We start from the raw sequence: 72,089 nt of genomic DNA, 5'->3' as shown, positions 1-72,089 counted from the left end.
CTGTGGTTTTTATGTTTTAGTCAATGTATAAACCAATGTCTTAAAGTGTTTTACTATGTTTTCTTCTAGTAGTTTTATAGTTTTAGGTGTTAAAGTTTTTAATTGATCTTGAGTTGATTTTTGTATTCAGAGAGATAGGAGCCCAATTTCTTTCTTCTGCATATGGATATTCAATTTTCTCAGCACCATTTATCGAACAAGATGTTCATTCCCTGAGGTATGTTCTGGAAAAGTTTGTCAAAAATCAGTTGGCTGTTAAGTATGTGGATTTATTACATAAGTGGGCTCTCTATTCTGTTCCTTTGGTCTATATGTCTGTTTTCACACAAATACTATTCTGTTTTAGTTACGACAGCTTTATAATGCATTTTGAAGGTAGGTAATGTGATGCCTCCAGCTCTGTTTTTTTTGTTCTGAATTGCTTTGGTCCTTTAGGCTGTTTTTTAGTTTTATACACATTTTAGGATTTTAAAAAAAATTCTGTGAAAATCTCATTGGTATTTTGGTGGGGACTACATTGAATCTATAAATTGATTTGGCAATATAATAATTTTAATTCTTTTGATCCACGAACATAGGATGTCTTTTCAATTGTTTGTAGTGTCGCTTTATCAATTTTGTTTATCTTTAAAAAAAAATCACCTTTTTATTTTGTTGATCCTTTGAATTGTTTTATTGGTCTCGATTTCATTTAGTTCTGTTGTAATCTTTATTATTTCTGTCCTTCTAATTTTGGGTTTTATTTGTTCTTACTTTTTCTAGTTCCTACAAGTGCTTAGTTAGGTTGGTTATTTAAAGTCTTTCTTCTAACTTTTTGATGTAAGAGTTTATTGTAATACTCTTGCCTTTTAGCATTGCTTTTTACCATATACCATACATTTTGGTGTGTCATTTCTATATTTAGTCCTTTCCAGATATTTTTTATTTTGTCCTTAATTTCTTCTTTGACCCAATGATCATTTAAAGCTCTGTTGTTTAATTTCCATGTATTTGCACATTTTTCAAAGTTTCTTTTGTTATTGATTTTGCATTTTATTCCCTGTGGTCTGAGAAGTTAATGATATCTATTTTTTTTTCAAATTTGTTGGATTTGTTGTTTTGTGTCCTAATGTATGGTCTATCCTGGTGAACGCTTCATGTGCTGATGAGAAGAATATGCATTTTATAGCTGTTGGATAAAATGATCTGTAAATGTCTTTTAGGTCCATTTAATCTAATGTGCAGTTTAAATTCAATGTTTCTTTATTCGTTTTCTTTCTAGATGATCTGTCTAATGCTGAGAGTTGGGTGTTGAAGTCTCCAGTGATTATTGTATTGGAGTCTATCTCTCCCATTAGATATAATAACATTTGTGTTTTATATATTGATACTCCAGTGTTGGATGCATGCATATTTAGTTATTATATTCTCTTACTGAATTGATCCCTTTATCATTATATAATAATCTTCTTTGTGTCTTTTTACTATTTTTGATTTAAAGTATGTTTTATCTAAGTATTGCTACACCTGCTCACATTTGATTTCTGTTTGAATCCCTTTCTTTTCAGCCTATACGTGTCTTTACAGGTTAGACTAATTTTTGTAGGCAGTATAGACTTGGGTCATTTGTTGTTATTTGTTTATCTTCAGCAAATCTATGTCTTTAGGTAGAAAACTTAATCCACTTAAATAAAGATTATTATTCATTGTGAGAGCCATTTATTATTCATTGTGAGAGCTCATTTCCCTTATTGTATTGTTTTCTGGTTGTTTTTTTAATATTCTTTATGTTTTCCCCTATTTTATTATATATTATTGTGGTTTGGTGGTTTTCTCTCATGGTAATATTTGAATCTTTTCTCTTTTTTGTTTGTGTGTTTGGTCTACCAATGAGTTTTATGTTTTCATGTGTTTTCATGATGGTGGATGTCATTCTTACACTTCTGGGTATAGAGGTCTTTTAAACATTTCCTGTAGGAACAGTCTAGTAATGATAAATTCTGTCAGCTTTTGCTAGTCTAGGATTTTATTTCTCCTTCATTTATGAAGGCTAACTTTGGCAGGTATAGTATCCTTGGCTGACAGGTCTTAATTTTTGGCACTTTAGATATATTATCCAAATATCTCCTTGCCTGTAAGGTTTTTTTCCTGAGAAATGTGCTGTTATTCTGGTGAAGAGTCCTTTGTAAGTGACTAGATGCTTTTTTTTCTTGCTGTTTTTATTTTGTTTTGTTTTTGACTTCTGACAGTTTGACTATAATATGCTATTTAGAAGACCTTTTTGAATTGTATCTATTTGGGTATGTCTGAGATTCCTGTATTTGGATATCTAAATATTTTGCTAGACTTGGGGAGTTTTTATGTATTATTTGATTAAATAAGTGTTCTAATATTTTTTGTTTCTGTTTACCTTTTGAGACACCAAAACTTTGGATATTTGTTTCTTTTATGGTATTCAATATATCATGAAAGCTTTGCTCATTCTTTTTTTCAATTATCATTTTTTATGTGATGGGATTATTTCAAAACAGCTATTTTCCAATTCTAAGATTCATTTTTATTCTTGATTTAGTCTGTTTTTAAAGCTTTCAAATTTATTTTTTATTTACTTCAATGAATTATTCAGTTTCAAAATTTTGATTAGGTTCTTTTTATGATATCTATCTCTGGTGAATTTCTCATTTATATACTGAATTGTTTTTCTGATTTCTTTGTACTGTTTTTCAGTATTCTCATATCTCATTGAGCTTCAGTGTCAAATTTTGCATTCTTTTTGGGGGTTTAGGGAAATTTCTTTTCTATTCAAAACTGTTGCTGGAGAATTATTGTATTCCTGGAGGTGTTATATTTTCTTGCTTTTTTATGCTTCTATTCTTCTTACTCTGATATCTGCACATAGTTGTAACAGTGGCCTCATCCACTAATTCCAATAAGGTTTTTGAATTTCCTTTTATGGGAGATGACTTTTTTGTGACAGTGTGTCTATGGTATTGGTTGGGTGGGGCACTTTGGCTTGATTCTTGGTACATGCAGTATTGTAGTCTCTAGATGATTTCTTCTGCTATAAATAGTGTCAGTGACATTTATAATTTCCTCAGTGGGTTAGTGTATGGTTGTTAGTAGAGGTTGTGGTGAAATTTTACTGAAGACTGGGATGTCATGTGTGCCAGTCTTCTAGTCCCAATGGTAGCAGTAGTGGGTCAAGTGTGCCAGGGCAGCATACGCTTGCACTGATGTTAGGAAGTTCAGGCAGGTCAATTCTTGGGCCTACAGATGACTTACTCAAGTGCTGGGAATGGCAGAAGTGATCTGGGAAAGCAGGTGAATTCTCCAGTCTTTGCAAAGTAGTTGTGTCATAGGTGATAGCATTAGTATTGGTGGAACAAACCTCTGTGTCCCAAGTGGTTCTTGTTGGTGTTGGAGGTAGTTGTGACAGGCTGAGTGAAGAGGTGCTTTTTCACAGTCTTTATTCTTCCAGAAGTTTCTTGGAATTCTAAGACGATTATAATTTATAATCTTTTATATGTGAACTCTCCAAAAATTTCAACATCAGCCATTCTTGCCATTTAGACATTCTTTGCTCTTAAAACCCAGTGAGGCTGCAATTAAATGTATTTCTACATTAACATTCAGAAATTCTACTACTATTCATTTTCTCTTGTGTTAATTTACAATGAAAGGGTGAATGATATTTCACCTAACCCCAATAACTCATTGGTTTTGTAAATGGCACCTAACCCCAAGAACTCATTGCTTTTGTAAATGGCAGCTGGTCTATATTTTAATCTGTTTTTATTTCCAGTATGCCTAGGAAAATGACCAAACCCCCAGTTGTTTTATCACTCACTAGGAAGCCTCCATCCATTCTTATCTAATTTTCTAAAAACAACCTTATAACAACACCTTGGGTTTAAAACAAAATCAACAACAACTGAAACCTAAGAGCAAATATTTGGTACCATAAATCTTTAAGAGAAAAATGTATCTTCAAGGTGTCAATCAGAATCTTCCTGATTATTTGGAAAAATCAATATCCATACAATAAAAAGTAAAATCACACATTCAGGTACCATAAATTATTATACAACCATGGAATCAATTCTAAATGTATTCCACTGGTTTCAGTAAATTATGACATTACTTAATATACTATCTCTGAGTGGCAGTGCATAATAGCATAAAACTGACCAGACACTCTGAACAGTTTTTCATAATTCAGATTTATTAGATTTTATGACTCACTTAAATCTCATATAAAAACTGATTCTATTACTGCCTGAATTCCCTTTGGGAAACTCTTTTTTATTTTATTTTATTTTTTATTTATTTATTTTTTTAATATTTTTTTATTTTTTATTATTATTATACTTTAAGTTCTAGGGTACATGTGCATAACGTGCAGGTTTGTTACATATGTATACTTGTGCCATGTTGCTGTGCTGCACCCATCAACTCGTCAGCACCCAACTACTCGTCATTTACATCAGGTATAACTCTCAATGCAATCCCTCCCCCCTCCCCCCTCCCCATAATAGGCCCCGGTGTGTGATGTTCCCCTTCCCAAGTCCAAGTGATCTCATTGTTCAGTTCCCATCTATGAGTGAGAACATACAGTGTTTGGTTTTCTGTTCTTGTGATAGTTTGCTAAGAATGATGGTTTCCAGCTGCATCCATGTCCCTACAAAGGACACAAATTCATCCTTTTTTATGTCCGCATAGTATTCCATGGTGTATATGTGCCATATTTTCTTAATCCAGTCTGTCACTGATGGACATTTGGGTTGATTCCAAGTCTTTGCTATTGTGATTAGTGCCGCAATGAACATACGTGTGCATGTGTCTTTATAGCAGCATGATTTATAATCCTTTGGGTATATACCCAGTAATGGGATGGCTGGGTCATATGGTACTTCTAGTTCTAGATCCTTGAGGAATTGCCATACTGTTTTCCATAATGGTTGAACGAGTTTACAATCCCACCAACAGTGTAAAAGTGTTCCTATTTCTCCACATCCTCTCCAGCACCTGTTGTTTCCTGACTTTTTAATGATCGCCATTCTAACTGGTGTGAGATGGTATCTCATTGTAGTTTTGATTTGCATTTCTCTGATGGCCAGTGATGATGAGCATTTTTTCATGTGTCTGTTGGCTGTATGAATGTCTTCTTTTGAGAACTGTCTGTTCATATCCTTTGCCCACTTTTTGATGGGGTTGTTTGTTTTTTTCTTGTAAATTTGTTTGAGTTCTTTGTAGGTTCTGGATATTAGCCCTTTGTCAGATGAGTAGTTGCAAAAATTTTCTCCCATTCTGTAGGTTGCCTGTTCACTCTGATGGTAGTTTCTTTTGCTGTGCAGAAGCTTTTTAGTTTAATGAGATCCCATTTGTCAATTTTGGCTTTTGCTGCCGTTGCTTTTGGTGTTTTAGACATGAAGTCTTTGCCCATGCCTATGTCCTGAATGGTACTACCTAGGTTTTCCTCTAGGGTTTTTATGGTATTAGGTCTAACATTTAAGTCTCTAATCCATCTTGAATTAATTTTCGTATAAGGAGTAAGGAAAGGATCCAGTTTCAGCTTTCTACTTATGGCTAGCCAATTTTCCCAGCACCATTTATTAAATAGGGAATCCTTTCCCCATTTCTTGTTTCTCTCAGGTTTGTCAAAGATCAGATGGCTGTAGATGTGTGGTATTATTTCTGAGGACTCTGTTCTGTTCCATTGGTCTATATCTCTGTTTTGGTACCAGTACCATGCTGTTTTGGTTACTGTAGCCTTGTAGTATAGTTTGAAGTCAGGTAGTGTGATGCCTCCAGCTTTGTTCTTTTGACTTAGGATTGTCTTGGCAATGCGGAGTCTTTTTTGGTTCCATATGAACTTTAAAGCAGTTCTTTCCAATTCTGTGAAGAAACTCATTGGTAGCTTGATGGGGATGGCATTGAATCTATAAATAACCTTGGGCAGTATGGCCATTTTCACGATATTGATTCTTCCTATCCATGAGCATGGTATGTTCTTCCACTTGTTTGTGTCCTCTTTGATTTCACTGAGCAGTGGTTTGTAGTTCTCCTTGAAGAGGTCCTTTACATCCCTTGTAAGTTGGATTCCTAGGTATTTTATTCTCTTTGAAGCAATTGTGAATGGAAGTTCATTCCTGATTTGGCTCTCTGTTTGTCTATTACTGGTGTATAAGAATGCTTGTGATTTTTGCACATTAATTTTGTATCCTGAGACTTTGCTGAAGTTGCTTATCAGCTTAAGGAGATTTTGGGCTGAGACGATGGGGTTTTCTAAATATACAATCATGTCATCTGCAAAGAGGGACAATTTGACTTCTTCTTTTCCTAACTGAATACCCTTGATTTCTTTCTCTTGCCTGATTGCCCTAGCCAGAACTTCCAACACTATGTTGAATAGGAGTGGTGAGAGAGGGCATCCCTGTCTTGTGCCAGTTTTCAAAGGGAATTTTTCCAGTTTTTGCCCATTCAGTATGATATTGGCTGTGGGTTTGTCATAAATAGCTCTGATGATTTTGAGGTACGTTCCATCAGTACTGAATTTATTGAGCGTTTTTAGCATGAAGGGCTGCTGAATTTTGTCAAAAGCCTTTTCTGCATCTATTGAGATAATCATGTGGTTCTTGTCTTTGGTTCTGTTTATATGCTGGATTATGTTGATTGATTTGCGAACGTTGAACCAGCCTTGCATCCCAGGGATGAGGGAAACTCTTTATTAAGATATGTTAATAGTACTGGGTCACATAAATATTTTAGCTGCAGTTACTTTCCTAAATATGTGTTATTTTTAAAATTATAATAATATTTATTTTCTAAAACCATGATTGATCAAAACTTGTTTTAGAAGAGAAAAAACAGCACTAAATTAAATTTCTACTGTAGTTGACCCACAAAGTGGGTAACAGGCCTTGAGGTAATAGTTGATTTATATTTTTATCCTCAATAAAATCTTAGTTACTAATAATTTTCTGTTCTATACAATAATAGTTTAAGTTAGACCGCTTTCTTTTTTATTTTTTTGAGATGGAGTCTCACTCTGTCACCCAGGCTGGAGTGCAATGGCCCGATCTTGACTCACCGCAACCTCTGCCTCCTGAGTTCAAGTAATTCTCTTGTCTCAGCCTACTGAGTAGCTAGGATTACAGGTGTGTGCCACCAAACGTGGCTCATTTTTGTATTTTTAGTAGAGATGGGGTTTCACCATTTTGGCCAAGCTGGTCTTGAACTCCTGACCTCAGGTGATTCACCCTCCTTGGCCTCCCAAAGTGCTGGGATTACAGGCGTGAGTCAGAGTGCCTGACCAAGGCTGCCTTCTAAATTTTGGACATTTAAATTGCCTTCAAACATGTTAATAATCTATGTGTATTTGATATTAGAAGTTGTTTTCTAGAAACTTTAAACACACCGAAGTTTTATCTACAAAAATACTTTAAATATGTTTTGTATATTATATAGTTTAAAAACCATTTGTGAAATAGATGTCACTCATCATTTTAGTAAACTATTTCTATAGATAAGACTCCATAGTAGTTAACAACAAAACAATTTCTACCCTGTTTCCTTAAAATAAAGTGTGAAAATGTAATAATTCATTTTAATTAAAATTTAAATATATTTCATTGGGAACTCTTTAGCAAAGAGTCTTGGGAGTATTGTAATCTAGTTTCCAAAATTTTAAAGTCAAAGTAAAATAAAACATTGATGCAAATTTAAAATTAAGCTTAAGTTCAAATTTAAATGAAGCTTGAAAAAAATGTGATTAAGACACATCTGTAAATATGAAACCTAAACTTTCCCTCTTATTTTATTTTGTAAAATATATAGGAATAATTATACAAATAAATATTAAATAAATGTTAATTTCTATTTTTAAAAACTATTTAATTTTGTGCTTGTAAAAACTCAATACATTTTTTATAATTAGATAAATAATTCTGTAAGACAGTAGTATAAATTATAATCAAATTTACTCTTTATGAAAAAATATATTGTGGCATTAAACTGGTGGTATTTTTATCAAACTGTTTTTCTCAACAAGAGATTAAAAATATATGCCATGGACACATGCAATTCAGACATTGTTAATTGCCTTAAATAACTTTGGCCCTTTGTTCCACTATTTCTGGAACCAGTCCACCACTATATCAATTATTCAGCATTACGAGGGCCAACACTTTCCATATCTGATTATTAACTTTTTAGCATATAACATTTTTCCAAGATATGTACTTTCTAGTTTCTATTTGACATCTGTACAAACTCGATTGTTTAATATTTGAATTTTAATTTGTGAATGACTAATTCCTCAGTTTATAGCAATCCAACTTTCCTGGTAGGCATGATTTATTTTGGATTTGACTTTCTTTGTCCTTTTATCCAACCTCTAAATAAGTTTGCATGGGGCAGTCCCTACATATGGGGCATTTTGGAAATGATGGGCATGATACTGATGTAATGGGTGTATTCAGATACTAAGCATTCTGCCATGCTGAGGATGATTGTCCTCTGGGAAGAATTTTCTGACATTTCACACTACTTCCAAGTGTCTCACCATACATTAATGAACATGACAACATGACAAAAGTTTTCTGACCATAGTGTCTAATACTGCTAACACCAAAGCAAGTTTTTTCAGTTTCAAAATTGTCTTTATTTTTTTCAAAGTTAAAATACCATGTTTACCTAATAAAGAATATACTCTACGTTTTTTGAAAATGTTAAAGCATTGTTCAGTATTTTAAAAACTATTTCACCAAAGGCACTGACATTTGTGGTATGTAATATCCCCATACAACACATTTGTAGCTGTTGCATTTATGCTGCTTTTATGCAGAGGTACAAGTGCCTGAATAATTCAGTGTTTTCCTGTAAGGTTAAACCTGACCATATGCACATTATTTTGCATTGGATTTATAATAAGTTACATATTGTTATTATATTAATGAAATAAAACTACCTTTCATTTTTTGTATAATTATCATGATGCATTAATGTTTTGTTACTTATACAAGTATGCTATTTTATGTTTGAAATTCATTTCACAATAGCAAAAATGACATTAGAAATTTTTTTTAAAGGAGGCTTGGCTTTTAGTCTGATAGGGTTGTGAACTATTATTATAAATATTACTCTTGTCCAGGTGTGGTGACTCACACCTGTAATCCTAGCACTTTGGGAGGTTAAGGCAGGTGGATCACCTGAGGCCAGGAGTTCAAGACTAGCTTGGTCAACATGGTGAAACGCTGTCTCTACTAAAAATACAAAAAATTAGATGGACGCAGTGGCAGGCACCTGTAATCCCAGCTACTGGGGAGGCTGAAGCAGGAAAATCACTTGAACCTGGGAGGCAGAGGCTGCAGTGAGCTGAGACTGTGCCATTGCGCTCCGGCCTGGGTGACAAGAACAAAACTCTGTCTCAAGAATGAAACTCCATCTCAATAAACAAACAAATAAATAAATTAATTAATTAAATAAATAAATATTACTCATTATATAATTATAAAGAATGTGCTACATGAGCTGTCTCTAGTCATGTCATGTACAAAGTTTTGTGCTTGCCTTGATATTATATCAAATGAGTATTTCTAAGCATTTCAAAACAGTGGAAACTAAACCTCCTGTTTGAAAACTGGGAAAACAATAACAACAATAGCATTACTTTACCATTATTGAGCATTTGCCATCTGCCAGGCAATGTTTTGGGTAATTAATATGTAGGTAACTCATTTAATCCCTACAGAAACCTATATGGTGATACTTTTATTATCCTCACATTACAAATCAGTAAGACAAAGTGACAATAAATATTTTGGAGTCAACTGTACACATAGTTAACATAATCAACTACCGTTTAGAAAAAAGGTTTGTAAAAGGCTAGCTAGGTTACATGATAATAAAGTGGCTTTGTTTCTGTCTTGAACAATCATGGCTACTCAGTGGCCTAGTTTATTCTTACCAGGCCAGACACCAGGGCTACTTTTCTCTTCCTTACATCTCTTGAGATTCAATAAAAATTAATCCATTTCCTACATTCTGAAATATAATGTGTCATATTCTAATATATGTGAGGAGTGTATGTGTGTGTTTGTATGTGTGTATAGTTAGAAAAGGAGAGTTATTATGGCCTTTCAAAGGGAAATCATTCATAGCCAATTGATATTTGAGGAAGACCACAGAAAGTAATAACAATGGTAGAACCTAATAGAGAAGTATGATTAAATATTCATACGTGCAAAAAGATATGATGATTTTCCTCACCTTTTCCAGTTGCTCCTGACTTTTCTCTCAAAAACAATTCTCCCATTAAATCTTTTGTATGTCTAATCCAGTGTTGGTGTCTGCTTCTAGGAAGACCTGAAGTAATGCAGCATGGAAACATGTTCAAGGAAAACGTAGTTATGCTTTTCTGAGGTGTATACCTACTGTGCATTAGCAGTGGAAGACAACTGGATTGGGTAATACTATTTAATGTTTGAAATGCCAGGATAATGAATTCACAGTTAATGTTATATTGAAGTTGGATTTAACTGTAGATTAACAGCATTATAAAGAATGGTAAAAGTGCAAGTAGAAAAACTACCAAAAAGCTTTCTAATATAATTGAGGTAGAAGTGATTGAAAACATTATCTAGGGTGGTGGCTGTTTCGAAAGGCAGCCTGTCATAGGCACTATACATTCCAGCACACTATTACAGGCAAGACTGGATACATAATTTACAAGGTCAAGTGCAGAAAAGCATGAAGCACTTCAGAGGACAACATATCGTGTTACTGCATAATTTGCATGCCAGTGAAGCTCATCCTATTTTATTGAGAATGACAACAAAACAAAGTCTTTACTACTATTCACTCCATAGGTTTAAACTCCAAAATAGGATAATCTAGGTACCACTGAAAATAAGAGTGACAGGAGAAGGGAGAGAAAATTATGGAGAGAAAATGTGAGAGAGAAAAGGTGAAAAAATCATCGTTTAGATGTTTTAAGCACTTCTTTATAAAGGTGTCTTGAAAGTGATTCCTTCTTTCACTTTCATTGTCACTGCCTTTGTGTAATCTCTTTTCACTATTTTTGCTATTCAAAATAAGGCCTGAATAATCCTTAAAAATTAAAAATATATATACATAGATAAAAAATTAAACCAAATAAAAGCAAATACCTTTAAAGGTATGTAACAGAGTTTTGTTGGGTAGGTAGATGAAAGGAGGGGTAACTTAACCACTGGTTGCTATTTCCATCAAGGAACTATGAATAATGCACATGTGAAAAAAAGATTTTGAATTTTCTTTGGAGAGGCAACACTTGAAGTTTGGGGAGAGAAAGGGTTTAATAGCTGCTATCTTTTTAAACTGACATATACAAATGTATATAGACATATAGAAGTGAATGCAGTAAAATAATTATAGAAGGTGTAATCAGAGGTGAAAGATGAACCACAAAGACTAAAGTGTAACCAAAAGTAAAAGCAAAACAAAAATAAATACGGAAAGAACATACAGAGTAAAATAATTGGGAAAATTAAAGAATAATGATAATAATATTATAAGATTTATTGATTAGAGAGTCACTGATAAATTGATACTTATTTTAATGGAAAAAAGAAAATAATAATTAAAAATAATTTAAAAATGTATGAATAAAAGAAGATTTAGAGGGTGAGTGAAAACTATTTTTTTCAGAAATTTTTCATTGTTCAGAGAAAATATCTAGCATTATATTCTGGAGGGTAACATAATCTTGAGAGAAATATTTTGGAAAGCTGAAAAATTGTGGATATAGAGAAAGTAGTTTGAAGATTGAGAATACACATTTCAAAATGAATGTCATTGTGAGACATAAAGTATGGATTTAAGGAAACCATTATATCTTATAGGGAAAAAAGCCTTCCTCTGACGTTGGGAATTCAAAAATCTGAGAATTGGTATAAAACAGTGATAATGCTTGAAACATCCAGCAATAAAAATTGCAATATAAGGATGAATTCTTGACAAATATCATAAATTTGAGTTCATATGAGGGTAAAAAGAGTCTTATATTAAGAGCTTAAATGTGGATTAGTGAGCAAAGATTCAAGATTTAATTATTAAGTCATCATCTCAATTTTAATCCATGCCATTGATAAAAATATCAGCTTTTCTGTGAGAAATAATAATTATAAATTATTTATTTCTTGTTTTCAAAGTTAATTCTTGGACAAAAATTAGAAACCACACACTTATAAAATGACTAATTTATTTCCTCAGAAGTAAGTTAAATAGCTTACTTTTTAAATGAAGATAATAACGATAATAACTTAAACATTATACCATGAATTTTGTAAAACTATATTTTATAAACTTTTCAATCAGGTTTAAAATAATAAAAATAATATTGATTTTTCAGGGCTTACTAAGTACCAGGTGTTCTCCTCCTATGGATTTAATGTATCATTTTACTAAATTCAAACAATTTTTTAAGTAGCTATATTAGTTATTGTTTCATAGGTGGGTAGATTAAATTTCAGAACAATTTTGTTCATGACAATGAAACTAAGAAATGGTGTAGCTGATATTTAATCCACAGAAGTTTAAAAATAATAATAAGTGCTCAACCCCGGGGAAGATGGCTGAATAGGAACAGCTCCAGTCTGTAGCTCCCAGCGAGACCAATGCAGAAGTCAGATGATTTCTGCATTTCCAATTGAGGTACACAGTTCATCTAACTGGGACTGGTTAGACTGTGTGTGCAGCCCACTGAGGGTAAGCAGAAGCAGAGTGGGGTGTTGCCTCACCCAGAAAGCACAAGGGGTCAGGGAACTCCCTCCCCCACCCAAGGGAAGTCATGAGGGACTCTACCGTGAGGGATTGTGCTAACTGGCCCAGACACTATGCTTTTCCCACGGTCTTTGCAACCCACAGAATAGGAGATTCCCCCTGGTGCCTATACCACTAGGGCCCTGGGTTTCAAGCACAAAACTGGGCAGCCATTTGGGAAGACACGGAGCTAGCTGCAGGAGTTTTTTAATGCCCCAGTGGTGCCTGGAATGTCAGCAAGACAGTACTATTCACTCTGCTGGAAAGGGGGCTGAAGCCAGGGAGCCAAGTAGTCTTGCTGAGCAGATCCCACTAACACACATCCCTGCAAGCTAAGATCCACTGGCTTGACATTCTCACTGCCAGCCAGCGCAGCAGTCTGAAGTCTATCTGGGATGCTCAAGCCTGATGGGGGGAGAGGCATCCACCCATTACTGAGGCTTGAGTAGGCAGTTTTCCCCTTACAGTGTAAACAAAGCCACTGGGAAGTTCGGACTGGGTGGAACCCACCACAGCACCACAAAGCCACTGTAGCCAGACTGCTTCTCTAGATTTCTCGTCTCTAGGCAGACCATCTCTAAAAGAAAGGCAGAAGCCTGAGTCAGGGGCTTATAGATAAAACTCCCATTTCCCTGGGATGGAGCACCTGGAGGAAGGGGTGGTTATGGGTGCAGGTTCAGCAGATTTAAATGTTCCTGCCTGCGAGCTCTGAAGAGAGCAGCAGATCTCCCAGCATAGCACTTGAGCTCTGCTAAGGGACAGACTGCCTCCTCAAGTGGGTCCCTGACCCCTGTGCTTCCTGATGGGGAGACACCTCCCAGCAGGGGTCAACAGACACCTCATACAGGAGAGCTCCGGCTGGCATCTGGTGGGTGCCCCTCTGGGACAAAGCTTCTGGAAGAAGGAGCAGGCAGCAATCCTTGTTGTTCTGCAGCCTCCGCTGGTGATACCCGGGCAAACAGGGTCTGTAGTGGACTCCCAGCAAACTCCAGCAGACCGGCAAAAAAGGGGCCTGACTGTTAGAAGGAAAACTAACAAACAGAAAGTTAAAGCATCAACATCAACAAAAAGGACAACAATGCAAAAACTCCATCCAAATGTCACCAACAGCAAAGACCAAAGTTAGGTAAATCCATGAAGATGAGGAAAAACTAGTGCAAAAAGGCTGAAAATTCCAAAAACCAGAATGCTGCTTCTCCTCCAAAGGATCACAACTCCTTGCCAGCAAGGGAACAAAATTGGACAGAGAATGAGTTTCACAAATTTATAGAAGTAGGCTTCAGGAAGGTGGGTAATAACAAACTCCTTCGAGCTAAAGGAGCATGTTCTAACCCAATACAAGGAAGATAAGAACCTTTTTTTTTTTCTTTTTTCTTTTTTTTTTTTTTTCTTTTTTTGAGATGGAATCTTGCTCTGTCACCCAGGCTGGAGTGCAGTGGAGTGATCTCGACTCACTGCTACGTCCACCTCCCGGGTTCAAGCGATTCTCCTGTCTCAGCCTCCGGAGTAGCTGGGATTACAGGCACGAGTCACCACACCCAGCTAATTTTTGTATTTTTAGTAGAGATGGGGTTCCACCATGTTGGCTAGGCTGGTCTTGAACTCCTGACCTCGTGGTCCACCTACCTCTGCTTCCCAAAGTGTTGGTTACAATAACCAGTTTAGAGAAGAACAAGGCTACAATAACCAAAACAGTGTGGTACTGGTACCAAAACAGATAGGTAGACCAATGGAACAGAAGAGAGGCCTCAGAAATAGCACCATTAATCTACAACCATCTGATCTTTGAAAAACCTGACACAAACAAGCAATGTTGAAAGGTTTCCCTATTTAATAAATGGTGTTGGGAAAACTGGCAAGGCACATGCAGAACACGGAAACTGGACCCCTTCCTTACACTGTATACAAAACTTAACTCAAGATGGATTAAAGATTTAAACATAAGACCTAAAACTATAAAACCCCTAGAAGAAAACCTAGGCAATACCATTCGGGACATAGGCATGGGCAAAGACTTCATGACTAAAACACCAAAAGCAATGGGAACAAAAGCCAAAATTGACAAATGGGATCTAATTAAACTAAAGCCTTCTGCACGGCAAAAGAAACTATCAGCAGAGTGAACAGGCAACCTACAGAAGGGGAGAAAATTTTTCCAATCTATCCATCTGACAAAGGGCTAATATCCAGAATCTACAAGGAACTTAAACAAATTTAGAAGAGAAAAACAAGCAACCCCATCAAAAAGTGGGCAAAAGATATGAACAGACACTTTTCAAAATAAGACATTTTGAAATAAGACATTATGTGGCCAACAAACATGAAAAAAAGCTCATCATCACTGGTCACTAGAGAAATGCAAATCAAAACCACAGTGTGATAGCATCTCATGCCAGTTAAAATGGCAATCATTAAAAAGTCAGGAAACAACAGATGCTGGAGAAGATGTGGAGAAATAGCAACACTTTTACACTGTTGGTGGGAGTGTAATTTAGATCAACCATTTTGGAAGACAGTATGGCAATTCCTCCAGGATCTAGAAATAGAAATAGCATTTGACCTAACAATCCCATTACTGGGTATATACCCCAAAGATTATAAATCATTCTACTATAAACATGGAATACTATACAGGCATAAAAAAGAATGAGTTCATGTCCCTTGCAGGTACATGGATGAAGCTGGAAATCATCATTCTCAGCAAACTAACACCACATGTTCTCACTCATAATTGGGAGTTGAACGATAAGAATATATGGGCACAGGGAGGGGAACATCACACACTAGAGCCTGTCAGGTTGTGAGAGGTAGGGGGAGGATAGTATTAGGAGAAATACCTAATGTAGCTGATGAGTTGATGGGTGCAGCAAACCACCATGGCACATGTATGCCTATGTAGCAAACCTGCATGTTCTGTACATGTATCCCAGAACTTAAAGTATTACAAAAAATAAAATAATAATAAGCAAGTGAAACATTGCATTAAGTTTATAGAATACAAATAAATAGTTATAAATATTCTCTGTAGGGTACCAAATATGCTAAAATTGCAGATTTACAAGACAGTGAAAAGGACAATGGCTAATATGATAGTTTTATTAAAATAACTGTTTAAATAATTCTAGTTGGGATGACCAGCAGGGGAAGTTAAATTATGGATTACAAATTAAAGAATTGGAAATGTTTATTTTAGGGTTAGATGAGATGAACAGTTTCATAAATTTTCCATAAAGGTAATATTGGAACTGTTGAGAGTAGACATATTTACTAATGGCTATTCGGTTTACTGATGTAATCATAACATAAATTCCGTAGAATAATATGTATGCACTATGTATATTCTGTATCTATCCTATATCTATATAGTTATATCTGTAGGATAAAAAGAAAGAGTAGAGAAAAAGTAAAGAAAATACAGAAGGTTAAAAGATGTCATGAGGTGCTGCATAGCAAGAAGAGAACTAGGATTTGAACCCATTTCTTTCTGATTTGAAGCTTAATTTCTTAATATGGATGAACAAAGAAATCTGTTGGTAAAATAGAATAGTATTTCATAATTTTTAAATGCCTTTAAATACATTCAATTTCTATTCTACAAAAATATACCCTGGATGCATGTAATGAGAAGAGTTATTAAGTGACCATATGATATAGCAGGTTGGTCTAATTTAAAGAAAAGTAATCCCAACCTAAGAAAAGCACTGACATCCTTTAAAATACTTAGAAATAGGAGTGTACAACTCCTCATAGCACCATAGCACTGTGTTTTCCCCTCCAACAATATGTATAGACTCAAGATAATACATCTGTGTCACTTTTATTAACAATAATACCCAGAACATAGTAAAAAGTAATTGTAATTCTTCAGCATGTACATTTCATGTTTCTTTTTACATAAATGGAATTACTTTCAATAGAGAAATTTAAAGCAGCTGTTTCTATATTTTAAATTTTTCAAAAGCATGTCTCAATCTTTTAAATAAATATATCGGTGTTAAAACCACTTATGATGTTATTTTGAGACTTATTTATGGAGTGTGATTTCAAAAAGTTGAGATTATTATTTTTTTCTCATTCCACTATTGCCATATGCTAAAAGAATTTCAGCTGGAATGCATATTTTTTATCATGTAGATAGTTGTATGAAAACGTTTAAAAGGAATTCTCTGGATAAGCCAGTATATAACAAACTCACTTTTATTATTCTTCTGTAGGCATCTCACTTTGTTATTTGCTTAGTATCTAACAGCAAATATTTGGTGGTCTGCAATAGAGAAAATTTAAATTTAACTGAATGTCTGGTGGCATTTAGGGAGAAGTGTCCCTTAAGCCTCTAAATTTAATTATATCACTTTTCCAGGTAAGTGGTGTGTATCTTATATTATACCTCTACCAATCTGAGGCTAAGTGTTTTCCTGTGAACTGGCTCTGCCTCAGTACTATACAACAAAGTGGACTAAATAATATCAGTATTTAGGTACATGAATTATGACATTTTGAGAAATATTGCTCATTTGCAAAGCCCAGCAATTTTACTTTTTCTCTCTCCCAGTTCTATGTTTCTAGGTGCTACTTGCAATGTGTCATAAGCATTAAGCAAAAGGCCCATTCTCACTATCCTTCCTGCTTCAGCACAGTAGGCTGACATGATCCATTCTGCCTTAATATCCAATGAATTTTGCATGAGATTCTTAAGAGCAAAACTATTAAGTAAAAAAGTGGGCAAGAAGTCAGCCATACTTACAGAAGTTTTGTAAAGTTCTGGGTCACTTAAGATGGTTTCAGCAACTAAAGGTTAGTACACCTGACTTCCCTTTATTGGTAGATGTAGTTAATTGTTTTAAAGAAATATCTAAAAATATTTCATATGGGTTTCTTTAAGCTTTTAAATAAATATAAAGTAAACTCTACAACAATCTTCTACAAAGTTTTACAAGTTATGCAATAGTAAATATTACTTGCCACAAAATTTAATAGATTGATTAACCAAGAGTATAAAGTTAATATAGCAGCTTTACTTAGTTTTCTGGTCAGCCTCCCCGCTGCATCGCAAACAAACAGATAAGAGTGCAGGTATAGTTTTCTTTTTCTTTCTTTTTTTTTTTTTTTTTTGCTTTTAGTCTTTTATTTATTTATTTTTTATTATTATTATACTTTAAGTTCTAGGGTACATGTGCATAACGTGCGGGTTTGTTACATATGTATACTTGTGCCATGTTGGTGTGCTGCACCCATCAACTCGTCAGCACCCATCAACTCGTCCCTTACATCAGGTATAACTCCCAATGCAATCCCTCCCTCCTCCCCGCTCCCCATAATAGGCCCCGGTATGTGATATTCCCCTTCCTGAGTCCAAGTGATTTCATTGTTCAGTTCCCACCTATGAGTGAGAACATGTGATGTTTGGTTTTCTGTTCTTGCGATAGTTTGCTGAGAATGATGGTTTCCAGCTGCATCCATGTCCCTACAAAGGACACAAACTCTGTTAAAGACTTTATTGTTTTGTCGAAATCTCTCATATACCAACTAGTTTGGCCTGCCATTTGTTGAATTAAATGTTAAAATAATTTTTTCTCCAATAGCACAAACTAAGTTAAATATTATTTAAAAGCAAAAAAAGGAGAAAATGAGAGTGACATTTAAAAAAATCATATATACATTTGACCTTGTAGTAAGATTAATCTCATTGAATTGTCATTTATAATACATGAGTTCAATAATTTATATTATTCTAATCACTTGGTAATAATTATTTCAGTGCTTTCACTGGCATTTTAATATAGAAAGAAGTTATGCAGTGTTTTTTTGTTGTTGTTGTCTGAAACACTAATATTTATTTTGAAGAAAAACAAAATTAATTAGAAGGGAATATTTAGAATCTTCCATATAATATCTAACATAGGGACTGGGGATTCCACAGGATTTAAATTATAATATAGGGTGTGATGTCAACAAGATGGGGTAATAGGAAGCCCTAGACCCTCATTCCATTCATTAACACACTGATTCAACAATAATACACAGAAAAATTCTATTTGTAATTAATCCAGAAACTATTGGGAAGGCTCCTTCATCCTGAGTGAAGATACCAAGCTACAGTTAAGCCAATAGATAAATAAAAGACACCTAGGCATAATTCTTACTGCCAGCACAGCATCATATAATCAGGAGAAAAAAGCTCCCAGTTTCTTCCTGGGGAGGGAAAGAGCTGACCAGCCAAAAGATCAATGTCCCAACTTTTCCAAGGATGCCGAGAAGGCTGACTTCTGTAAAGTAGTACTGATGGGAACTGACATACTGACATACTCTAGTCACCTACAGGCCTGTAATAACAAAGACAATGGTTTGGGCTAACAATTACCGTACTTCTCTCCTTAGACTTAGCACAGAGTAAGTGGAAAACAAAAATCACCTCCAAGCTTCTCTCTGAAGAGAGAAAGAGTTGGACTGTGCATCTAATGTTCCAAGTATTTTGGGTGCTGTCCAAAGAAATGGCTTCTGTGTTGACTGCTTCAGAATGCTGGAGCCTGGAATACTCTAGACACCAGGGGATCAGTGAAAATAAAGATGGTAATTTCTTCCAGTAAGCAACAAGTTTCCATAGTCCCTCTCATGGGTTTAGCACAGAGTGAACAGGAGAGAACAAAATCTATCAGGTTTTCTCTGAGGAGGGAAAGTATTGGACAGAGTCTAACAATTCAACTTTTCTGGAGGCTTCTCAAAAGATTGGCTTTGGTTTCACTGTCTCAGTGCACTAACAGGAACAGTCAGATTCCAGAAATGGAGGGCCATTAGAAAAAAAGAAGGCAGGTTGCACTCACATAAAAGCTTAAGACACTACCAAAATCTCTGGCTAAGCTAATTTGTGAATGATTTTTCCTCTACAATGGGTTGCTTTCTCTATGAACACTGAGAAAATAGTGTTATTTTCTCAGCTATTTTTTTTTCCAACATAAGATGTCAAGAAAAATAAAGAAACAGGGAAACATATTCCAAACAAAGGAACAAAATAAATCTCCAGAAAACAGTCTTAATGAAGTGGAGATATATAATTTATAAGACATGACATTTAAAATAACTGTCATAAGGATGCACAAAGGTGTCAGAAGTACAATACATGAAGGAAGTGAAAATTTTAGCAGAAATAAAAAAAATCAATTGTACCAAACAAAAATTTTGGAGATAAGGAAAATAATAACTGAAATCATATTTTCAGTGGAGGAATTCAACAGCAGACTAGATCTAGCAGAAAAAAGATCAGCAAACTTACAGATAAGTCATTGGAAATGATCAAATCTGGCTGGGTGCAGTGGCTCATATCTGTCCTCCCAGCACTTTGGGAGGCCGAGGCAGGTGGAGTGTTGAGGGATGTATAAATATAATTTTTGTATGCAAGTGAGGTTGAATAGTTATTGGTTTAAAACGGATAATCGTAACTATAAGATAATTTTGTTAGCCCCATGGTAACCACAAAGAAAGTAACTATAGAAAATACAAAAGAAAAGAGAAAACAATACAAGCTTATCAATACAATCAAAATCAGCAAAAACGAAAGAAGACAGCAAGACAGTAAAAGCGGGACAAAAGAACTACACAAAAGACAGAAAATAATTATAAAGTAGTAATAGTAAGTTCTCTTAAATTGATATTTACTTTGAATGTAAATGGGTTAAACTCCCCCATCAATACACACAGAGTGACTGAATGGATAAAAACAAACAACGAAAGACCAAAGATTAAACTATATGCTGTTCACATTAGACACATTATAGACTTAAGAACATACATAGTCTGAAAGCATAGAGTTGAAAAAGATATTTTATGAAAGACAGGAGGAGTGGCTATGCTTATTTTCAGAAGAAAATAGAGAAAGTCAAAATTATCACAAAAATAAATAAGGTTATTATATTTTATGATGAAAAGGTTAACTCAGGAAGATATATGAAGATATAAATATATTGGAAACCAACATTAGAGCATCTAAATATACAAAGCAAACATTAATAGAACTGAATGAAGAATTAGATGTCAAAATAAGTAAAAGACTTCAATAACCTATTTTTAATAATTATAGGAAATCTAAGCCAGAAATAAGGAAAGACCAAACTTGAAAAAGGCGATAGATCAAATAGAACTAACTGCCATATACAGAATTTTCCAACTCACAGCAACAGAATGTATATCTTTCTCAAATGCACTTGGAACGTTATCCAGAATAGAGCCTATGTTAGGCCACAAAACAAGTATTAACAAATTTAAGATGATTGAAATTGTAACAAGTATATTTTCTGACCACATGGAATGGGTCAATGAAAAAATAAAAAGGGAAATTAGAAAATACCTTGAGACAGGTGAAAATATAAGCACAGTATATCAAAACCAATGGGATGCAGCAAAAGCAGCGCTAACCAGGAAAGTTTCAGCAATAAATCCCTACTTTAAAAAGATAAGGATCTCAAATAATCTAACTTTAATCATCGAAGAACTAGAAAAGGAAGAGAAGTCTAAGTCAAAAGTTATCAAAGAAGGAAATAAAGATTAAAGCTGAAATGAATTAAATGTGAAATTTAAAAATAGAAAAACAAATGAAATTAAGTTAATGTTTTGAAAAGATAAATGAAGTTGATACACCTTTAACTGGGTTAAGAAAAAGAGAAGACTCAAATAAATACATTAAGCAATGAAAGAGGAGATGTTGCAACTGATGCCTCAGAAATAAAAATGATCGCAAGAAACTACAATGAACAATTTAACAAATTGGATAACCTATAAAAATCTATTAATCCAGCTAAAAATTGGGCAAAATACCTGAACAGATATTTCTCCAGAGAAAACATACAAGTGTCTAACAGGTATATTAAAAAATGCCTGACATCACTAACCATTGGGTAAATACAAATCACAACCACAATGAGACATTATCTTTTGTTAGGATAGGCATTACCAACAAAACAAAAGGTAAAAGGTATTGGCGAGGATGTAGAGAAAATGGCCCCTATTCACATGTTGGTTTGAATGTAACATGTATCATACATTATGCAAAATAGTATGAAGGTTCTAAAAAAATAAAAAAATGAACTATTATAACACTTCTTGATATTACCTAAAAGTATTGAAATCAAAATCTCAAAGAGGTATTTGCACTTTATTGTTCATTGCAGCATTATTCACACCAGCTAAAATGTAAAAACAATGTAAATGTTCACCAGTTGAATGAATAAAGTATACTGGTATAAACATACAATGGAATATTATTCAGTCTTTTTTAGAAAAAGAAAATCTTGTAATATGCAACAACATGCATTATGCTAAGTGATATAAGCCAATCAGAGAAGGACAAATATTATGTATTACCACTTATATGAGGTATCAAAAATAGTCAAACATAGAACCTAGGGCAGGGTGTGGGAGGGGGAAATGGGGAATTGTCATTTGATGGTTACAAAGCTTCAATTATTCAAGATAAATAAGTTCTAGAGATCTGCTATACAACATCACACATACAGTTAATACTTTAACATACACTTAAAATTTTGTCTGAGGGTATGTCAGACAATAAGCAAAAAATATTATAGTGCTTAGTATTTTAACTTTTGTATTGCAAGATACAATGTGATGAATTCACATATTGGTTGGAATTAAGCAGCATTTTACAGGCATTATTTAAAAATCATCCTGTTGTAGAGAAATGCTAAAAAATTATTGTGTGCAGCATGTCAAAATATTATCAAAGTGAGCACTGAGTTAATAAAACAACTTCTAAAAATGCCTAACATTATCTCCTTATTGGAAGAGATAAGTTTAAGCAGACATTTGACATTGTAGATAGAAGAGAATAAAATTGTATACCAGACAAAAGGAAAGCAAATATGAAGACTTTAAAGTATGAACAAACATGAGATTCCTCAAACTGTGGAAAATTGTACAGCTGAAATGATGAATTTCAGGTTGAGAGATGCAAAGAATAATGTTAGACTATCAGAACGTATGCCATTTCAGTACCCTATGTCATTATCAGTAAGACAGACAGGAAGAACTTTTATATATTTGTGCTACCATATATTTATTGTATGTAACCATTTATTGCTTCCAGTTTTTCAGTGTTCGTCTCCACACACACAGACAAACCAATGGCATACTTAGGGACAGCCTTTACCAATTAGCTTCTTCACTGAGTTGCACTTTAGTTATGCCCTTAACTTTCATCAAAGTCTCTCTTATGATAAGTGGGTATATCCACTCAATTTCAGTACTTGACATAATTATTGAGGAAACTACATGTTATTGAGCATTATTTGGATGTATTACTGAAGCTCAAATTTAGTTCTGAGAAATTGATTCCCCTTTCTGTAATTAAAGATTCAAAAATTAATATTAAGTTTTGGCAAAGTGTGAGTCAATTTCTGCGGCTAAGAAAGATGCTTTTGTTTCAATATTTCTTCAATGTTTAGCATATGTCACCTCATTCTGTCATTGGTATTGGTTTACATTTTTTAAAATCCCAACAAACCATACAGCATATGTGTTTTATCACAAGTTACCGCAAATTCTGCATATGTGTACTTTGTGTTGGCTTACTTATCTAGATCTAGCAAGGACAACTTTAAAATGGTAAAGAATTGTGCCTGTTAGTTGTAAAAAAGAAATTTCAAAAGTAGGCAGGTGTTTCCAGTGTAATTTATTTTGGTAAGTAAATATGTTCTGTAATAGACACATCTTATTATATAAATTCACTACTAAGTGTTGCTTTTAAGTGTAGTGGTGTTACACTACGTTTCATTCTCCCTCACTCAGTGAGTGCATGGAATATTATAATACAATTTTCAAATATGAGAACTAATCTTTAGCTTTTCTTGAACCATATATGAAGTTCATTTTTTGATGTTTTAATACTTCTGAGTTCAATATCACTGTAGCAGACACTGTTGATGCTCTCGTCATATCCCTTTAGTGTTTACTATTTCAGACATACTTAGCCAAATAGCAAGGTCAGCATCCACTTAATCTGGCTGACAGAGCTCACTCAGCATGCATGCATGGCAGGCCAGAAGTACCAGGGAATTAACACCCCTTTGAAATCGCTTTCAACCAATGACTGGTGAAAGTGGTTATACATGTTTCAGCTCCCTAACCCATCAGAGAACAAACTTGAGGTGCAGATTGTACAAGTTTTTTCAGAATTCTTCAGAAGCATTGAGTCCTACTTGCTCATAATAAGTTGCTTGATAACATATTTTCTATTATATTCCTTTATTTTTGTTTTCACTTCTGCACTCCTCTGTGGGTATTTCATGTGAAAATCCCCAAAGTAAATTATTTGGAGTCATATCTTTGTCTCAGAATCTGCTTCCTCGGGAATTGAAAATAATATAACCACATCTGTTAGATTTTTAATTTGAACACTGGATATTTGTCAGTTTCGTTTCATGTAAAATGACATTTCTTTTGTTCTTGCTCATTTGCTATTAGTCTTCATCCTCAATAACAAATTTCCTTATTAACTTCTCCTTTATTTTACTATAGAGGTTACAATTTATGGCTCCTTTGCCAAATATCTGACTACCTATTTAGTCCTGTATTGTAGCCTAAGTAATAAGAGCATAGCACTGTAATCATAGACAAGTTACAGGGGATAATGCTAAGGATATATATTTTGAAGTGAGCCAAGCAAGTTTGAATTCCCAATGTTTCCACATGTTTATTGTAACATTTTGGCAGAATCATCTACCTACTCCAAACCTGAGTCACCTCATCTGTAAAGTATTAAGAAGTAATATCTAGTTCTGAGGATTTGTAGAAGCATTGCATTATTTAATAAATGTAAATTTCTTAGTATGGTATCAGATGTGTTTCAGGTGCACAAAGAATAGCTAATAATTATTTTAAAAATTCCCCAAAGTCCCTTTCTTTGTGATTTATTCCACAAAATACCTTTCTCATATTTGACATTTTACTTTAGTTTGATGAGCTCTGCAGTCTTTCAAATATACGATTAATTTTCTTTCAATCCCTTACTGTTTTATGTCTTATTGTTTGGTCTTTTTTATTCTTTCTTTTCCCTTCTCTGTTGCTCTGGCAATAGAATCACCTCAGGGCTCTATAACATCCTTTATGTTTTTTTTTACCTTCCAAATCAGTATAGATTTTAACTTTTGTAAAAAAAAAAAAAAAAAATTACAAATGAAAAAAAATGCCATGTTTTCTTTTATTACATAAGCCAAGGAACTCCCTCTATATTATATAAGTTTAACATGTATTCCCAACTACTTTTTTGTGTGTGTAAAATTATATATTCATAGAAGAAACTTGCTGCCTATAAAACTTGCAAGTTCCTTTCCACCATAACTTAAAACAACTTTCCCTTTTACTTCACATAAGCCATTTACTGACAAGACCATTCTTTAGACTTTGTTATCAATCCAGAAAAGAACTACATCTGAAATTTCAGATTTAACCTCTCCATTCTCTGGCTGCTGTTTCCTACTACGACAAATGTCTCAGTCATTTGCAATTGTTTGTCAAACTAATTGAGATCTATAGTGTACATAAATGCATTTATTTTTAATTTAAAAGGAATATATTAATCACCAAGTGCCAGCATTGTGCTGAGGGTCTGAGATACACAATCAATATAAAATGTAATTATATTCTTTGATTTCATAAGGGCTGAACATTTAGTAGAACCACAAATAATTCAGAAAGCAGCATCATTTTGTGATTTAATTGTTGGAAGAGAGAGACTACAGGAATCAATTCTATTTCAGTATTATTCTTTCATTCACAAATTTCTCCCTATGAGACTTAGGTTCCTTAGTTAGGTTTCTACCACATTCATAACATTAACAATTTCATGCCATCTTTATTTTATTGCCCTAAACTCTTCACCTGACAACCCACTCCTCTCTTTACAGATGAAATTTGTCTACTTTTCTGAGTAAACATACAAATTCAGCTGCTGGGCCGGGGGTGGTGGCTCACGCCTGTAATCCCAGCACTTCGGGAGGCCTAGGCAGGCGGATCACGAGGTCAGGCGACCGAGACCATCCTGGATAACACGGTGAAACCCCGTCTCTACTAAAAATACCAAAAAACAAACAAACAAACAAACAAACAAACAACAACAACAACAACAAAAGTAACCGGGCGAGGTGGCGGGCGTCTGTAGTCCCAGCTACTCCGGAGGCTGAGGCAGGAGATTGGCATCAACCTGGGAGGCGGAGCTTGCAGTGAGCCGAGATCCGGCCACTGCACTCCAGCCTGGGCGACACAGCGAGACGCCATCTCAAAAAAAAAAAAAAAAAAAAAAAAAAAAAAAAAAAATCAACTGCTTCCAAAAATATTATTTTCTTCCTCATTTCAATCACACTGAAATTACTGTAACTCGCTTGTATAAATTTAACTCCCTGGTTTCCTACTACAGCTTTTTGCAATTCTATCAAAGACTTATTTCCATGGACTATGCTTTTTGATTCTCCTCTTTCTGAAAATTTCCATTCGAACTTCAACCTTTTCTTTTTTTCATATCTCTCTAATTGTACAAGCATCAGCCACAAAAACAAAAATAAGAAAATACTTTTAAAACTTCGTATTCCCCTGAATTTACTGTTATCTTAACTCTTCTCTTTATAGCAAAAGTTTTGGAACTAGTAGTCCACGTTCATTACTACTGTGTCTTAATGACGCTGAATCATTCCCTGACGGAATCTCATTTCTCACTCTTTTTTTATGTGACTGCAAGCTCGTTCCCACTCACAACGTTTCATAAACCAGATTTCATCAATATCGTCGATATGTTACAGAGGCTATCTTCCGTACTTGGCATTGTTTACAGTCTCAATCTTGAAATACTTGGGTTTCTTTGCTTTCTGAGACTAGACTCCACAGGATTTTATCTACATTTCTGGCTGCTCATTCTGAAAATTATCTTTATTCACATTCCTCTTCCCAAAACAGACATGCAGACTTGAGATTTTGTTGAATCATATTTTAGACCTTCTCTTTGCCATTTCTCCATATTCTTCATTCTATTAATGTAATAAAGGACAATGCCTGTCAATCTATTTTTTCTTTTTCTATTTTTCTTCTTTTATAAAGATGACAAAGATCTTTCCCAGAATTTTTCTATTTCACAAGTCAATTAAGGTAAATAATTCACCAAAAATTCTTAGCTGGTTCTAGGTTAAAGGTAATTCTCTAAGATTTATTGTAAGTATTGTGATTAACCTGTATTATTTCTAATTTGATAAAATACAGTAGATAAAAATAATTTTGTGATGTAGGAAACCAAAAAAATTATAAACTAGGAGAATATATCTCCCTAATATTTATATAATTTATTATTCTACAATATCTCTATGAAAACTTTCCATGGACAACTAACTGACAAATTTACATTTGTTAGTAATTTTACTCCCTAACCAGATTATCCTTTCTAAAGATAGATTTATAATACAACGGTTTTGTTGTTTGATTGTGATTTATTAAAAAAAAGCAACATTGTGTTCCGTTATCTTTTTTGTGCTTCTTTAAATATTAATGGTTAGAAAATAAAATATTTTGATTTATTCCTCTTTCTTAACATTTTGTAGAGTATGATAACTTATTTGGAAATGATCAGGAATTATATGACAAAATATGTATGGGCCAATTACTTCTGTTAGGCTTTCTAGTAATCAAGATAAATGGTTTCAGCTTGCATTCCTAAAATTTCCTATTACTGTTCAATATAGCCAGTCTAGAATGTCTGTTGTATGAAGAAAAGATTTCTCAAGAGTAAGAGCAAAATGTTACAGTTCAGTTAGACTGAAATACAGATGCCCAGCTTAGATGGTTCAACAAACAATTCTTTTGCCCTTACCTGGTACAAAATCATCACAATTTTGACATAATATACTGTATTCAATAAATTACTTGATATTCAACATCATATTATAAAATAGACTTTGTGTTAGATTATATTGCCCACCTATAGGCTAATGTAAATGTTCTGTGCACATTTAAGGCAGACTAGGCTAAGCTATGATGTTCCATAGGTTAGGTACATTAAATGCATTTTTGATTTATTATATTTTCCATTTACAGTGGATTTACTGAGTCATAATCCCATCATAAGTTGGGAAGCATCTCTATTTAGATTTTAATATTTTGTATATTACTTAGTGTCCTAATTTAGTTATTTTTTTGTTCTCAAAGTTTTACTGAAATTGGTGTATGTGTTTTTAACATGCCCAACCTTCCATTTAGATGAGTTACATTTATTTTCGAAAGGAGAGACTTAACTGTGATAGTTGTATACTCTGTTGTTAAGTTTCTTAGATTGTTTTCTTTCATGTTTGTATTGGGTTATGTATCCATACAATTACTAAACAGCAAATGTTAGATTCATCTACTCTCCTGTTTTCTGTCAGCCCTAAATGCTCATTATAATACAATAACCAGTTTATCTGCTAAACCTTTTACTAGACCATTTTTCTATACTGCGTTTTGTTTTCCAGGTGACGTAAATATTATCATTATTTCAACAGCTGAATTATATCTGTGAAAGAAAATTAGTAATTTCTTTATTTGTCTCTTGTTAGAACTAGAGAATGGAAAAATGAAGAAAATAGCACAGACTGGAAAATTGATCAGAGAGAAAAAAATATGTATTAGAAACAGACAAGTGCTATTGGATTAAGATAGCACTCTTTTAGTACATACAGTTTAAATACAACTTTGGGAAATAACACCAAAATATTAAATCACTTCTCTTTCTCAGAAAAAGATGTCCTGACATTACCTTGATCCATATTATACTTCTAAATTGTTACTTGCTTTAAAAGTGCGTAACAACTCTTAAAACAGAATAAGATCTTCAAATCACCACACTATAATTTTTTAATGCACAATTCATTCAAGTTTCGGAAATGCTCACTTAGATTTATGGACTCATCAATATCTCTTTTACAAATAATTTCAATCTGACAGTAAGTCTCTTTTAAGTCCTGATTATAGTTTTACAACAGTATATTTTTGGCAGCTGTGAAGTTTCAGTTATTTTAAGACTAACTTTATTGCAGCAACCTCTGCCAATTTTCAAGTCTCTGGAGCAGTTAAAACTCTATACTAATGCATTTATAACATGCAGAGCAAAGAATAACAAATACATATATGTATGTGAATACATCGATAGCAAAAAATACTGGATTTGCTCCATTTAGTAATATTGCTACCTATATATTTTGAGATATTTTATCAGATGCTTTATAAAATCTATTGAACTATACTCTCTAACCCTTTTATTGGACATAGCCCTGCAGGATTATTGAAGATTACAAGATTACAAGAACACATGTTGAAATTGTAATTAATTTGATCACATAGAAAAGATTTTGATGAGTTACTAAGAAAATGCTTTTTAGTATTTCTTGTTTATGCTTAGAACATGGAACATGGAAGTTATCCGTTGATGGGACAAAGATCAGAATTTGAGATAAAAGTTTCATTAACCAAGCTTGAACTAAATGTTTTATATTGCAAAAGTAATTCATAGTTATTTCTTGACAAATCATTAAGTATTTATGCCCAGTGATTTTGTCTCCAAATGTAGTGACTAATCTGTAAATTCATCTCTAGATCAGAATGCATACAGTCTAGCCAATGAGAAACAAAAAATCTTGCAATTTAATATTTCCTTAGTCCTCTTTAGCTGTCCTGTCACTTGGCTCCAGAAATTGGCTCTTGAATCCTTATGAGGGTGAAGAAGATCTGCAGGGTAACAGGACTAGTAGTGTTGGTGAAAAAAAGTGTTCATGTTAGAAGAGTTTCAGTTTGGTACTGTGGAGACTACAAAAGGCCAAAAGATAGTGTCCTAAAGGAATACTCAGAGTTTAATAATTTATATAGTTGAAAAATAAGTTGTTTAATGCAGACAGTTTTATTTATTTATTTATTTATTGAGACAGAGTCTTGCTCTGTCGCCAGGCTGGAATGCTGTGGCGCAATCTCAGTTCACTGCAACCTCCGACTCCCTGGTACAAGTGATTCTCCTGCCTCAGCCTCCTAAGTAGCTGGGATTACAGGCATGCACCACCACATCCAGCTAATTTTTGTATTTTTAGTAGAGACAGGGTTTCACAATGTTGGCCAGGATGGTCTCGAACTCCCAAACTCATAATCCACCTGCCTTGGCCTCACAAAGTGCTGGGATAACAGGCATGAGTCACTGCGCCCGGCCAATGCAGACAGTTTAAGATATATTTGTTTCTTATATTTCATACTAAACCTAAGTTAGACATTTCATTTGAATGTTTACAGAACATTATGTATTCAAGACATTTGACATTGTATAGATTATTGGTCATTTAATATATGGGGGATCACATGAAACATTATCTGTTTCACATTATAGAATCCTGTTTGTATGACCCACAGAGTCTCATTGCCAATACGTCATAACACAGGAATGCAGTTCTGTTTCTCAAGTGAAAGTTTTATTTCAGTATAGTAACAAAGAAAAAGGAAAGCTCCTTAGGAATGTTCATTTCAAATGACAGGTAATATTACATTGGCAAGTGTTGATCAGTTATGATTGACAGCTCTGGAGGGACATGTGTAACAGTGTGAACTGATGAATAAATAAGAAATGTGGGCGTCTTTACTGCCAGGTTATTTCCTGTGTATCTCCCTGAAATGAACAAATGTTGAATAAATTATCATATGAGTAAAAATAAAGTTGCAAAACAGTCTAATTTTAATTAAAAATAATCATATGGCTTCCCCCTTTGTTTTAATTGCTGTTGTTTCACATTCAACATTAACATCATTAAACAGAATTTAAAAAATGGTACCATTCCTGTCGATACTTCAGAGATGACAGAAATTGATAAATTTTAAGTGCCAGCATTCTAAAAATGAGAGATGGTGCAGGTCTTTTTGAGTAAAAGCTGTTTGGCCTGTCAAGACTAAGACACAGTGCCACAAGCAGTGACAGACCCTAGAGGCTAGAGATAGGGTCATTACTCAAAGGACAGACTATGCCTGTAATTAGTTCGCCATCCTTGCCTCCCATCATGCCCCTATTCATGGAAAACAGTGCCATGATGAGCATCACAGTCCTATGTGACAGACATGAGAACAATAGTTGGGTGAATGTCGGCATGAGCATGAGTGGACCACAATATGTCCTATTATGAATGTTTAATCTTCCATGGTTTTGCTCATATATTTTATGATATCTCCTTAAATTGACCATTTCATTTTTGCATTTTCCAAGCAATTATCACAAACAACTAGCTCAATGATCTATACATTATTTATGTGTGTGAAACATGATCATTTTTGTAGTTCTGAGGAAGTAACTTCTTTTCTAAGACTAGTTCTTATTATATGAAATAATTTAAGCATTTAGAAACTTTCCATCTAGCTTTCCAAATTTTAAAATGAATCAAACGCTCTATTTTATAAGATGATTGTAAAAAATAAGTTATTCAAAAGCAAGCAAGAAAAATGAACTGTGCCATCATGAATTTACAATTTCTTTGAAAGTTAAAAATAACTACTAGAGAAAACATTAACATAGAGAAATTAATTTGAATTAATGAATAGAAATAATTATTTTGCATTAAATACTCTGGGAAATTAGGGTGTTCCTTTCTAGTATATCACATTTTGTTCCATAGATGTATAATAAAGTAACTACTATACCGCCCTCTGACATAGAGTATATCAATACCATCCACCAAGATAGCTAAATACAACATCCCGAAGACCTTGTATTTTTTAAGAAATGCTTTTGCATATTTTGGGATAATCTCATTCAGCCTTATAAAATATTAACCAATAAAAAACTTTGCATTACTTCTCTAATACAAGCAAAGCTGGAGTGTTAATACAATTATTTAAGCCAACAAGCGTGAAGCAGGACTTGCCTAAATTATTCACACCTTCCAAGCTATCTGTTGTAGCTCAAGAAGTTAAAAAGGTATTTATTCAAAGATGACAACCAAGTGTAAAGAACAGTTACCCTCAAACACTGCTTGTGGGATTTGTAAATGTGTCTATGTTGGCTAATGAAAACTTTGAGAACATGAATAAAATGCATTAAGTGATACATAACTTTTGCCTCAGAAATTCATCTACATTTTTTTCCTCAGGAAATAAAGATATATACATATATTTCTTAAGATACATATATATCTTAAGTCTCTGGATTAGTTAAAACTTTTATTTTTGTAGGAAATAATAATCATGTTATTTCTTATAAAAATACAATATTTACAAAATAATGCTCAACAATAACATTGATTTAGAAAAGTTTGGTGAACCCAAGATGTTATATGCCATCTCAATATCAAAATATATTATAAAGGTAAATGTATTTACATAAAGGCTAAAGGGCAGACATGATATACTATCATTTAATTTAAAAATTATGTAATAGTATACATATTATGGCTTTATTTTGTCCGTGCATGTATAGCACAAGACACTCAAACATAGACATGTAAAAAGTCTTGAAATTGATAGATTTTTTTTCTTGGTAGTAAGATGTGGTTAATATTTTAAATTCATTTTGTTTCTACTTGTGTTCTATTTTTTAAATGAACAATTATAATTTACATAATAATAAATGAAATTAAAAGAGAATAGATATCTGCAATTGACAACAGTGTAGGAACTTCTTAATGGGCGCACTAAACCAATGAGATACCTGATGAGAAACATCCATCGTACTAGAGTTGAGTCTCCTATAAAAAAAATGCAAATATCATGGTCGATATTTAAGCTTCATCATATGCTATTTTGGTAGGAACTAAATTGTAATTAAGACTCAGCTACACCTTAAACCCAAATGGGATTGTGACATGAAATTGGTCTGGAACAAATGACAGAACATAAGTACACATGTGGGAGGAACACAGAAAAAAAACAGACTGCAGTTAAAAATTCTGTTTTACTTTCACTTTAAAAGTGCCTCTCCATCCCCATGGTAACATTCCTTGAATTGATCAAATACATGAACTGAAATTCAAATTTTAGATGTATATATATCTCTTAGAGTTTGTACATAGCCCCAGCAAAAATAACAGAAGTTAACCTGATATAGTTGTATTTTTATAATATCTTGTGAAGGTTCCTCTAGATTCCTCAAATGTCCCTTAGCCCTTGGCTCTTTCCAGCCAGTAGCTACTTCCACCTCCACCAGATCTTTTCAAGTTAAACCTCCGAAATCCCGTCCAGTATTAATCTACAGAGAGACTACAGTTCTCCACACACCTTTCCTCACTGTCCACGCCCTGTTCTCTCCCCAGGTCTCCCTCTGTTTCTCTTTCTCTCTCTCTCTCTCTCTCTCTCTCTCTCTCTCTCTCTCTCTCTCTCTCTCTCACACACACACACACACACACACACACACACACACATTTTTCTTTACGTTGCAAATCAACTCTGCTATAATTGAGGGTTGCTATAATTATACTTTCTATCCTACCGTTTGGATCTTGTCTTTTCTTAATCATTCTTTTAAAATGGCCAGACTGTTCAATTATACCTTTTTTTTTAACTAAATATATTTATGAAAAAACGTTCTAAATACGAGAAATAATCAAATACCTTCTTTTGCCAAGATAGGTATATTTTGTAAGTACTAGTAATCTAAAGATGGGAATAATGAGTTGAGAAAATTGATATATTAAGTATATACTTGGGTCATATAAAACAACAATTGTATGGCCATATGTGAGAGTGGATAGATATGTACATTATATATTATATAACTACAAAGCACAATTATGTATAACTATAAAGCATAATTTTTCTCCCTTATTGATGGAAATATTCCACTCTGAGAAGAGTAATTTAGACAGATGAAAAAGATTAAATCTGAAAAAAAGACAATTTTTATTTATAACCCATAAAAATGTTTTCATGGTAAAAATAATAAAAATGGCAAAATGCTGATAGACATTAAGCAATGAAGATTCTAGCTGAAATATCTGAAAGTGATGATGGCATATCGGAGTTATGAATTATATATTAAGAAAGTGATGGTCTCTGTTTATAGTCTTAATAATTTGCCTTCTCTTTGGGGCCAAGAAAAGTGCCAATTTTCACTAAGGAGCAACTCAGCTATTTACTGAAAGACAATAGAGATTAAAATTAAACATATTTTTGTTACTGTTTCTGTATCATTGCAACAAGTCTGAGAGATCTTTGGAAATTTAACTGCTCTAAAAATTCTTATGTGGTAGAAATGAGCAGAAATAACAGGTTCAAAACTTATATGTGTTTAAATCACCAAATGAAATAAGATTCTGAAAAACTTATTTCCATTTGTTTAGGCTTTCCTTCAGTAGGTGCAGAATAAAATGGGTAGCACATCCTGGAAGTCTGCAAGAATAGCATGCTCAGAATTCTATTTCTAGATCTGAGAGCACAAATGATGAATACAGTTTTAATAAAAAATATTTGTAGAGTGCATCTTCTGAAGATCAGTTTTAGGAGCTCCTTGAAGCAAAAGGCATACAGAATATACTGAAATATATTGATCTCCCCAATTACAAATATACTATTAATATTTATTTGTATTTTATTTGTGATAATTTATTAACTCCTATTTAGTGAGGATACAAAAATCACTCTCCTTTTGGACACCACAATGCAGACTTGAGAAAGATTATTTCTCTATTGCTGCGAATGTCAAATATACAATGTCATACATTTTCATAATCATCTTTCAAGTGGAATTAATTAAAATATTCTCCAACATATATATCTTCCAAATTTAAAGGAATGAAAATTTTACTTTTATAGTGACAGGAACAGTATTATTGACACATTTAAGGTAAAGTAAACCTCAATATATACATTGAAAGCAAAATATTTTTATTGCAGTAAAATATACATCACAAAATGTCCTATTTTAAGCATTTTAAAGTGCACAGTTCTATGGCATTAAGTACGTTCACATTGTTACACGACCATCACCACCGTCCATCTCCAGAACTTTTCGTCTTCTCCAACTTCAATTCTATGCCTGTTAAACACTAATTCTCCATTTCCTTTTTTATCCAGCATTAGCAATTACCATTCTGCTTTTTTGGCTATTAATTTTACTAAATACCATATACAATTGAAATCATACAGTATTTGTCCTTTCGTGATTGACTTGTCTCACCTAGCATTTCGTTAAGACTCATCTCTCTTTGTAGTATGTGACAGAATTTATTTCCTTTTAAAGACAGAATAATATTTCATGCTGTGTATATACCACATTTTGTTGAAACATTCATCCATTGATGGACACTTGTGTTGCTTCTACAGTTTTGGCTACTATCAATAATGCTGCTATGAAAATGAGTTACAAATATCTGCTTGTGTTAAGTATATACCCAGAAGTGGAATTGCTAGATAATATGATCATCTTGTGTTTACTTTTGTTGAAGACCCACCATTCCATTTACCATAGCAGCTGCAACATTTTCCATTCCCACCAGCAATACACAAGTGTTTCAATTTTTCCACATCCTCATCAACTCTTGCTATTTCTGGTTCATTGTTAATAGCCATCGTAATGGGTATGAATTTATATCTCAATGTAATAAAATATTTTAAAAATGAATGCAGGACCTGGCGCGGTGGCTAACGCCAGCAGTTTGGAAGGCCGAGGCGGGCGGATCACGAGATCAGGAGATCGAGATCATCCTGGCTAACACGGTGAAATCCCGTGTCTACTAAGAATACAAAAAATTAGCCGGGCGTGGTGGCAGGCGCCTGTAGTCCCAGCTTCTTACTCGGAAGGCTGAGGCAGGAGAATGGCGAGAACCCGGGAGAGGCAGAGCTTGCAGTGAGCAGAGATCGCGCCACTGCACTCCAGCCTGGGCTACAGAGCAAGACACAGTCTCAAAAAAAAAAAAAAAAAAAAAAAAAAAAAAAAAAAAAAAAAAATTCAGTGCAGTTCATGTGCCAGATTAAAAATTGATGGCATAACTTAATCACTATTTATAGAACCTTGGAAATTATATTAAAACATTATCACTACCACCACAATTTCATGTGGTGGGCAATGTTTTTCCTTACTTTATCCACGTTTAGTGTGTGTGTGTGTGTGTTTTCCCTCTACTAGGAATATTCTTTCCTTTCTCCTCTTCCTGGGAAATCCTAGTCATTATTTTAAAAACATGCAATAGGCTATCATTTGCTTATCCCAGGTTTAAGCTTAGTTTTCCTTTGTGGATCTCTACTCTATTGTTTAATAGTTTCTGACATGTAGATACACAGGCATTTTTGTTCAGTGTAAACTCTTATTTAAATATCATCATAAGGAGTTTTGACTATGTTCAGTGGAGGAAGGTAAATCTTTACATGATTTAAGAAAGAGGGTTATGATTTATCTTCTTTAAATATGGCACTTTTAAATATGAATTGCAAAGGGCATTGTCTGCAGACTAAAACCTGGGAGAACATTTAGGAGATTTAAATGTTAACTAGAGATAATAAAAGTCTGTTTGAACTATGACTGATTTTGTCAGAGATTGGAAAGCTTTTCTTTAAAACTATTTCCTATGCTTTCTAGGCAGGGAGTTTGAGTACATTTTTGTAGTTTCCCTTGTTGTTATAGAGTGCCTGCGTTAATGAGTTCAAGCCGGTGGAGTGTGAATAGAAATAATGCCCACCACTATATATAACCAACATCACTATATGGCTGTTCCAGCTTTATGAAAAGCAAGGCTCACACTGCCACATTCCACTTACTGCTGCCGCTTGGATTTATTTGAGTGAGAATAAATTTCTACTGTGTAAAGCAACACTATTTCAAAGTTAATCTGTCATGGCATCTAGCTGTATCTATCTTGCACATTGATTACATGTGGAAAAAAGCAAAAATAAATGCTGGTCTATGGTAGGACTGAGCAGGTGTATGGTAATTCCTTTTGAGATAGCATGTAAACAAAGAACATTAAGCAGATAAGTAGATATGGATGCCTAAACTAAGGATTAATAATATTCCTTATTTCACTATAACTCACAGATTTAATACAGAGTTTTTCTCTAAGCATATTGGAGGTTTTGTTGCAAGAAAACTAACATTTTAAAACCAAAATATTATGTATGCTTAAAATAATAAACTTCTCAAATGCATCATTTTAGATTCAAATGTTTTTATTTAATTCTTCCATAAACTGCTATTTGTCTTTTATAAAATATACATTATTAATTTCTCCTCATACTTATTTTTTTTTTCTTTGTTTGTTAGTTTTTCAAAGGGAGTTTTGCTTTGTCACCCAAACTGGAGTGCTGCAGTGGCAGGATCTTGGCTCACTGCAACCTCCACCTCCCAGGTTCAAGCGATTCTCCTGCCTCAGTCTCCCAAGTAGCTGGGATTACAGGCGCCCTCCACCACGCCAGGCTAACTTTCATATTTTTAATAGCGATGAGATTTCACCATATTAGCCAGTCTAGTCTCAAACTCCCAACCTCAGGTAATCCACCCGCCTTGGCCTCCTAAAGTGCTGGGATTACTTGTGTGAGTCACCGTGCCTGGCCTTCATACTTATTTTCTTAAGTGATTAGGTGATAATCTCACAAGTCAAGACATTAAGAATTAGTTAGTATAGTGAATAAAGTCTTTAAAAATTTTCGTAGAAGGTACATTTCTTTTGATAGCTTGTGTCCCAGGAAATGTTGTGAGTTTGAATGGACCTATGTCCATTAGCAGTACAGTGAGTTCATATTGGGCTTGTGAGGTATTATAAGGTGTCCTGCCTGTATTCAAATACAGTAAATGGGACTTGGAAAAGATGAATAAAGAAAACTATTTGTATTTGGCATCATTTGGAATTATAAGGTCAATGAGACCTTTACAAATTGAATATAAATTATACTGACATGGTATCTATACAATTTATCCAGACCTTAAGAAATGATTAACAACTACTTTTCTTCACCATTAGCAAGTGGATTTCCCCTCACAGAGAAATTTTATGTTACTTCAAAGAATAATGGCAACTGGCTGTATCAATGAGAATCCTAACAAAAAACAGATGGCACACTCCTATTGTATAATTTTAGGAATATCAATAAATGAAATTTAATAAAATATATAGTATTAGGAAGCCACATGAGATAACACAGTTATGGTAACTACCAGCAGAATGCAGTAACAATATCTGTGTCTGAAAAAGCAAGTAGAGAAAACAGTTATTTGAAACTAGGGAAGACAGAAATGTCAAAGGTCACCCTAGAAGAAATATGTCTAATTAAACACCGGTCTGAGCCTAATTAAGCACAATACTACAGTGGCTTTTCAGATGGAGACCTCAGAAATAAATATGTCAGTTTTATTTCTCTCTCTTCATTTAATTTTTAGGGCTGTCTATTGTCCAAATCCATCTGAAAGTTAGAAGGCCAGGCAACCTATATCTGAAAGATGGGGTAGTGAAATTGGACCAGAGGATGCAGTAGAGTGGGACGAAGAAGATGACCAACACACAGACTCATTGCCCAGAAAAGCAACAAAGTTTTCTAATGGTATTGAATTTGTATTTCTCATTCTACTGAATGTTAAGTATTGTTTTAACTATGGAAGCCAATGAAAATATAAGAATACAAATTAAAGGTCTGTCTCCAAAGAAGTTGCATTTTTTTCCTAGTATATATAGGTGTTTTTCCCCCATCATGAGGGAAAAGGAAAAAACAACCTGAACAGAATCTTTCTGTAGTCTCTATTACACATCAAAAATAAGTTTCACATAAATCTATTTGCACACGAAATTAATTTCTATGGATTTCAAAATGTAATCAGGCTGTAAAATCTTTAAATTGAATGCCAATTCATCTTTTCTAATCTACAGTTTTAAGTCAATCTGGAATAATTTAAAGCACTCTTATTGAGACTAGTGCCCTTCACTGGAAGATGTAAGCGTTCATTCAGATCAGCAGTGTTTTATTACCACATGTATCCAGATGAACTTGCATTATCTTCTATCTCTCCTAATTATAAATGGATCCATGCTTATTATTTTCTAAAGTTTATGCTTATATAATACCATCTTCAAACAAAGATGCAATTTATAAAAACATATTACATTAATTTTCATATAAAATTGGATATCATTATAATTATGATAAAATATATCATGTAAATAAATAATTCAAACTTTATTTAAGTTTGAGCCTAAATAGTATTCGTATAGAGAAGAATCTTCAACAGTGTGAAATAAAAATCTTTATTGAGTAGGAATTTAAGATGAGGACAACTGCTTAGCATTAGGAGAACTACTCAATATCTACTAGAAGTTCATTAATTTCATTTTCAGCACTTTCAGCACTTGGCTAGCTCAGCACATGCCCACTGCCAACTACCTACTTCCCTTGCTCTGACACGTCATTCCTGATCAGCTCACTCTCGCAGATTCAGAGACAATAGAACTTAATTTCGTCCCTAACAATTATTTTATTTGCATAAAATTCCTCATTTTTAAAATTTATACTTTGTCTTCGGCTTCCAAACAATACTATGAGGATTTATTTTTACAATGGTTTTAAACTAAATAGCATCTTATTTAAATCAATATTTTTGAATTTTTGTATATCTTTTTTTTAAAAAAGATATTTAAAATTAAGTGTTTTCCTTTGTGAGTCAAAACTTAATAGGAAAAATGTAAGTTTTCCATGGTACATCTTTTCTATGTCACTTATATCTGAAAATAGCATTTCTTAACATGTGCTAGGAAATAACCTGTAGTCATTGTCAAACTGCTTCCTTTTGGCATTGTTTAAATAGACACTAATTGGAACTCTTGTCATATATAACCTTGGCTCTATTCAACCCCGATTACATAATGCCTTCGTTTTTCCTAAGCTTCTCATTTGCAGCAATTTAATCTGAGATTGGAAGTGACATTTAATGGTATCCTTATTTTTCTGTTAAAATTTATTCTAGTTTTAACACTTAGCCCCTTACAAAGCATCAGTGAGGAAAGTTAAAATAATGAACAATGAGATTCTTGAACATGTTGCTCTTGGGTTAACTAAAGCATATTTTATATAAAAAAGAAACCAAGAATACCTAAAATTGTATTCCCTTGCCTCCCCTTCTGATATTTCCACCCCTGTAATGTTGCAACCTTTTTTAACACAATCATTTGGAAAAATTTGAAAACAATACTTTATAATATACCATTATATTAAGTTATTGAATATTACCTGTATTTTAAAATAAATGTGCAGAAAATATTTTTAAAATATAGACTTCTTACATATTAAATATATCTGATGTTAAAAGGCTTTAAGACTTTCTATAAAAGGCTTTTTAACCAGTGATTGCAAAGTTTACTGTATTTGCTTAGATATTATAAATATCAATACAAATTTTTGTATTCGTTATATTCCCAAGTATTTCAAAAACCATAAACAAAAAATACTAATGTCATATAAAAAAAGAAATATTAAAAATGAATTACTATATAAATCAATCCTTAAACATCTATACCATAGATTTAGTATCTCATTTTATCTATATTTTTCTAACATATTCCTTGTATAATAATAATACTTATTTTAACAAATTACTCAGGGTAATAGTTATGTTACTAGATACAAAAGAAAAATAATACCATTTAGTGGTAACTGAGGAAACATAATCCAGGTACCAAAAATTTGAATTTTTTAAAGATATACTTTTAAAATTCCATAATCACCCTTTGAAATATCACTGCCTTTAAGATGAATCATTGCAATACTTCTATTTTTTAACTGTTATATTGAAATACGACACACACTTTTCATATGTATTTCATATACAAAGCATGAAATAATAGCTCAATACATTTCCACAGTATTTATATGAGAATACCAATGTAACCCTTTACCCAAATTAAAAAAAAAATCAACCAACTAACCCACAAAAAACCAGAACACACCCTTACCCCAGAAGTGCTCCCTAGTTCTCATCTGAGTTACTGTACTTCTTTCAGCCCCAAGTAATCACTGTCTTAATATCCCACACCAAATATTTTTTAATTTTTAAAAAGTAAAGTTACAGGTCTGGAGCAGTGGCTGGTAATTCCAACACTTTGGGAGGCCAAGGCGGGCACATAAGATGAGGTTAGGAGTTCAAAACCCCAGCATAGCCAACATGGTGAAACCCCGTCTCTACTAAAAATACAAAATTAACCAGGAGTGGTTGTGGGTGCCTGTAATCCCAGGAACTCTGGAGGCTTAGGCAGGAAAATCGCTTGAGCCCAGGAGGTGGAGGTTGCGGTGAGCAGAGATCACGCCATTGCACACCAACATCTTTGCAACATTTTTTATAACCACTTTTGCCTAAGTGATGTTAATGGGATTCTTTCATGTTGCATTGTAGTAATGGTATATGTTTTTTCATTGTGTACAATACTCAACTGTACGAATATAATACAATTAATGCATTCATTGTATGATTGATGGACATTTGTGTTGATTCCAGTTTAGTATTTTTAAAATGTCGCTGTTCATATTCTTGTGTATTGACTCATATATACACATTTCTGTTAAATATATATGTAGGGAATAAAATTGCTCTGTTATAGGCTAAACTTATGTTTACCTTCAGTGGATCATATCAAATAGTGTTTCCAAGTGATTGCAACAGTTTACATTCCTCCTGATACTGTATAAGAGCTGTTAATAATTCCAGATTCTTCCCAACACTTGGTACAGTCTGTCCTTCTAATTTAAACTGTCCTTATTGGTAAATAGTCCTATCTCATAATAATTTCAGTTGTCATTTACTTGATATATTAGAATACATATAGACCTAGATATATAGATATGTAAACAATACAAATTTATATCATAAAGGCCTGTTTATATCAAAAAAGTTATACATTTATATAACAATTCTCATTATGTATTATGTTATAGTCATGCTATTTTTTGAGCCAATGTACTTTGTTTACCACGTAACATAATATTATAGATACACGATTTTTGTAATTGACATTGATCCAACTAAATACAATCATTATTCCATTAATAATTTTCAAATTGTCACTTTTTACCAAAATATTCCTTAAAAGTTTTCTCGATTGTCTTCTTAGTCTTACTCCTGACCTTTGAAATTATCATTATTCTTTGGGAGCAGGAGAGTTTTTATAATTCATATATAATTTTTTTCTTGCTTCAATATGAAATTATCTATTGTCAAAAATCTCTGGTATTAATTTAAAAAGTATTACATAGAAAAATATAAGTTCTAATATTCATGTCAGCTTGTTCTATGTGTGAAAGAATATTGACTAGAATGATCACACATCTGAGAAACTCAGGGGTCACAAATTTAAGTTATATCTACTTTTAAGGTCATTAGTATATGTCGACTTTTGATTTTGCTTAAACTTCACTAGATTCTTTTTTGGAAGATCTTGTTTGTGTATGTATCTCTTTAGTGTAGTAGCAATATGTTAAGTCAACTTTTAAATTTTATAACCTCTCAGTCATACTTAAAGGGCAATCATTCTCTATTATGATAATTCCTTGTCTTATTTTGTAGTCACTCTACAATAATTAACAACATTAGAAATTATTTCCAAATCAAATTTTTTTAAACTATGGGATTTTGCTTAATAGGTTTTACTGATACAGTATGCATGTGTATATGGATGTAAACTATTCCCTCCCTTATATATTGGTGTTTTAAGAAATGTGACAATGTGGGAAAATGTTACTGTACTTTTAAGTTTTGATGACCATAGTTTTATTAAAGAATATATATGTGAAGCTAATAATGTACTGACTTCTCAATATTTAAAAGTGGTAAGAAAGACTTTCACTTTTTCCAATTTGTGTAAAATAACTCATAGAGAATATTGGTAAAACTGTTTATTGTAGAAATAACATTTATAGCAGGAAGTTAACCAAAAGCTGGACATAAATTCGTATGTTGTCACCATTACAAGCAACACTGGTTAAATTCTAACTAATTTAAATTAACATTTAATCATGTACACAAAAATTTTCAGTTGATTTGTTATTTCATGAGAACTTAAATCTGAAACAATCTAAAGATATTTAGTAAAAATTGCCTACAATCTTAGGCATTAAATTCTGTCTCAGGGAGGTTAAGTTGGGCAAATAATTTGGATGATTACAGTGGTAGAGAGTAGACTTAAAAATTTAGTTTTTAAATCCCATGTCACAAGTCCTTCCCAAATACCATGAAGACTTTGTTACATGATGGTTGTAGTAGTTGTTGTTGTTTCTGTATTTCTCTTCAACTAAACTGGAAAACTTAGATATAGAAACAGAGTTCACGTGACTCAATTATGCTAGTTAAGAACATGCTGTTAATATGGTAATAAATTAAGAACTAGACAATCACCACAACAGCATTACATCATCTTTCAAATATGCTGAAATAATAAAATTAATATTCATACAGTGTTATGATCAGAACCTAAGATAGTATTTTGTGACTATTAGATCTAGCTTAAACATAAATTTATCAATATTAGACCATAAAAATAACTTTTTTTTTTTTCTTTTGAGATGGAGTTTCACTCTTCTTGCCTAGGCTGGAGTGCAACGGTAGTAACTCGGCTCACTGCAACCTCCGCCTCCCATGTTCAAGCAATTCTCCTGCCTTGGCCTCTCAATAGCTCGGATTACATGCATGTGTCACCACACCCAGCTAATTTTGTATTTTTAATAGAGACGGGGTTTCACCATGTTGGTCAGTCTGGTTTCAAACTCCTGACCTCAGGTGATTCACCTGCCTCAGCCTCCCAAAGTGCTGGGATTACAAGCATGAGCCACCATGCCTGCTCAAGAACGTTTTAAATAGAGCTTTAATATGGAGGTAGTCTGTAAATATCTTCATCTTTAACTCCTACAGTCTGGATATTTACAGAAAATATGTTCAATATCACAGGATGAGTGAACAGCCCTCTGGCTCCATGTGTGAATATAAGTCAATACCGTTACTTACAATATGTTACCATACAATACTCCAAACATTTTGGCACAAAGATTTTTATATAGGCAACTATGCCAGTAGTCTTAGTTGAAGAGTTACTTCAAATTGAAAAAAAAAAGAAATGAATTCAGGTAACTCACAACGAGCCCTTGTTGTTAATTTATCTTTATTTCATTTGGAATCATTTAATGTTGATACCTTTCTTTTTGTGACATTCTTGTTAGTGATATTCTTCAAAATCATAGACATAAACTACATTAGAATGAGGTTTTTATGCATCTCTTCATTTGTAGTTACACTATAAAATATAAAATATGTTGTATGTAATATTTATAAAATAATATTGTATTTTGTTCTTGTGTGATTATTACTTAAGAGCAAAGGAATGAATTACATGACCTCACTTCAGCTCTTCAAGGTCTAGAATTCTATTATTTCATTGGGCTTAGTAAGATGTTCATTCTCAATATTTCCTAATTATGGCTGCAGCATTTTAAACTGAAAAAATCTTACAGCTTACTAGCAGAACACCCTTGAATTATATGAAGCTAAATTACACAGGGACTTGGATGGTGTGGTTATATATTAAATGTTGAGATCCTTTTCATTATATAAATCCAGAATTGATTGTTAAAGCCTGACAAGGATAATAAACACCCCTAATTACCAAGAAGCACTGTCTCCACAAGCTACTACTCTTTTCTTAAAGGCATTTATGTGCTTTTCCAGGCAGATAGATTTGCTCTGCCTCTTAGCCTGACATAAATTATTTTTATATCAATCTTTCAGAAAAGAGGTTGTCTACTGAGTGATAGCTGTGAGGAATATAGGACCTCTGGGAACAGAAAATTAATTTGTCTCATTATTTTCTATATCTCACTATTCCCCAAGCTGCAATATAGCACTGAAACTTACAGTAGAAGTCTAAGCCCTAACAGTTAAGTTTCATGAACAGATATCATTAAAGAGCAAAACTCCTTAAAATAAGGTTAGCTATTGGGAATTGAAAGCAAAGAAAAAGAATAAAAGAATCCAACTAGGAGATATATTTAATCCAGCTTCATTATTTTTACTATGACACAATTATATCACCTTGTTATTTGGCTCGAAATTGTAAAATATTAGACACTCATTAGGAATATAGGATGTACTATCCCCTCTTGGGCAGGAGGGGGTAATTCTTTTACTAGAGAAGATAAAGAATATCTACAAATAACATTAATACATAAACAAATTACTCACTTTAAATTGGCTTACATGTTCTGCTTAACTCATGCATGTATTTTTATTATGTTAGATTTTGGATGGAATGGTTTAACACAACAAAATGAATGTCTCTAAAAAGTAAGCTGAATAAAAAGAGAAATAAATAAAATTTATAAGAAAATTCAAATGTGGAAAAATAATATTTCTACTTATTAACATTAAATGACAACCTTTACAACTTTTAGGGATGTCAAAATATTTTAATCAAATAAGAAAATAATTATTTTAATATTTAAATAAAATTATATTTGATACGAGTTCTAATTAATTAATTTAGAATATATTTGAATGAGTTTCTAAGATACCATATGATGTGCTAAGGTATAACTATTTAAAAAATACAACAAGTTTCTCATAAAGCTTATAAGAAACAGCAGAAAAGTAGTTCATTAGTTTTTATAAAATCATTTTCATAATAGAGAAATATATAAAATTTTGAAAACCACAGTGGAAAATAATAGTCTGCTATATGGTTAGTGAAAAAGATGCAAAACTGAAGCTTCTTTTGATTTAATATTAGAGAAATGAGTGAGCATTTTTCAGGTAGATATTATGAGGGAAAACACTTTATGAAGGGAAAACAAATTATGAAGGCCTTCACTAGTATGACATTGTCAAAGAAGTATGAAAAGTTTAATAATATTAGAAAGGATGAGTGAGCAGAGTGGTTAAGAAGATATTGCTAAGAACATTAACTGTTTTTTATAAAAAATTCAGGAGATTAAAATCTATCAAAAAATATTAAAGATTTGATCCAATGATCAAATCTTCTTGTTTCCCTTGACACTCTCAAAACTTAAGTAAAATGAACGGTGACGGGGATCTGTGACTATACTCACAGAGGCCAATTCATGCCTCCTCATTCTTCTACCCAGTGAACATATGCTCTTCCTGGGCATCTAATGAGCTGTGATTGCCTTTTCATGCTCTTTAAGCATCAGAGTATATATCCCAGGCCCTTCATAGCATTATTATAGTTAGCAAGTAAATATTTTGTAATTATATGTTTAAATTATAATTCCTTCTTATGCCATATGTATATACTTATTCCAGTCCCAAAATCTTTGTTCAATGCCTATAGCATTATAGGAGCACAATAAATATAAATTGACTGACAGGATGAATGAATGACAGTTGGGAACTGATGCTTTCAAATAAATATTTACAAGTTAGTTAAAACAGTATGTTTCCGAATAATTCTTACAGGTTAAATGGTGAGATGCATATATGAATTTTCTCAAGTTTCCTTTTTAGGCAAATGGTAGGCACCATTTGCCTAAAAAATCACTGACAGTGATGTGAGAAGTAATGAGGCTTCTGTGAGATCACTAGCGAAAGTTAACATTAAAACTGTTTCTGACGATTAACGGATAGAGAATAAGAAAAAAAGAGTGTTTTGATTAAATAAAGAAAAAGTTATTGAATAATGTTATAGGTATTTCAAAAGTCAAACGTTTTAAATTAGATACAGACTGGATAGGGATCAATTGGATTTGGCAGTCAGATAATTTTTGGGAAAGTTCTTCCAAGTGGAGAAAATGGTTACTGAAGAACAATGGGAAAAGGAAGAAAAGGAGATGAGAGATGTAATAAGTGCATATCACTCTTTCTAGAAACTAGGTTACGAACTGGAGGAAAATATCAATTAGCCCTTCTATTTTTGTAAATATTAAAGAACATGAAACTTGGGAAGTCTTAATGTTCCAAGATATCCGATAGGAACAATGTTTACATTTACAGAGAAGAATAGAGAAGACGCTGAGGGATGGAATTATGACAATGTTTTGTCTGAAACTTAGCTGTGTTTCTGACTCTGAATGCCCTTCTCTGGAATTGTTTACCCCTCATTTGGATATATATATATTTCTAAGAATGTTATTTTGTTTATTTGTTTTGTCTGAGTGATTTCTCTATTTTACTCTGTCACTTAAAAGGACTCTGACTAATAAACTTAGAAAGCACTTGGAGTATTATTAACTTCAATTTCCAAATATCTTCTATAACATTCCTGAAAATTGACCAAATAGCCTCTGTTCAAAAATATCCAGTGTAGGGAAGCTCAGATATTTTCCGAGGCATTTTATGAGAATAATGAACAACTTGACTGCTAAGAAAATAGAAACAACCAGTTTGTCAAATTTAGTAAAAATCTAACTGATTACCTTTTTACACTTCAGTTCAAGGATCTCATAGTGATAGCGAACTTATCTAGATCATTTATTAAGTGTCACGCACAGTTCTAAGTTAAGTACATTGTAATCATTATTACATTTAAACTTTACAGCAATCTTTAATATATATAATTATAATTTCCATTTACAAATATAGTGTTGAGTCACAGAGAGGTTACATAATTGCCTCAAGTTATCCCCAGTGATCACTTCTGGAATGAGTATCTGAGTACATAGAAATGGATCCAGAGCTCACTGGCTCACCGTCTGCCACAATATTTTATGTGGTAGCTAGGCAAATGCATCATCCTTTAAAATATTTCAGGAGAGTCAAACTCCTGAAGACATGCAGTATTCTTAAAGCATAAAATGCAGAAATAGACTCTATATAAAAATGGTAGAATGCCCCAAAAAAGAGAACAGTGTAAATAATTTTTCAGTTGTTTTTGCTTGAAATTGAAGTCTATGCAATTAGCACAATCTCCAAACAAACTTAGTCAAGTAAAATTGTTCAGCAAACTTGTTAAATTGATAGTGATTTTCCTTAGTACAGTCATTTTCCTTAGTTACCAGCTGTCTCTATATTTCTTACCAACCTTACTAAAATACTTACCCTAATCACTGTCTAATAACCCACTTCCTGAAAGACTTCCTCAGAAAGCACACTTCCAATTCCATAGTATCCATAATCATATATATCACACACTATCCTGTTTTTTTGTGGACATTCTGATACTATTTTCCAACTGTGAGAAGTCTACTAGACAATATAGAACATATGAGAAAACATTAGAACGATCAGCTACATATTATTATATTTAGTCAAGACTGAATCGACTGAAGGGACTCAAAGAAGCTAAGAAAATGACTTAAATGAGAAAAATCAATATGTCAAATGTTCTTGCTCCATCAAGAATCAACAGATTGATCTAGAGCTTGAAGTAATTATGATGCCATTTCTTATCAATTGGAATGTGAGTTCAATACTGAAAAGACTCTTAGAGTCCTGTCTTTGAAGTTAGGAAATAATGACTAGAATACAATAGTGCGCAATTAGCAGCCTACTTCCTATATTTTTTTCTTCTTAGTGGAAGAGAAGCCATGATCAATTTAGTATCTTATCCTAGATCAGAGGTAAATTTATTCTCTAAAATTACTAAACTTGGTAACATTTCAGAGAAACATAAGCACAGCATTAAGATTCTATGAATGCCACTATGCATTTAAATTGTTTCTTCAGATTAAATTTACAAGTAACTTAGAACTTACATTATCTAAATTGAATTAAGATATTGAAGGTGTTTTTAGTCTTTTCTTTTTCATAATAGAAAGTGAGTTATTATTCTTAATGAGTAATTTGGATGATTACTTTCATTCAATTTTGAGTGTCACAATGAAAATTTCTGCATTTTAAAAAATGTGTGCATTCAGTAAATTTTCATTGCGTTTGTAGACTGAAAAAGGCTGCTAACTCTTTTCCACAAATATTGTTTTACCCTATCTTTTTTCCTTCATTCACGCAGTAAAACTATTATGACACTCAAGAATGGTAGAGTTGCAGCTGAAATTCACTGAGGAGTCTGGAACTAGGCATAGCTATGGTTTACATTCAAAAATACTACAAAAGCTTTATGTGGACTTGGTAATTTTGAGTCTTTCCAATTAAATAACACATTCTTACTATTCATCACTAGACATCAGACACACAGAAAAGTTTATTTTCCAAAGGAAATAGTTCACTGAGTTGATATAAATGATTCCATTTGCTAAGAGATACTCATATAGTTTGGTGGACAATTGTCACACAATTACATTTAGGAAAATATGATGAAGAATATTCATAAGAGACCTTTCTGAGAGTTATAAAATAAAAAGAGAAATCTGAGTGGATAATTCCTCAAATATATTAGCCAATGTGCTACCATTATCAACTCATCACAAGGAAGACTGGTAGAAATGTGCCACATACAGACATTTTAATCAATGACAAATCACAGACACAATAATGGTACTGTAAGATTATAATGCTGTATTTCTGCTATGGCTTTTCTACGTTTAGATACACATATACTTACCATTGTGTTACAATTGCCTACAGTATCTAGTACAGTAACATGCTGTACAAGTTTGTAGCCTACAAGCAACAGGCTATACTATATAGCATAGCTGCCTAGTAAGCTATGCCATTTAGGTAGTGTAAGTATACTCCATTAAGTTTTCACAATTATGAAATTGCCTTTGATGCATTTCTCAGAACATATTCTCATTGTTAAGTGTTGCGTGACTGTAGTAATTACCACACAAAGTTTTTGTTTGTTTGTTTGTTTTGTTGTTATTTATTTATGTATTTATTTATTTATTTTGAGATGGAGTCTCACTCTGTCACCCAGGTTGGAGTCAGTGGCACGATCTCCCCCCACTGCAAGCTCTGCCTCCCGGGTTCAAGTGATTCTTCTGCCTCACCCTCCTGAGTAGCTGGGACTAGAGACACGCACCACCATGCCCAGCTAATTTTTGTATTTTTAGTAGAGACGTGGTTTCACCATATTGGCCAGGCTGATCTTGAACTCCTGACCTCATAACCCTCCCTCCCAGGCCTCCCAAAGTGCTGGGATTACAGGCGTGAGCCACCATGCCCGGCGCCACAAACTTTTAAAACTTAATGAATTAATACCTGTGAAGTACTTTCAATAGTGCCTGACCTAGAGTAAGTGTTCAATCAATGACTCTATTTTAACTCCTTTATTTACAGCTAATGGAGTTAATGTATAAAATACATATTAAAATATAAAACATTATACAAAATTTTAATATAGTATTAATAAGAGACAAATAATACGAAATATATATTTAACAAATTACACACATTGAAAAATAATTGAATTGTGATATAACAACGACAAAAAATGAGAAGCAACAACTCAATAAAATCTTGTTGGCAATAGAACAATGGAGAATCACATTACACAATGGTTACCCTGGAGAAAAATGTATAACCCATCAAATGAACCATTTTAAACTACACTGTACGAATCACTGGAGAGTATATTTTAAGGAGCAACCCTATAGTGGCAAGGTGGTGAGCAGTGACTTACAACATCATATAGCTTTTTAAAATCCTTTTATTAATCTCAGGAAAAAAATTGTTACTGTAGAATTTTAAACTTAATAACCATTACAATACAAAATTTGAATTAAACTGCATTCAAAATTGCAACATCAAAATGCAATACATTTTTTTCAAACATTTATGCATACAAAAATAATGCTTTTTTTCACGGAAATACTGGAATGCTGCTATGAAAGATTTCTTTGGAAATTATTATAGAAAAAATACAGATGGAAAATTAGGACTTTTTTTAAAAAATTATATTTGTTGTTCATATCCCTAAATCCTCATCTGGTTCTTGTGCTTTATTTATGACATTGATCATGATAATATTACAGTTTTTAATTATATCTATTTTCTAATTGTATCTAAATAGAAATCTATTTCAACTATTTTTCAGGCCCTGGCCATGAAACGATTACTTCATGTTGAACACACACACAAGCTCTGAGACTTTACTACTAAAATGAATTTTTACATATTAACAAAATTCACTTGTTTTTAAACACTTTAGTAAAGATAGTAAAACTTGTACTCATTTTTTCCTCTATAATTATTTTTTAAAAGACCTAAGTCAAAGTTACTATCTCTGAGCTTAACTAAAACAAATTATTTTTCTTCATTGTGTAAATTTTCTCTGAGAAATTCCTGCATACACAGCTTTTACAAGGCTAGAAAGAAGTTATATTAAAGTATTCTATATGTAGCAATCAATACATCAATTCATTTATTTTACACATAAAATACACTGTTAGAGACTGTAAGGAATAGAAAACCATCATTTGCTCTCTATGAATATACAGTATTTTGGAGAAAGAAAGTGTGAATACAAGTATGATACAGTGAAATATAAGTACTACAAAGGAAGTATTTATGATATTCATGAGATTAAAAATACACTTCCAGGTGACAGATCATGTTAAGATTTAAGCAGATTACAGTTGTAGGGATAACCATTAAAGAATAAATAAGACCTAAAGGAAACTTAGAGAGGTCAGAGCATTTCCTATTGTGGTAAGGGCTTAAGAAAAATAGAAGAGACAGGAAAAGTGCACATTATGTGGGCAATAAAAGGTACAGCAGGTTAACTGAAGCAGAGAATATGGGATGAAATCAGAAAGAAAAGTCAACAAAATCAAGATGAAATTAAAATTTTTGCTTCCTGATTTACCAATAAGACATTCCTTTAGTTGTTCAGAGGGAAGCTTGAAAATGTGACAGACAGTAAAACCATATCAAGAGCTAAGTCAAAATGATGTAGTTTGAATTTTATGGGAAAATAAGTAGTAGAATCCTACAATTTTTCTGGTAAAAATTAGGAGTGTGAGATTTGGGGGAAAAGGTTAATTTTAATTGATGTACTAAGCAAAAACGTTTATTTGGGTAACAGTAGGACATTACTAGTGCTGAGTATTGTGCTTCTTGGAGTGGTTATTCCAGATATTACTCACTCTTTTCAAATGATACCTTGCACGCCACACTAATAAGAAAACTAGAATCCCTGAAGACTTCTTAAGTTATTAGAAAAAAGTATTTGGTACTTGACTTGTTACTTGTGATGGTTAATTTTATGTGTCAACTTGACTGACCCATATATTTGATTAACGTTATTCTGCATTTGTCTGTGAAGGTGTTTTCTGATGAGATTAACCTTTAAATTGGTAGACCCAGTAAAGTAGATTGCTTTTTCAGATTGTGGGGAGCCGTCTTCCAATCGGTTTAAAGCTTGAGTTAAAAAAAAAAAAAAATTGACCCTCCCTCTAGTAAGAGGAAACTCTTCCTGCCTGACTGCTTCGAAGTGGAACATTTCTCTTTTCTTGGCTTTGGACTCAAGTAGAAGCATAAGCTCTTCTTGGGTCTGGAACTTGCTGGCTTTCAGACTGGAACTTACACCCTTGGTTAAACAGACTTTTTCTGGAACTAAAGCCACAGTATGTTCCTGGTTCCAAGGCTTTCAGAGTAAGTTGAAGACACCATCAGCTCCTCTGGATATTTTTGAACACAGATCTGGTGATGATTTTCAGCCTACATCATTGTGTGAGCCAATTCCTTATTACATATATATATACACTACATATACACACACTGCATATATAAGGGTTATGATTTGGGGGAAAAAAAAGAAGCAGAACCTAATGAATGGTTTTGTTATACTGGAGAACTTTAACATGGTAAAAGACAAGTAAATATAAAAATAAGAGGTTGGATTACTCCTACTGAAAATAATTGAAAAGACTTCTCCCTTCCTTTTCTTAGAGCATTTGCCTTAGAAAACTTATCATTGGAAGATGTGTCTCTGTCTTCTTGAAAAATGTGTGAATTTTTTAAAAGGCCATTATGCCTCTTGCCAGAATTAAGCCTCTAAAATATCTTCCTCAAGGACATTGAAACTGTCTCTTTGAAATTAATCATCAAGACAGACAGTTCCCCTGTCTCTCACTTTCCATCAAAAGGCAGGAGCTTAGCCTCAGTGGGTGCATCTCTCTGAGTTGCAAAGCCACCTCATAAATATAAAAAATAAAAAGTTTATTTTTCTTCAGATAAAGTTGATTAACACAGATGGCCACCCAAAATACCATGTGAATCTATCATGAGCTGTATGTGGCAGATGGCACCATCATCCTCTTACTTGAGAACTAGTTTTTGTTTATCTTCAGAATGTGCATATAATAGGTTGTATCTACTTGTCTGTATAAAAATATGATTTTTTTATTTTGAAATCTCGTACTAGATTGTTATCACATTCTAATTTAATGTTTACTCAACATAACACTATTTTCTTTCTATTCAACCTTTGTGTAGGATTTTCTCTGTTGGCATGAGATTTTGTTTTTTAGTTTTATTTCTCTATAAGTTAAATGGTGGTAGTGATAGTAGAAGGATACATCCAGATGTAGCAAGATGTATTTTGATCTAGATAAATTTAATTATATTGCAGGTGACAGAAATGAAATAAATCCAAAAATATTGAGAGAGTGAGAATGTGAGGCATAAAAAAGCAAGGCACTAGGATATTATTTGGAATGATTATTAATCAGCAAAGAAGGATGATAAATGTTCTCATGGAAATATTGCTTTAATGATAATGTTTTCTGAATCTTGTTTCTCCTGATGTGGGACACAGATTTGAAGATATTGTGTCATTTAAAGATTGCCTTGTTTTGGATAACAACGTTTCAAACAACAAAAGCTTATTCAAGAGCATGTATTAAGAAAATATCTTAAGAAAAAATTGAAAACTTAGATTAGGTAAGGCTTTAATGATAGTTTAATTCAACAGCATAACTTTACTAGTGTAGGAATTTGGTATCTAACACAGAGCTGGGAACACAGTTTTTGCTAAAATCTTTCTCATGTAATGGAAATATGCCATGGCACCTTCACTCTAATATACAAAGTAAAATGCAAGAGGGAGAATGCAAGTTGGAATAATTTACACATAGTATCATAACGCTAAAGCAATACATTGTTTTCCTACTTAAAGTAATGAAGGCCTTTAGTGGGAGTGAGGGTATAAGAAAGAAGTAAATGAAGGCTATAAATGTCTTAAATTTCCGCAAAGTAACAATATGTGTAATTAAACTTTAGATGAGAAAAATACTGGTTGATCTTATCAATGCCATTAAACAACTCAACACATAGTGAATCAATAGTGTACATAGTCAATCAGTACATAGTGAATCAATACATTTTTCATAGGTAAACTTGATTAAGACATTATATCTTATTTGTGAAATAAGATAGAATTGTGAAAATATTTAAGGGTTCAAGTTATTAATATCCAACTATGTAACTATGCATATGTTCTAAATAATGTATACAAAGAATACGTAGTTCTCAGTTTAAAAAAGGATAGAAAAACTTACATTACAATGTAGTTCCCAGCAATGACCTCAATAATTATTAAGGATTCAACAGTATGTGCTTCAAAGATTCACACTAGTTGGAGGGTGGACATTTACATAGTTTGAACAAGTAGGGAAAATATTAGACAGTCTGTAATTAACTGTGAGAATATAAGCTAGGAGTAATATGAAAATATAGGGGAAAATGAGGATATTGGATTAGTCTTTGAAACAAAAAAGACATGTTTGATATCTTTAGTTTTGGAACTATATATAAATTACCAGGAGAACCTGGCTCATTTTGCACTGTGAAATATACTACCCTTTTTCCAAGATATTTCCAACAAAATGAAATTGAATTTGCAAAAATATCACATCATCACACTAGCCTTGGCTGTAAGCTTGCTTAGAGAGAGAGGATAATGGGGATTAACTGGAAATTTTAATTTAGAACATGAAACATGACAAGAAATTGGTGGTGATCTGAGTAGAAAAGAAGAAGTTTTAGAGACTATAAAAATGTTCAGATGAATAAAAAATAATAAAATACTTTCTGCATCATAATGTTTAGATTAGCAGACCCAAATAATTACATATTTTACATACATATTTTTATCTGGCATTTCCATAAATAAAATGGGAAAGCGTTTGTTTGCTTTACTTTGAGTCATTCAGATATGTTATTTTGTTTCCTGTTTATTACATAACCTGTTGATTTATAATTTTCCCATAGCTCAATCCAGAGTTTCTAAATGGTGATGTATATATTGTTGGTGGTAGTATTTGTACTGCTCTGTGGTAGTGCTTGTTTATTTACTTTTTGTCCTGTGAGCCAGGATCCCTATATTATATTCTTCTGAGTTAAACCCAAATTATTTCTTTGATTCTAGAAAGATGTTTATTCCCTCCGAGTACTCTTCTCCAAGTCACCTATTTTAAAAGGAAATGTTATAATAAGATATAATGTCCATGGATTTTTATTATTTAAAATTCGTGCTCACTTTATAATTCAGATTGCAGTCTTCTGACTGTTAGCAAACACCTAAAATGTTATTTTCTTAGTTACTTTTTTCTAATGGGTTTCAATATTCTTTAAGCCAAACTTAACATTATTTTTTCAAAAAAGGAAAACTTCAGGAAACAATGGAATACTATTTTATTTTCATTTTTGGTTAACAATAAACAGCATAACTTTTCCTTTTCATTTTTGAATTAGAAAGTACTACACCATAACTTAAAGAATACTCTGGGCTGGGAGCAGTGTCTCACTCCTGTAATCCCAGCATTTTGGAAGGCCGAAGAGAGTGGATACTTGAGGTCAGGAGTTTGAGACCAGCCTGGCCAACATGGTGAAACCCCATCTCTACTAAAAAATATAGAAAATTAGCTGAGCATGGCAGTAGGCACCTGTAATCCCAGCTACCCGGGAGGCTGAGGCAGGAGAATTTCTTGAGCCCTGGAGACAGAGGTTGCAGTGAGCTGAGATCGCACCATTGCACTCTAGCCTGGGCAACAGAGCGAGACCCTGTCTCAGGTTAAAAAAAAATAATAATGAAAGAAAAAAAAAAAGGAATACTCTGGTGACACTGAAAGCATTAATAATGTACTATCAAACTCTTGCCATTTTTTTCTGCAATTTCTACTAAAGAGAATCTTACCCACATAACCCACTCTGTTTGTGAATGCTAGTTTTCTAATTGAACATCAGTAAAATATGGTAAAGAAAAAACTTTGTGTTAGCCTCTTGTTTTGTGTTTTTCCATTTGCTACCCAAACTCCTACCCCACATATTTTTACCCATTTTTCTCTGCTAAGGAAGTTAGTTAGGTGCCAGAATAAAGGATTTGGGAATTGGGGAAAGGTAGAGATCTAAAAAACCTACATTCATTGATAAATACATACATAGATTTATATGCAAACAAATATTTTACCTTTTGTTTTGGTTCTAAAAGATTAATTTTCCCTTCTACCTTAAAAAAAGCATATACCAGTTCTATTTTAAATTTGGCTTAAAAAACTTAAAGCACAAAGTGTAAATACATTGGTCAAATTATAATAAAAATAATGTTTTCAAGCATTATTTTGGTGTTTACACCAAGGTTTTCAAAATATTTTTATTGTTAAATATTTCTTTTAGGTGAGAATACAAAATATCTTCTACATGTCAAAGATACAATCAGTAAACAAAAATCATATTTGTATTACTTCATAATCCTATCTCAAATTTTTCACTAAAAACTTTTCAATATATTGTCAAATATTCAATTCTGAAGAGAGAAACAAACATGCTTTCCTGTTTCTGAGCTAATCAATATCAAAACAGTGTAAAAATCACTTAGCAACTTGTTTCAGGAAATATTTGTTCCTGGAAGAAAAGCCTATAAAAAAAATAAAAATAGAAACTTACAAAAACTAACACCTTGAATGGGCACGGTGGCTCACTCCCGATATCCCAGCGTTTTGGGAAGTCAAGGCAGGCAGATCAGGTGAGGTTAGGAGTTGGAGACCAGCCTGACCAATGTGGTGAAACCCTGTCTCTACTAAAAATAAATTTAAAAAATTAGCTGGGCGTAGTGGTACGTGCCTGTAATCCCAGCTACTGGGGGACTGAGGCAGGAGAATCCCTTGAACCTAGGAGGTGGAGTTTGCAGTGAGCCAAGATCATGCCACTGCATTCTAGTCTGAGTTACAGAGGGAAACTCTGTCTCAAAACAAAAATGAAAATAAAAACTAACACCTTAAACACTCATTTTAAAATTTTTGCCCCACTCTGACCACCAAGACAAAACCTAATCTATAAACTCTTCATATACCTAACCAGTTTTCCACTTTGCAAGATCCTTTTAAAGTCATCCTGCTTAGGTCTTAAGATTGTAGAAATATTCTCTCCTGATTTCTACCTTTCATGTCAATATTAAAATTCCATTAATGTGGCATTCTTCCTTACTACAGTAAGTCTAATTAACTTAAATTTGCTTAATCAATAGGCATTTTGTGGGGACTTCTGTGGGGATGTGATAAGATCATTTTAAAAGTAAATTAAATAGTTGTATTTAAATTAACTCTCATATAAATAAAAACTACAAAATTTAGACAAAATACAAAAAAAAATTTTAAAAATGTGAAGCCTCCAGAAAATGACCAAAACACCCGGATTCTGGAAGGTTCAACATTTGGAAGAAGAGAATGGCAGTGAGTCAGGTTCCCATTTTCATGAATTTTAGAATGAGGGCAGGCCCCAGTCTACACCATACCAGGTTGGTAAGACTGAAATAGACACTCTCATTTTACAGACTTGAGGAATGAGAAGACGTGCTTCGAGGAATTTACTACACATTAAAAATGTGGAGGGAAATCTTGAAAAGGAAACTTCCGGAGAGGGGAAGCACCAAATTCTATGTATAATCTTTCCTAAATCTCTATTTGATCCCTAAAACATGAATACAGATGGCAGGTATCCTCAACTATATCTCTAAAACTAACTTAAAAATTCAGCTGTTTCCCACAACAAGGGACACAGTTTGCTATTTGAGCATATAAACTACAACATGATTAATATTCCCTACAATATGTAGATGATAATGCCAGGATACAACCCAAAATTATTCTACATAAGAAGAGAAAGGAAAATGTGATTCTGATAAAGGGACAACTAATGGATACTGACCCTGAGGTGACCCAGATTTTGAAATTATTAGATAAAGACTTTAAAATACTTTTAACAATAATTAAGGATATGACGTGTATATGTAACAAAGGAAAATGTAGAAATTAAAACACAGAATAGAAAATAGAGAAAAGAAAAACAGGCAAAAAAGGGTCAGAGAGAGAGCAAAAAGAAGAAAACCAACAGAATGAAAGATTAGAGGAAAGAAAAGATTGAAAAATGATTAGAGTGACATAAACCTATGGGACAATATCAAGTTCTAACATGCATGTAATTGGAGTTGCAGAATGCAAGAAAAGGAAATATGTAACAGGAAGAAAAATATTTTAAGAAATAAATAATGGCTGAATTTTTCACTTTTGATGAAAGATTTAATGTTAGAGGTTTAAGAAACCCAGTGAACCCTAAGCAAAATGAATACAAAGAAAACAACCTACATATATGGTTAAATAGTTGCCATGTAAAACTGAAGTCAAATTGCATTTCATACAGGATAATAACACTTCAAATGAGTGTGACTTATCATCATAAACAATGAAAGCCTGAAGACACTGAAATAATATATTCAAAGTGCTAGGGTGGAGGGAAAGACTACCACCCCAGAACTGTGTATTTTAAAGCCTTACTTCCTAGCTGTCTCAGCTATCACTCTCTCCTTACATTTTCATGTTCTTCAGATATTCTCCTACCTCATATGAAATTTAAAGTATATCTGGCATTTAATTTTAAGCCAGCCATTTGTGATTAAACCATCTGTATGGATAAAACAAGTAGGCTTGGAATTATCTTTTAGTGATTGTGGTTGCAACCTGCCACACAAAAAGGCTCTCCCACATGGGATCCTGTTAATAGCCACAAAAATCAAAAGAAAAAAATGGCTTCTTAAAGTAAATCTGTAAATATTGGTTTACTATTAAAGACTGACATGGGATAGAAGGGCATTAGTTTAATAATTAGAAATTTTCTTATTTTTCTAGAATCTTATGAATATGAAGGTAAAACAATGAAATAGAGATAAATTACATTTTTCATTAAAAGTTCACTAGAAATATTGACACCAATATTGGTACCAAAACTTTCCAAACAATGGCTTCCAAACTTGAAGTGATTAATAATAATGCTTTCAGACAGAAAAACAAAAACAATAACAACAAAACAAACCAAAACTAACAAGTGGATATTTACCATCAAAATGCCTTCTTTGCTCTGTTTTCTAAGGAGATAATATACATTGGTATCTTCACCCTGAAGTTAACTATTCTAATAAATAAAATACTGGGGAAAACATACAAGGCTGTTAGAACACATCTAATATTATAAACATTGTTTCTAACTTTCGGTTCATATAAGGTCATGTAAAAATCACTTATGTGATACCATTCACATACAAAAGAAGCCACTTCTTATTTTTTAAACACAACTGTTTCAAATACTTTGATATTTTTTAATAGAGAAAGTGAGTTTTATGTCTGGGTAGGTGGAGTTGAGTATAAATCACATAAAATAAAGCACAGGAAATTAGAAAAAAAGGAAAATAGCTTTGCAAAACTTTCCTTAAGTTTACAGTCAAATTTTATTCACTACTATATAAATAGCAGACATCTCCTTGCACTACAAACCTGTCACATCTCATAAACTTGGCTGAGTGAATTGAGTAGATGGGAAACCTCCAAGGAAACATCAGTTATTGCAGTAAGTGGGATCAGTGATTCAGGAGAGTTCACTCATATATACTTTTCCAAAGTCCCAACTTAGTGTTGGTGAGAATCAAGATATCGAAGATGCTATTAAATGACTTCCTGGCTCTATTTTAGTACTTAAAACTGTTCTGAGCTATTTCTCAATATAACTATAATAATAGTTTTCTGGCTAAATTCCATTCCAGATAATCACACAAAACCAGTCCAAATCCTCCCTGAAGTTAAAAGTTGATAGAAACTGTTAAAGGCTGCTTCTGTTAATTTTTGCCAATAATTCAACCACAGTTCTGACACTGGAGCAAGGAAGCGAGAGTGTTTAACAACACAGTGGTAGTGATAGCGCACTTACAAAAAGTCTACACAAGTTAGGATAAACACGAGTTTCAATTCTGGATCTTCAAATTAAAAAAAAAAAGGAAAATAAAACAGTGTAGAATTTAGGATGATGCTTCTATATTTTTCAGCAGGTATAGTGTGTAAGGATGCCAAGAACAACAGCAATGATCAGATAATAGGCATTAGCCCAAGAAACATTAATAATCACATCTTTAAATCTGCTCACAAACTTAACTGATAACAGATAATAATATTAATATTTTTTAAAAATTAACAAATCATGTTTGTATATATTTTGGGGGTTCAACGTGATATTTTTATATATGCATATGATGTGAAATGATTAAGTGAAGCTAATTAATATATCCATCATCTCACTTATTTTTTGTGGTGAGACATTTGAAATGTACCCTCTTGGTGTGTCCCTTAACAATGGGGATAGTTCTGAGAAATAGGTTTACTAGGAAATTTTGTCATCATGTGAACATCATAAAATGTTATTTATACAAACATAATGGTATAGCCTACTACATTCCTCGGCTATATGGTATAACTCCTAGGCTATGAATGTGTAGAGCAAGTTAGTGGATTGAATAATATAGGGAATTGTAACAAGGAAAGTATTTGTGTGTCTACATATAGAAATGGCACAGTAAAAATACAGTGTAAAATATATAGGGTGATTCACCTGTATAAGGCACTTACCATGAATGGAGCTCGCAGAACTGGAAGTTGCTCTGGCTGAGTGAGTGAGTGACTAAGTCTCAAGTGAATGTGAAGGCCTAGGACATTACTGTGCACTAACGCAGACTTTAAAAACACTGTACACTTAAGCTACGTAAATTAATAACATAGTTTTCTTGGTTCAATAATAGATTCACCTTAGCTTCTTGTAAATTTTTTTGCTTTAAAAACTTCTTGGCTCCTTTGTAATAACTTTTAGCTTAAAATTTACACACAGAAACACACACACACACACACACACATTGTACAGTTCTATAAAATATTTTCTTTCTTTAAATCTTTATTGCATAAGCTTTTTTTCTATTTTTAAAACTTGCATTTATATTTTCTTTTACTTTTAAAGAGATTTTTTTTAAAGTAAGGCACAAATACTATATTATCCTAGGCCTACACAGGGTCAGGATCATCAATATCACTGCCTTCCACCTCTACATCTTGTCCCACTGGAGTGTCTTCAGAGGCAAAAACACACAAGGAGCTGTCATCTCCTATGATGCTTTCTTCTGGGATAGCTCCTGAAGTCTCTACCTGAGGCTGTTATACAGTCAACTTTTCTTTTTTAAATAAGGAGAAGGAATACACTGTAAAACAATAATAAAAAATATAGTATAGTCAGTGCATAAACATAGCTGATTATCATTATCAAGCATGATATACCATACATAATTGCACATGCTATACTTTTATATGACTGGCAGCTCATCAGGCTTGTTTATGCCAGTATCACCACAAACACGTGAGTAATTACACCATGACATTGTGAGGGTTACCACATCACTAGGCAATAGGAATCTTTCAGCGCCTTTATAATCTTATGGGACCACCATCCCACATGCAATCCATAGTTGGCTGAAATGTCATTATGCATCACATGACAATATACCACGGATTGTTATTAACTGTAGTTAATACTGGGGCTATAGATCTCAATACTATTTCTCCTGTCCAACTGAAACATTGTACTCTTTGATCAGCATCATTCTACACTTCATTTTATGAGTTCAACTTTTTTAAGATTTCAAATATAAGTGATATAATGTAATATATATGTGTCTTTCAGGGATGCATTATTTCACTTAACATAATATCTTCCAGTTTCATCCATGTTGTCACAAATAACAGAATTCTCATTTTTTAAAGGATGAACAGCATTCCACTGTGTGTATATACATATATGTGTGTATGTGTATATATACACACACATATACACTGAGTGTGTGTATATATAGTCAGTGTATATATATATACACACATATATACACACATGTATACATATATACACACATATATACATATATATACACATACACACACTACTGTGAAAATACTGCAATGAACATGACAGTGCAGATATTCCTTCAACATATGGATTCCAATTTCTTTAGATATAACACCTAGAGTGAGATTGCTGGAAAATATGGTAGTTTTGCTTTTAATTTTTGAGGAAAGTTCAACGATTTTCCATGATGGCTCTACTAATTTCCATTCCCACCAACAGTGTTCAGGGGTTCCTGTTGTCTGCCATCTCATTGTTTTTCTGCATCGTCACCAACACTTAGTTCATCATTTTATAATAACCATTCCAACAGATGTGAGGTTTATCTCATTGAAGTTTTGATTCATTCTAACAGGTATGAAGTTTTAATTTGCTGAGCATTATTTTCAATAACCTGTTGTATGTTTACTTTTGAGAAATGTCTATTTATATTTTGTGCCATTGTTAATTGGGTTATTTATTTTCTTACTGTAGTGTTGAGTCCTTATACATTTGTATATTAACCCCTTAGCACACATTGTGTTTTGCAAATATTTTCTTTCTCTCTGTGGGTTGCCTCTTCATTTTCTTAATTATTTCTTTTACTGTACAGAATGAAAGTATATATCCCAGATAGTAGTTTTTATTAGAATCTAGTTGGTTAATGTATGCAAAAACGCCTTATACTCTTCATGGCATGGAGATAAATGCTCAAAAACTCCTAGCAGCTTTTTTTTTCTTTTTTTAATCCCTCTCCCCAAACTCCTCTTCCTCTTTCTCCTCATCCTCTTTCTGATTCTCCTACCCACCTCCTCTTACTCCTTTTTCATCATCATCTTTTTCTTCCATTTTATCATTGATTCTGTTACTCTAATGGAAACTGAATATAAGTATTTCTAGCATTGTGATTATTATATTCAAAGAGGAAAAAGGTGTTACCTTGTTGAATAACACTTGTTTTTTATAAAATCAATATATTTAACTATCTTTCATGGGAGGATGATTTTTGTTTTGCAGGTTGTAAGCATTCCTCTTTAATTTGATCGACTTCCCTGAAAATAAAATCATTCTTTTACCATCATTTGAAGACTAACGTGTGATACAAAGAGATATTTTGCTGGTGGTGCTAGTGATGTTAATGTTAATAATGATGTTTGTCGTGCTGACGGTGGTGTGGCAGAGATGGGAATTCAAAGACATGATAATAATTCTTTTAATTAACTCCCAGATTTGATTTATAAAATATTGAGTCAAACTGGGATTCCACCATTCATCCTAATGGTTCAATTCTTATTTTGAGAAAGTAGAGTATATTGTTAATAATCACGTTTACTATTACAATTATACTACTTTTCAATTTAACAAGAGAGAGGCACTTTACTAGACTTAGCAGATTGCTCACTAAAAAAAAAAAAAATCAACAGGCTTCTCAAAATTACATCGATTCATTGCACCTGCAAGTATGTCACGTCTTGATCTGTGGCATGTGGAAAATATAGCATGAGGACACCAATACTATAGCAAGAAATTACATTCTGAGACCAAATGTTTTATTACATACTAAAGACAGTGTATACAACCACATAATGTAAAATAGTAAAGTGATATTATTGGAAATATTTAAATAATACTTTTCCTCCAGCTTGAAAGTGTTTTCTGTTAGTATTTTGAAAGATTCTAAAAGTCAGCCTCTTACAGCCTGCTGCCTCCCAATATTCTCCTTCGCAAATGTATCCTTTTTCTCAGTGTGGTAGACTCTAACTTTTATGTTGATGTTACAGAATTTTCAATTTTCCAAGATTTCAACAAATTCCTTAATGGTCTTACATTGTAATGCTATCTCTCACTTACTCCTTGTCCAGATCTCTTTTACCCTGCTGTACTGACATCTCTCCACTGATACACCTTATTCAACCATACCTTCTTGGTTCTTATATATGACCTGACATCCACTTTATAATCCACCTGCCTTTCTCTGTTCCTGAGACATTCTAATCATGTGACATTTCCTTAGCTGTTCAACGCACGAGTCAAAGTTATATACTCAAGATAATCTTTCTGCAAGCTCTCAAAGAAACCTTGAGTTTTAGGGACCTGGAATCTCACAGCACAGAGGGCATCACTAGACCTGTCTCATAGAGTGTTCATTAATATTCTTTCTTATGCATGAAAGAAATTCACAGTAGATAGTGCAACCTTAAAGATATACAGTGTTCGTATGTAATACAAACATATGAACCACATTTCATTGATCTCACTTGCAATGACATTGTCAGAAAATTCATTTTGGATATTCTGCATATGTGATTTTTTTTTAACACCTTTGCCTATCCTATCACCACAGTCCTGACTCTGGGTTACTTTTACTCATCTAGTAAAAACCCTGAGATCTCATGCTAAGCTGGAGAAGATTCCATTTCCTTTAGATTTTACATATTTAGTTTTTTAAGATAAGAAAAATGTTCTCTTGCTGATACAACTTATCAGAATATTAAGTATTAAGTATTATCAGAATAATACTTAATATCTGGTTTTGCCAAGACTCTTTTGGTAAAGCACATTGCTTTCTTGCTTATGTTGACTTATTCAGATAGGATAATATTGAAATATTTTTATAAAACAAAATCTTAGTCCGAAACAAACCTTTTCTTGTTAACATCTATGGGTCTTCAAAGCCAATTTTGATGTTACACTAACAGAACTCTGTCATTTTTATATCTTTCAGGAAACATTTCTTCACAGGATGATGATGGGAAACAAAAAAAGAGTTGTATCAAATTAAAGAAAAATACATCCTGCCAAATTTATATTGAACCAAAAAAAAATACAACAATAAGATAATGAAATAACTTACTTACATTCAAACTAGCAGACATTAGAATTGAAGTCACATAATTTGTTTTATGGTGACATGTAGGCAGATATATTTCTTTGAAACTTGTTTATAGTATTGTCCTTTTGAGGGTGGTAACATACACAAATCAAAGAACACCATAATATTCTTGGGAGAGAAATTAACCAATGGGTCTCTCACTGTTCTGCTTGTCTTGTGAGCAGAGTCTTTGTTCTGAACTGTCTTTACAAGTATGTTATTAGAGCAAATACTCTTGAAAATGAGAGTTTTTCCTTCATAAATAAAGGGCAGACGTGTTTCTTTACACACAAATATTTGGCTTTTTTAAAGTTGGGATTTCTGACTCCAGTCACTGCTATTGCAGTGAGTATGAAGCTATCCTTTGTTCCTCTCCCAAGCATCTCTTTGTTGTCTGCCAGCATTCAAGTAACTGAGGCAGGATAACTTGTCAACTTGTAAGAATGGTGCAGTCTCAGACTCTTCACTGTTCTTGACAAATATTAAAAAAAAAATTCATCCATATTAATAACAATGTGTACAGAAAACAAATATGAGATATGGTTGACAGGAAATGACTAGTATTTATTATTTTCCTGTATATTTGTAGAGAAGTCCATTCAAAATCATCCCCTAGCAGTTTTTAATAAACATATATTGATTTGTAATGAGACACTTCCTTTTTTACCGCTAAATGACAAAATGATAGGCATTTTACAAGAAAGAGGAATGGATTATTCTTTTCTATTTTAAAGCAGTATTTGACAGTTTTTATTAGCAGGCTGTTAGCAGACAGCATATAATCCATCCTTCCTAACTTAGTGATGTCAGTGAAATGAGACAAAAAAGGAGAAAAAAATATATAATCAAAACTCCTTGTAGACATTCTCATCAAACTTTTTGATGGGATATATAAAAATAAGCTTATAATTTATAAATTTATGGAACATGGCCTATGGAGAATATTAGTGTCAGCTGTGTAATTATAAGAGTTTAATACAGAGATATTTTATAAGCAAACTAGCTTTTTTGTGTAAGTGATGTATGACATGTATTACTTAGTGACCTCACATGTTAAATCTGAACCAGGGCACATGTTAATGTAAAGAAAGGAAACTATGAATATGCATCAGGAGTCTCAGACTTCTCTGTGCTTTGCGTGTGACTCATAGTTACCTGGCACTCATAGCGACCTTTATTGTTAAGAAAATTTGAAACTGGAAAAGATTCCTGACATTTGTATGCCTGATGAGAAAATATTCATTTTTTCTTTCTCATCTAATATCTATTTTTTTTCTGACCTCACCAGACCTCAACTTTGCTTCGCCAAATACACTCTTTCCTGATATTCCTTCCAACTAGGAGTAGCCATAAAAAACTGTGCTATGCAATTAGATATGTGTAGAATTTTGGTAAAGTTTCTTAAAGCGTTTGCCTTCACATAGAGAAGCCCCACTACTTCTTTCCATTTTGAATGAATGTGGCCATAACATCTGGAGCTTAGGATTCTATCAAACCCCCATGAGGCAAAACCCAAGAAAATTCTAGACATTCTGATTCTGACATCCTCAAGCTGTTAACTCAATACTAGCTACAAAAAACATCAAGACTTCATTTTATGTTAGAAGAATAAACCACCGTTTGTTTAAGCCTTTATGAATAAGGTTATCTAATCCTTGAATACAAACTCTTTCAGTAACAAATACACACTTTAGCTGATAATCATGCTTAAATTTTACTAAACAAAATCAGTAAGAACTTTCATTAACTCACAAAAACACATTTGCCAAACTTATTTTGGCTTCTCTATAATACTATAGTTTTTCTGTTCTATAACTTCAAATTTTATTTCACTTTCAGGGAACACATATGCAGATTTGTTATGTGAGTATGCTGCAAGATGCTGATGTTCGATGTATGAAAAATCCCATCACTCAGAGAGTGAGTGTAGTACACAGTAGGTAGTTTTTCAGCCCCTTTCCCCTCTAGTAGTCCCCGGTGTCTACTGTTCCCATCTTTATATCCAAATGTACCCAGTGTTTAGCTCCCACTTATAAGTAAGAACACGTAGTATTTGGTTTTCTGTTGTTTTGCTAATTTGCTTAGGATGATGGCCTCCAGCTGCATCCTTGTTGCTGCAGAGGACATAATTTCAATTGTTATGGCTATGTAGTATTCCATGGTGTATATGTGCTATATTTTCTTTATCCATTCTGCCCTTTCTGGGCTTCTAGGTTGATATCTTGTCTTCACTATCATGAATAGTGCTGCAGTGAATGCAGTGTGCACATGTTTTTTGGAGAACAATTTATTTTCCTGTGGATACATACCTAGTAATGGGATTGCTGGGTTGAATGGTTCTGTTTTAAGTTTTTTGAGAAATCTGCGAACTGCTTTCATGAGTGACTAAACTAATTTACATTCTCACTAACAGTGTTTTCCACAGCCTTGCCAGCATCTGTTTTTTTGTTTTGTTTTGTTTTTTGTTTTGTTTTGTTTTGTTTTGTTTGTCTTTTTACTAATAGCCATTCTGACTGACATAAGTTGGTGGCTCATTGTGTTTTTATTGGCATTTTTCTAATGATGAGTATTTTCTCATATGTTTATTGACCACTTGTATATATTATTTTGAGAAATGTCTGCTCGTTTTCTTTGCCTACGTTTTAACGTATTCTTTTCTTTTTTCGTTTTTTTTTCTTTGCCTGTTGATTCAGTTTCTTTTTAGATGCTGGATATAAGACCTTTGTTAGATACATAGTGTGCAAATATTTCACCCTTTCTATGGGTTGTCTGCTTACTCTGTTGATATTTTCTTTTGCTGTGCAAAAGCTCTTTGGTTGATTTTGTTTTCCATTCTCTTTACGTGGTGAATCACATTTATTTATTTGTGTATATTGAACCAACCCTGCATCCCAGTAATAAAGCTGACTTCATCATGATGAACTAACATTTTGATGTGCTGCTGCATTTGGTTTGCTAGTATTTTCTTGAGGATTTTTGCATCTATGTTTCAGGGTTATTGGCCTATGGTGTTTTTTTGTTTTGTTTTGTTTTTTGTTTTTAATTGTGACTTTGCCTGGTTTGGGCATGAGCATGATGCTGGCTTCATAGAACAAGTTAAAAAGGAGTTTTTACAAAAAATTTTTGGAGTAGTGTCAGCAGAATTGGTACTAACTGTTCTCTGTTTGTCTGGCAGAGTTTGGCTGTGAATACATCTGCTCCAGGCCTTTTTAGGTTGGTAGTTTTTTATGACTGATGCAATTTGTGAGAACCAAAAATCCATACAAAGATCAACAAAACCAGAAATTGTCTTTTTTTTTTTAAATAAACAAGTTTAATAGACTACTAGCTAGATCAACAAAGAAAAAAGTAAGCATAATCAGAAGTGACAGAATTTGACATTAAATTTAACCCTGCAAAATTACAAAAGATCCTTAGTTACTGAGAACAATTCTATGTACACAAACTAGAAAATCCGCAGGAAGTGTACTAATTATAATTCTAGTCAACAGATCACTCTAAAATTAGAGGAATTTGTACACCTCCTGTAGTTAGAGAAATTCCTATGGAATTTGTGGAATTCCAATTAGAAACAAACTACAAAGATTGAAATAGGAAGAAATTCAAATGTTGAATGGACAAACTGAGTCCCATAGATTTTCTTGTTGAACACCATTTTTATTCTAATAACTAAATCACTTCTTCTTTTGCCTATGCAAAAAACTTCACTACAAAAAAATCTCATTCTGTCCATCACTATCAAATTTCCTCCTACACTGGATTTTGCTATCAGCATGTAAATATGCACATTAACAATAATACATCTTTCCACCCTACTTCCTCTATTATTTCCACTCCTTTTCATTCTTTTTCTTTTTCTTTCAGCAAAACTCCTTTAAATATTAGTCTGCTATGATTATATCCCATGTATTCAACGTATTTAATCAATATATTTCCTACTCTACTCAGATATCCCCCAATCAGTTTATTTAATTGTTTTTATCAAGGTTACCAAATATCTTATTTCTAAAACCAATAATTGATTGTCAATCCTTTATTACTTGAGCTATTCGTAGCAATTACTGAAATTGGTATTTCCATCCTCTTTGAAACTCTTCTTTCAATCAGCTTTCAGAACATCACAGTCTTTTTGTTTATTTTCTGCTTCACTGGATGCAACTTCCTTGTTTTTCAGAATTTTTATTTCTTTTCTAGAAAAAAATAGAAACTATCATGTAGCTATTCAAGTGGCAAAATAATATTTTCTTAATTTGATTAAAGTTGATATAATACAAAAAATTACTTTTACATGGTGAGGACAACATTATGCTTTTTCCATTATATCTGTATTGATTATCCTGTGCCATCAAATCTTATTTCACAGAAACTGATTTTTCTCTATTTTCTCTATTTGAAGGCCATCACCCTCTTCATGGATGCAAAATGTTTACAAAACCGTGTGTGGAAAAAATTAGGTAGTCCTGATGAGATACATCTATTCCAACCAATGTTATAAAAAAACAATGCATAAACTAGAGCCACTTCATTTAAATTTCTGTTTATGGTAAAATATCATATTCAAATTGAAGGACAAGTTGCTACTCTTGAGATTTGGTATTTTTTTTTTTTCAATGTGGAATGGACATATGCCACATTTATGTGTTGTGAACCAGTTTACACAAAAGGCTACCAAGTTTGAAGAGGACAAGAAGTAAAAGTAGTTTATTCGGCTCATTCAGGCTGCAGTGAGCTTAGTTTTCCACTTGGCTTTATGGAACAATATGTTTAAATAATTTCAAAGATTCTGTGTTTCATGTTGCAGCTCTATTTCTTCTGTGGTAAATTTCTATGAAAACATCACAATAATTTTGAACTTTTAAATAAAGTTATAACTTCTACAAGTTATGATTATCTGCTAGAGAAAAGCAATTTGACTCTTAAATGATATGTAAAGCATAATAATAGAATATTAGGTAAGCAGCTGATCATCAGAAATGTAATGTAGCTAATACAACAAGCTATGAATTCACAAATGCCTGAAGCCCATCATATTCCAAAGGAAGTAAAATGTATATTAAAAATCACCAAACATTTGGTTTTAAATTAATTGATAGTATTTCTGAAAAGTAACTTTTTTTTTTTTTTTTTTTTTTTTTTTTTGATGATCAGAGTAATTAGAAAGTGGAGAGATAAGCCAGCTCTGGAGCTGGAACACTATGATAAAAGGAGGGAGACATAAAAGTTCCAACAAATATTAGAAAATTTAAAAATATTATGAAAAAAATTATGCCTAATACCTTTAGAAAATAAGAGTAAAGGATAATGGTGTTAAAAATATATAAATTGGCACAACTGATTCAAAAAGAAGAGAAAAGCTAAATGAACCCATATCATTAAATAATGGTCTTCATTGAAAGTCTGTCTTCAAAGAAACACTGAGCTTAGAGAGTTTTAAGGCATGTTGTAATAGACATTCAATAAAAAGATGAGGGCAATCTTACCCAATTCTCTCAGAAATGAGAGGAGGAAGCAGTTTCTGGCTCATTTTATGAGGCCATTAAAACCCTGATACCAAAAGCATATAAAGATTTATTTCTTGAAGTAACTGTGGATCGAGGGATAAAAATTTATTCTTGAAGTAAAAATGGTTTAGGAACAAAGGGCCAAGGTTTGAATCCAGAATCTGTTACTTATTATGTGACATTAAGCAGGTCATTTATCTACTTCTGTTTCTTCATTATAGTATTTCAGAGATGTTTAAATAAGTCAATATTTAATAAATTGATTCTGCAGTATAAATCATTATATGAACACAATATATTTATTGTAATTATTGGAAAATGATAAGAATAAGAGATTTTTCATGATAGGAACAATCCAATAGGTAAAGAATACAGGGACTTCCAAAGACCCAAAAGATTAAAACATCCAAATGATCAAAAAATTCTATGAACAAAAGCAGCTTGAAATTTGCTTTGCCCAGGATCTTAGAAGATGCAAAAGCAATTTGAACCCCAGAGACCCATGGTGAGTACATTAAAATGTGTTTCCCAATACTAAAGGAAAAAAAAAAAAAACTGAAAATGATTTAAAGAAGACCAAAAATATTTTAGAATTTAGAAAACATGAATTATTTTATACAGGTCAATGAAAAGAAAGTATTGCTCCAAGTCCAGTTTTGGGCCATAGATAGAATTTAGGCAATGCCAAATTCTCTGTGATTATTCCAGTGGACATAAAAGCCATTTCTGCAAATAATTATTAACTACTATGACTAAAACATACCATCTTGTAGAATAAATTGAAATATAATCAGTTTATTTTAGTGTAATGCTTTAAATATTACAAACTAAGCAAAAATTATTTATAGGGTTATAGAAAAAAGATGAGATCCTTATGAAAACGTTGGCAGAGTAAGGGATGAGCTGCTGCACTGATACACACAAAGAAGAAATTGTCAGGTAACTGAGAGCACATTGTTCTGAGCAGCAGACTTCATAATGAAGAATACAGAAATCAAACTCAAGTCAAATTATTCATTGTATACATATTTTTATTTTTCTGAATAATTAGGCTATTATATACTATAAATTGAATATTCATAATGATTTGCGCTTAGGTTTTTAAATTATGTCTTGAACAGCTAGAGCAATTTTGCCTAACTTTTTTTTTTTTTAATACAGCAGAATTTTCTAGTAACTAAAGAGTATGTCAACAATATTTGGGGCATAATTAATGTTTTCTAGTTCATCCCAGGAGCTGAAATGCTCTAGCCTTAGAACTGCTGTAAAGAAATACATAGAAGTCCAGCTTACTTCTCATCCAAAGCTTTTAATCCCACCCCATTATGGGAATCCTAACATTCTAAGATATCTTTGCTGTGTCCAGCAGTGAAGAGGAGATAACATCTAGCTCCAAGCTATGTTGACACATCTATGCAAGGCAGTTGCTGGCGAATGGGAAGAGTTGCTCTTACTGTGTCATGTGAATGAAATAGCTAAAGTGAACTGACTATCCACAGTTACATTTGGTGGAAAAACTTCCAGGCCCTTAAATTTAATACTCTTTCCATTTTCTGTCACCTCAAAGACATAACATAGTATACATTTGAGAACTGGCAAACCTGTGACTCTTTACACTCTGACAACATTTGCAAGACACATGATCCTCAGGAAAGTCAGAGCCTAAGTTTACAGCAGTAGAATATTTGGCTAATGGAAGACAAGTTTCCTGTAAACTATTAGGCTATCCCTGGAGATAGAGTAAAACATCTGCCAGCTGCTCAGGAGGACCTGTGAATGCTGAAGCAGAGTTATCATGGCAAAAAGCAAATCCCTCAGCATCTTGTTTATTCAGTTGGTATTGATACCTAGGCTTGAGTCAGAAGCATCAATTCCTGTCAGGTCTTATTGGCTCAAATATACAGCAGCCTCT

This window comes from Macaca fascicularis, chromosome 17 (assembly GCF_037993035.2).
Source record: "Macaca fascicularis isolate 582-1 chromosome 17, T2T-MFA8v1.1".
Lineage (NCBI taxonomy): Eukaryota > Metazoa > Chordata > Mammalia > Primates > Cercopithecidae > Macaca > Macaca fascicularis.
Note: the sequence above shows the minus strand (reverse complement) of the source record.